Source organism: Rutidosis leptorrhynchoides, chromosome 2, assembly GCF_046630445.1.
Source record: "Rutidosis leptorrhynchoides isolate AG116_Rl617_1_P2 chromosome 2, CSIRO_AGI_Rlap_v1, whole genome shotgun sequence".
Taxonomy (NCBI): Eukaryota; Viridiplantae; Streptophyta; class Magnoliopsida; order Asterales; family Asteraceae; genus Rutidosis; species Rutidosis leptorrhynchoides.
The window spans coordinates 152,275,581-152,347,669 of NC_092334.1; the positions used below are offsets into that span (position 1 = coordinate 152,275,581).

General features: G+C 32.1%; 5 protein-coding genes across 5 annotated transcripts; 2 read left to right on the forward strand and 3 right to left on the reverse strand.

Moving 5' to 3' along the window:
* Positions 1-19,573: 19,573 nt before the first annotated feature.
* On the reverse strand, positions 19,574-20,035 carry LOC139888361 (uncharacterized). Its single transcript, XM_071871370.1, has one exon. The coding sequence runs from the start codon at positions 20,033-20,035 to the stop codon at positions 19,574-19,576; it is 462 nt and encodes a 153-aa protein (XP_071727471.1).
* A 33-nt stretch (positions 20,036-20,068) lies between these two features.
* On the reverse strand, positions 20,069-21,955 carry LOC139888362 (uncharacterized). The gene is made up of 4 exons (XM_071871371.1): positions 21,927-21,955; positions 21,602-21,783; positions 21,275-21,445; positions 20,069-20,814 (listed from the first exon to the last, which is right to left on the reverse strand). Exons 1-4 carry the CDS (start codon positions 21,953-21,955, stop codon positions 20,069-20,071), a joined length of 1,128 nt encoding a protein of 375 aa, XP_071727472.1.
* A 177-nt stretch (positions 21,956-22,132) lies between these two features.
* Positions 22,133-24,857, reverse strand: LOC139888363 (uncharacterized). The gene is made up of 7 exons (XM_071871372.1): positions 24,770-24,857; positions 24,591-24,686; positions 24,386-24,526; positions 23,990-24,127; positions 23,467-23,905; positions 22,395-23,305; positions 22,133-22,287 (listed from the first exon to the last, which is right to left on the reverse strand). The coding sequence occupies exons 1-7, from the start codon at positions 24,855-24,857 to the stop codon at positions 22,133-22,135; spliced, it is 1,968 nt and encodes a 655-aa protein (XP_071727473.1).
* Positions 24,858-30,475: 5,618 nt separating this feature from the next.
* LOC139891504 (early light-induced protein 1, chloroplastic-like) lies at positions 30,476-30,985 on the forward strand. Its single transcript, XM_071874475.1, has one exon. It carries the CDS (start codon positions 30,476-30,478, stop codon positions 30,983-30,985), a length of 510 nt encoding a protein of 169 aa, XP_071730576.1.
* A 4,439-nt stretch (positions 30,986-35,424) lies between these two features.
* On the forward strand, positions 35,425-38,286 carry LOC139888364 (uncharacterized). Its single transcript, XM_071871373.1, has 5 exons — positions 35,425-35,526; positions 35,707-36,480; positions 36,562-36,850; positions 36,933-37,328; positions 37,583-38,286. Exons 1-5 carry the CDS (start codon positions 35,425-35,427, stop codon positions 38,284-38,286), a joined length of 2,265 nt encoding a protein of 754 aa, XP_071727474.1.
* The last annotated feature ends 33,803 nt before the right edge of the window (positions 38,287-72,089 follow it).

The following is a 72,089-nucleotide window of genomic DNA, read 5'->3' on the forward strand; positions in this document are numbered from 1 at the left end:
CAAGGCCGTGGAAGAGTTTTCAATATTAATGCGGTAGAGGCACAGGAAGACCCGGAGCTTGTTACGGGTACGTTTCTTATTGACAATAAATCTGCTTACGTTTTATTTGATTCGGGTGCGGATAGAAGCTATATGAGTAGAGATTTTTGTGCTAAATTAAGTTGTCCATTGACGCCTTTGGATAGTAAATTTTTACTCGAATTAGCAAATGGTAAATTAATTTCAGCAGATAATATTTGTCAGAATCGAGAAATTAAACTGGTTAGCGAAACATTTAAGATTGATTTGATACCAGTAGAGTTAGGGAGTTTTGATGTGATAATCGGTATGGACTGGTTGAAAAAAGTGAAAGCGGAGATCGTTTGTTACAAAAATGCAATTCGCATTATACGAGAAAAAGGAAAACCCTTAATGGTGTACGGAGAAAAGGGCAACACGAAGCTACATCTTATTAGTAATTTGAAGGCACAAAAACTAATAAGAAAAGGTTGCTATGCTGTTCTAGCACACGTCGAGAAAGTACAAACTGAAGAAAAGAGCATCAATGATGTTCCCATTGCAAAAGAATTTCCCGATGTATTTCCGAAAGAATTACCGGGATTACCCCCACATCGATCCGTTGAATTTCAAATAGATCTTGTACCAGGAGCTGCACCAATAGCTCGTGCACCTTACAGACTCGCACCCAGCGAGATGAAAGAACTGCAAAGCCAATTACAAGAACTTTTAGAGCGTGGTTTCATTCGACCAAGCACATCACCGTGGGGAGCTCCTGTTTTGTTTGTCAAGAAGAAAGATGGTACATTCAGGTTGTGTATCGACTACCGAGAGTTGAACAAACTTACCATCAAGAACCGCTACCCACTACCGAGAATCGACGACTTATTTGATCAACTACAAGGCTCGTCTGTTTATTCAAAGATTGACTTACGTTCCGGGTATCATCAAATGCGGGTGAAAGAAGATGATATTCCAAAGACTGCTTTCAGAACACGTTACGGTCATTACGAGTTTATGGTCATGCCGTTTGGTTTAACTAATGCACCAGCTGTGTTCATGGACCTTATGAACCGAGTGTGTGGACCATACCTTGACAAGTTTGTCATTGTTTTCATTGATGACATACTTATTTACTCAAAGAATGACCAAGAACACGGTGAACATTTGAGAAAGGTGTTAGAAGTATTGAGGAAGGAAGAATTGTACGCTAAGTTTTCAAAGTGTGCATTTTGGTTGGAAGAAGTTCAATTCCTCGGTCACATAGTGAACAAAGAAGGTATTAAGGTGGATCCGGCAAAGATAGAAACTGTTGAAAAGTGGGAAACCCCGAAAACTCCGAAACACATACGCCAGTTTTTAGGACTAGCTGGTTACTACAGAAGGTTCATCCAAGACTTTTCCAGAATAGCAAAACCCTTGACTGCATTAACGCATAAAGGGAAGAAATTTGAATGGAATGATGAACAAGAGAAAGCGTTTCAGTTATTGAAGAAAAAGCTAACTACGGCACCTATATTGTCATTGCCTGAAGGGAATGATGATTTTGTGATTTATTGTGATGCATCAAATCAAGGTCTCGGTTGTGTATTAATGCAACGAACGAAGGTGATTGCTTACGCGTCTAGACAATGGAAGATTCACGAACAAAATTATACGACGCATGATTTGGAATTAGGCGCGGTTGTTTTTGCATTAAAGACTTGGAGGCACTACTTATATGGGGTCAAAAGTATTATATATACCGACCACAAAAGTCTTCAACACATATTTAATCAGAAACAACTGAATATGAGGCAGCGTAGGTGGATTGAATTATTGAATGATTACGACTTTGAGATTCGTTACCACCCGGGGAAGGCAAATGTGGTAGCCGATGCCTTGAGCAGGAAGGACAGAGAACCCATTCGAGTAAAATCTATGAATATAATGATTCATAATAACATTACTACTCAAATAAAGGAGGCGCAACAAGGAGTTTTAAAAGAGGGAAATTTAAAGGATGAAATACCCAAAGGATCGGAGAAGCATCTTAATATTCGGGAAGACGGAACCCGGTATAGGGCTGAAAGGATTTGGGTACCAAAATTTGGAGATATGAGAGAAATGGTACTTAGAGAAGCTCATAAAACCAGATACTCAATACATCCTGGAACGGGGAAGATGTACAAGGATCTCAAGAAACATTTTTGGTGGCCGGGTATGAAAGCCGATGTTGCTAAATATGTAGGAGAATGTTTGACGTGTTCTAAGGTCAAAGCTGAGCATCAGAAACCATCAGGTCTACTTCAACAACCCGAAATCCCGGAATGGAAATGGGAAAACATTACCATGGATTTCATCACTAAATTGCCAAGGACTGCAAGTGGTTTTGATACTATTTGGGTAATAGTTGATCGTCTCACCAAATCAGCACACTTCCTACCAATAAGAGAAGATGACAAGATGGAGAAGTTAGCACGACTGTATTTGAAGGAAGTCGTCTCCAGACATGGAATACCAATCTCTATTATCTCTGATAGGGATGGCAGATTTATTTCAAGATTCTGGCAGACATTACAGCAAGCATTAGGAACTCGTCTAGACATGAGTACTGCCTATCATCCACAAACTGATGGGCAGAGCGAAAGGACGATACAAACGCTTGAAGACATGCTACGAGCATGTGTTATTGATTTCGGAAACAGTTGGGATCGACATCTACTGTTAGCAGAATTTTCCTACAACAACAGCTACCATTCAAGCATTGAGATGGCGCCGTTTGAAGCACTTTATGGTAGAAAGTGCAAGTCTCCGATTTGTTGGAGTGAAGTGGGGGATAGACAGATTACGGGTCCGGAGATTATACAAGAAACTACCGAGAAGATCATCCAAATTCAACAACGGTTGAAAACCGCCCAAAGTCGACAAAAGAGCTACGCTGACATTAAAAGAAAAGATATAGAATTTGAAATTGGAGAGATGGTCATGCTTAAAGTTGCACCTTGGAAAGGCGTTGTTCGATTTGGTAAACGAGGGAAATTAAATCCAAGGTATATTGGACCATTCAAGATTATTGATCGTGTCGGACCAGTAGCTTACCGACTAGAGTTACCACAACAACTCGCGGCTGTACATAACACTTTCCACGTCTCGAATTTAAAGAAATGTTTTGCTAAAGAAGATCTCACTATTCTGTTAGATGAAATCCAAATCAACGAAAAACTTCAATTCATCGAAGAACCCGTCGAAATAATGGATCGTGAGGTTAAAAGACTTAAGCAAAACAAGATACCAATTGTTAAGGTTCGATGGAATGCTTGTAGAGGACCCGAGTTCACCTGGGAGCGTGAAGATCAGATGAAGAAGAAATACCCGCATCTATTTCCAGAAGATTCGTCAACACCTTCAACAGCTTAAAATTTCGGGACGAAATTTATTTAACGGGTAGGTACTGTAGTGACCCGAACTTTTCCATGTTTATATATATTAATTGAGATTGATATTTACATGATTAAATGTTTCCAACATGTTAAGCAATCAAACTTGTTAAGACTTGATTAATTGAAATATGTTTCATATAGACAATTGACCACCCAAGTTGATCGGTGATTCACGAACGTTAAAACTTGTAAAAACTATATGATGACATATATATGGATATATATATATAGTTAACATGATACTATGATAAGAAAACATATCATAAAGTATATTAACAATGAACTACATATGTAAAAACAAGACTACTAACTTAATGATTTTTAAACGAGACATATATGTAACGATTATCGTTGTAAAGACATTTAATGTATATATATCATATTAAGAGATATTCATACATGATAATATCATGATAATATAATAATTTAAAATCTCATTTGATATTATAAACATTGAGTTAACAACATTTAACAAGATCGTTAACCTAAAGGTTTCAAAACAACACTTACATGTAACGACTAACGATGACTTAACGACTCAGTTAAAATGTATATACATGTAGTGTTTTAATATGTATTTATACACTTTTGAAAGACTTCAATACACTTATCAAAATACTTCTACTTAACAAAAATGCTTACAATTACATCCTCGTTCAGTTTCATCAACAATTCTACTCGTATGCACCCGTATTCGTACTCGTACAATACACAGCTTTTAGATGTATGTACTATTGGTATATACACTCCAATGATCAGCTCTTAGCAGCCCATGTGAGTCACCTAACACATGTGGGAACCATCATTTGGCAACTAGCATGAAATATCTCATAAAATTACAAAAATATGAGTAATCATTCATGACTTATTTACATGAAAACAAAATTACATATCCTTTATATCTAATCCATACACCAATGACCAAAAACACCTACAAACACTTTCATTATTCAATTTTCTTCATCTAATTGATCTCTCTCAAGTTCTATCTTCAAGTTCTAAGTGTTCTTCATAAATTCCAAAAGTTCTAGTTTCATAAAATCAAGAATACTTTCAAGTTTGCTAGCTCACTTCCAATCTTGTAAGGTGATCATCCAACCTCAAGAAATCTTTGTTTCTTACAGTAGGTTATCATTCTAATACAAGGTAATAATCATATTCAAACTTTGGTTCAATTTCTATAACTATAACAATCTTATTTCAAGTGATGATCTTACTTGAACTTGTTTTCGTGTCATGATTCTGCTTCAAGAACTTCGAGCCATCCAAGGATCCATTGAAGCTAGATCCATTTTTCTCTTTTCCAGTAGGTTTATCCAAGGAAATTAAGGTAGTAATGATTTTCATAACATCATTCGATTCATACATATAAAGCTATCTTATTCGAAGGTTTAAACTTGTAATCACTAGAACATAGTTTAGTTAATTCTAAACTTGTTCGCAAACAAAAGTTAATCCTTCTAACTTGACTTTTAAAATCAACTAAACACATGTTATATATCTATATGATATGCTAACTTAATGATTTAAAACCTGGAAACACGAAAAACACCGTAAAACCGGATTTACGCCGTCGTAGTAACACCGCGGGCTGTTTTGGGTTAGTTAATTAAAAACTATGATAAACTTTGATTTAAAAGTTGTTATTCTGAGAAAATGATTTTTATTATGAACATGAAACTATATCCAAAAATTATGGTTAAACTCAAAGTGGAAGTATGTTTTCTAAAATGGTCATCTAGACGTCGTTCTTTCGACTGAAATGACTACCTTTACAAAAACGACTTGTAACTTATTTTTCCGACTATAAACCTATACTTTTTCTGTTTAGATTCATAAAATAGAGTTCAATATGAAATCATAGCAATTTGATTCACTCAAAACGGATTTAAAATGAAGAAGTTATGGGTAAAACAAGATTGGATAATTTTTTTCATTTTAGCTACGTGAAAATTGGTAACAAATCTATTCCAACCATAACTTAATCAACTTGTATTGTATATTATGTAATCTTGAGATACCATAGACACGTATACAATGTTTCGACCTATCATGTCGACACATCTATATATATTTCGGAACAACCATAGACACTCTATATGTGAATGTTGGAGTTAGCTATACAGGGTTGAGGTTGATTCCAAAATATATATAGTTTGAGTTGTGATCAATACTGAGATACGTATACACTGGGTCGTGGATTGATTCAAGATAATATTTATCGATTTATTTATGTACATCTAACTGTGGACAACTAGTTATAGGTTACTAACGAGGACAGCTGACTTAATAAACTTAAAACATCAAAATATATTAAAAGTGTTGTAAATATATTTTGAACATACTTTAATATATATGTATATATTGTTATAGGTTCGTGAATCAACAGTGGCCAAGTCTTACTTCCCGACGAAGTAAAAAATCTGTGAAAGTGAGTTATAGTCCCACTTTTAAAATCTAATATTTTTGGGATGAGAATACATGCAGGTTTTATAAATGATTTACAAAATAGACACAAGTACGTGAAACTACATTCTATGGTTGAATTATCGAAATCGAATATGCCCCTTTTTATTAAGTCTGGTAATCTAAGAATTAGGGAACAGACACCCTAATTGACGCGAATCCTAAAGATAGATCTATTGGGCCTAACAAACCCCATCCAAAGTACCGGATGCTTTAGTACTTCGAAATTTATATCATATCCGAAGGGTGTCCCGGAATGATGGGGATATTCTTATATATGCATCTTGTTATTGTCGGTTACCAGGTGTTCACCATATGAATGATTTTTATCTCTATGTATGGGATATGTATTGAAATATGAAATCTTGTGGTCTATTGTTACGATTTGATATATATAGGTTAAACCTATAACTCACCAACATTTTTGTTGACGTTTAAAGCATGTTTATTCTCAGGTGAATATTAAGAGCTTCCGCTGTTGCATACTAAAATAAGGACAAGATTTGGAGTCCATGTTTGTATGATATTGTGTAAAAACTGCATTCAAGAAACTGATTTCGATGTAACATATTTGTATTGTAAACCATTATGTAATGGTCGTGTGTAAACAGGATATTTTAGATTATCATTATTTGATAATCTACGTAAAGCTTTTTAAACCTTTATTTATGAAATAAAGGTTATGGTTTGTTTTAAAAATGAATGCAGTCTTTGAAAAACGTCTCATATAGAGGTCAAAACCTCGCAACGAAATCAATTAATATGGAACGTTTTTAATCAATAAGAACGGGACATTTCATTGTTGGTTCATATCCATTAGCTATTAGTGTAGCTAACATTTCAGCTTCATCAATTGGTTCATTACCTTCTCCTAAAGAACATTCTCGTGTTCCTTGTAATTCTGGAAATTCTTCTAATAATTCTGCATGTGCATCTATAGTTTGAATATAATAACATGTATCATCTGCAGATTGTGGTTGTTGCATTGCTCTATCAACTGAAAAGGTAACACTCTCATCTTCTATACTTAGGGTCAATTTCTTACCGAACACGTCTATCATTGCTTTAGCCGTGTTTAAGAATGGTCTTCCTAATATGAGAGGAACTTGAGAATCTTCTTCCATGTCCAGAACAACAAAATCTACTGGAAATACTAAAGTACCAACTTTAACTAGCATGTTCTCCATTATCCCTCTAGGATATTTTATTGATCTATCGGCTAGTTGTATGCTTATTCTGGTTGGTTTCAATTCTCCAAGGTCTAGTTTAGCGTATAGTGAATACGGCATTAGATTTATACTAGCACCTAAGTCTGCCAATGCTTCTATTGAACTAAGACTACCCAGAAAATATGGAATTGTGAAACTTCCTGGATCAGATAGTTTTTCTGGTATCTTATTCAACAGCACTGCTGAACAATTAGCATTCATAGTAACAGCCGAGAGTTCTTCTATTTTCTTTCTATTTGAGATTAGATCTTTCAAGAATTTAGCATATCTAGGCATTCCTGAAATCACATCAATGAAAGGAAGATTTACATTTATCTGTTTAAACATATCCAAGAATTTGGATTGCTCGGCTTCAAGTTTCTCTTTCTTCATTTTACTCAGATAAGGAAGTGGTGGTTGATATGGTTTAACATAAGGTTTATCCTTAACTGTGTTATCTTCATTAACCTTTTCAACTACCGGTTCTTTTTCCTTATCTTGATCAGGTTGTGGTTCTTGTGGAGTAGGAATAGTTTCATCAGAAGTTACAGGTATTTCCGGTGGTTTAAGTGTTGTACCACTTCTTGTGGTAATGGCTTTAGCTGTTTCATTCCGGGGGTTAGCATTTGTATCACTAGGTAGACTTCCCGGTTTTCTTTCACCTATTAACCTTGCTAGGTTACTCACTTCTTGTTCTAGATTTTGAATAGAAGCTTGTTGATTTCTAAATGCTTGAGCATTTTGTTCATTAGTTTGTTTCTGAGATGTGAAAAACTGCGTTTGAGTTTCAACTAGCTTCGTCATCATATCTTCTAAATTCGGCTTTTTATCATCGGTTTGTTGTGGTGGTTTGTTTTGAAAATTAGGTCGTTGCTGATTGTAAGTATTATTGGATACTTGTTGATTGCTAGGACCTTGTTGGTTGTTGTATGGAATATTTCGGTTATAATTTTGGTTTTGATTGTAAATCGGTCTTGGCGGTTGATAATTATTCTGATAATTATTTCCAGGCCTTTGGTTTATGTATGAAATATTCTCTCTTTGTTCCATTGTTAATTCAATACTGAGACAATCTTTTGTCAAATGTGGTCCTCCACACTGCTCACAACTAATTCGTATTGAGTGAATATCTTTAGTCATCTTTTCCATTCGTCTCTCCACAGCATCTATCTTTGCGAAAATGGAATCTAAGTCATGGCTAGAATCGGCTCTAGCTGCTTTAGATGATCTAACGATGTCTTTTTCTTGGTGCCACTCATGTGAGTGGGAAGCAGTATTATCAATAATTTTGTAAGCATCAGTTTCGGTTTTCTTCATAATAGAACCACCAGCTGCTATATCTATGTCTTTTCTTGTAGGGATGTCGCATCCTTGGTAGAATATTTGTACTATTTGACAGGTGTCTAAACCATGTTGCGGACATCCTCTTAACAACTTTCCATATCTTGTCCATGCCTCATATAGAGTTTCATTTGGTTTCGGTGTAAACGTAACAATTTCTGCTTGAAGTCTTACGGCTTTAGATGCAGGAAAAAATTGTTTAAGAAATTTGTCAACTAAAACATCCCATGTATCAATCGCCCCTTCAGGTAACGATTCCAACCAATCTTTGGCTTCTCCCTTTAAAGTCCAGGGAAATAACATGAGATATATCTGTTCATCCTCCACTTCTCGGATTTTAAATATTGTGCAGATCCTATTAAAGGTACGTAGATGTTCATTTGGATCTTCCTTCGGCGCACCACTAAATTGGCATTGATTAGTCACCATGTGTAGAATTTGTCCTTTGATTTCATAATCTGGCGCATTAATGCCTGGATGAGTAATTGCGTGACCTTGGCCAGTGCGTTTAGCTCTCATTCGGTCTTCCATACTTAAAGGTTCCAGATTCTCCATAATTGAATTTGTTGAATCGGTATCACTAGATGATTCTGATTTAATGGTTCGTTCCTCAACAATCTCTGTTTGAATGATTGGTGGCTCCGGAGGGAAGTTTAGTGGTTCAGGATCTACGAACCGTTCCTGAATATTCTCCAGATTCTCAATTGTGAGGTCGGATTCAAAAATGGATTATCGGAAATTTGAACTGAAGTACTTGGTCGACTGGATGACGATTCTAAAGAAAAATCAACGGCAGTAATATTTGCTAAATGTCTTGATCTAGTTACAGGTGGTGAACATACAAAAGGTGGTGAACGTCTTGCTCGGTGCATTCACTGAATATCCTATTAGTTTTTAAAAGGAAAGAAAAATTTTAATAAGTTATCCAATTAATAGACTTTTCTGATTTTGCCCACGTTTCGAATAGCCAAAAGATGCAGCAGAGGGGCAGGATTCGTTTGGTCTCAATATAATTGAGGACTGTTTGGCTCCAATAACCCGGTCCACGTACAAATCCAACTATTACTACGAACCAGAAAATTTTGATGTCTATCAATTTAACCACTTAAAATAAATTTTCGTAATTTTAAGAAAATTTAGATAAGTAGTAGAATAAAAATCTATGTCCTAAAACTAGAATAGCGAGAAATAAGAAAGAAAAAGAGTTCGTCAGAAAAAGATTGAAAAAGAAAAATGGTTGAAAAATAAAAGGTGACGGAAAAATAAAAGAAACTTATAAAACTTAAAAATACTTGACTAACCTAACCTTATTACTACAACTAACTTAAAATTATAATCGCAAATTGAAATTACTAATTGGAATGATAATTGGTACATAGTAAAAGGTGTCTAAAAATATTAAAGCTTATAGGAAAAACTATATCCCAAATAGAAATAACTTAAAAAGGCGTCGTAAAATTCTAAAGTACCTAAATCTTAGTCTAAAGAAAAAGCACTTAAGGAATTCTACGGCAAAGCCAAAAAATCTAGAAGTAAAAATAACTATGGCAAAATCTAAGTTTAAAACTAAATATGAGCTAAAAATACAAATATTATGCTAAAACAATTAAAAAGGGACAAAATATAAAAATATACAAAAAGTTGTAAAAAGTACAATTTTTATAAAAATATTATTTTTATATTATTTATTTATTAAAACTACTAATTTTATAATTTAATTAAACTAATTAAACTAAATAATACAAATTAATTAAAACTTAAATTAACTACTAAATTAATTAATTATTTAACCCTAATACAATTTAATTAATAATAATTAATAATACTCCGTAATAAATGCAGGATTAGGGCTTCTGTCGTGTGTCAGGTCCCCTCCGCGAGTCGCGGTATTTAAAGCATCAAACCCCGCGAGTCGCGGGGTTCAGAAATTCAGATGACAGCTTACTTTAAATTCGACGCGTTTTTCTTTATTTATATTTTTTTTTAATTTCTGTTTTTAATTTTTTGTTTTAATAAAAGTATTTATATAATAAAAACTTATATCTAAATAGAAATATTTTATAATTTTATAAATAAAAATCTTAAAACTAGAATTATATATATATATATATTTTTTTTATGTTTTTAAATAAAAACAAAATACTTAAATAAAACTTATGTTTTTATAAAATAAAAACAAAGAAACTTTATAAAACTTAAATATTTATCAAACTCCTAAAAATATTTATATTTTTGTTTTTCTTTTTATACTTTCGAATATTTAAAACGTTTTTTTTACAAAAACGAATTTTAATAAAAGTAAACTAAATTTTTTATTTTTTTTTATATATTAGCGTTGCGCTTCCGGTGTTTAAGAAGTTCCCCGGCAGCGGCGCCAAAATTACTTGATGTCAAAGCTAAGGGGTATAAAATACTATTAAATTTTTGCAGGAAATACTATTAAATACGATACAATTTTACACAAGATATTTATTTATTTACAGAATGGATATACTTAAACCTTGCTACAACACTTATAGGCAGTGTACCTAATTGTATAGTAGTGTAGTTTTTAGTAAGTCCGGTTCGTTCCACAGGGAATCTTTTTTTTTAAACAAAGCTCAACGCTATATTAGTTTACTTTTATAAAAATACAAACATATATATAAGTAATATTATTATTATAAAGGGGGGTTTTTACCGTTTAATGACCGGTTTGTCGATTTTAAAACTTTAGTCGCAGTTAAAACCAAATGTAAAATAATAAATAAATACAAGACTTAATTTTAAGCGTAAAGTAAATAACGATAATGAAATTGCGAATAATAAAAGTGCGATAAAATAAACTTGCGATAATTAAAAAGGACGATAATTAAAAGTGCAATTAAATAACAATAAATAAAAGTGCGATAATTAGAAGTGCAATTAAATATAAAATAAAGGAAATTAAATATGAAATAAAAGAATTATGCTTATTTAAACTTCCGTAATCATGATGTTTGACGTGTTGATTTTAGTTTTATGCCCATGGGTTAATTGTCCTTTGTCCTGGATTATTTAATATGTCCGTCTGGTTTTTGTCCATAACAGTCCATCAGTCATAAATATAAAGTGCGAGTGTCCTCGTCAAATTATTCTTATACCCGAAGTTAAATATTCCAACTAATTGGGGATTTAAACTGTAACAAGATTTTAATACTTTGTTTAATAATTACACCAGGATGTCGACTGAGTGTAACCCAAGGTTTTAATATTTTGTTATCAATTATACCAAGTGTCCTTTGTACATAATTTCACCCCTGTTTTAATTATTCTAGTGGCTATTAATCCATTCCCGTGTCCGGTTAAATGAACGATTATTCGTACATATAAATACCCCGCCCATCGTGTCCGATTGAGTGTATATGGTAATTTATAGGGACGCCCAATTGTAAATCTTTATATTAACATTAACAAACTATCATTTAGTTAAACAAATATAAAGCCCATTAATAGCTCATAGTCTAATTTCCACAAGTGTCGTTCTTTTGTCCAAACCCCAATTATGGTACAAAGCCCAATTACCCAATTTTAGTAATTAGCCCAACATCATGATTACTTCGTTTTAAATAAGCATAATAATAACTTAGCTACGAGACATTAATATAAAAAGGTTGAACATAACTTACAATGATTAAAAATAGCGTAGCGTTACACGGACAGAATTTCGACTTACACCCTTACAACATTCGCTAACATACCCTTATTATTAGGATTAAAATTAAAATTAAAATATAAATTATAAATATATATATATTTTACGTATGAATGAGGAAAAGAAAAAGATGGATTTTGCGATCAGAATTCGGTTGCTTTTATAGGGATTTTTGAAACTTGGGGCTCCGCGACTCGCGGCCTTTTTGGCCTTCAAACTCCGCGAGTCGCGGAGTTTGCAATTACAGCTCACTCTGGTTTGGAGTCTTTCTTGCCGACGGTTTTTATTATTTATTATAATATATAAATAATTATAAGAATTATTTAAATATTATATTATATTTATGTGCATAGTTGACTTGTAATTTTTAGTCCGTTGCGTCGAGCGTTGAGAGTTGACTCTGGTCCCGGTTCCGGATTTTCGAACGTCCTTGCGTACAATTTTATATTTTGTACTTTGCGTTTTGAATCTTGTACTCTTGAAATTTCGAGACGTTTCTTATCAATAATTGGAACCTCTTTGATTGTCTTTTGTACTTTTGAGCTTTTTGGTCGTTTGCATCTTCAATTCGTCGAATCTGTCTTTTGTCTTCACCTTTTATTATTTAAACGAATATCACTTGTAAATAGAACAATTGCAACTAAAAGCTTGTCTTTCTTGAGGAATAATGCTATGAAATATATGTTCGTTTTTAGCATTATCAGTAATTTGTCCACATCCTCCTTCCTACTTTGCTCAATCCGTTTTCCAGTTTCAAAACTTCTCTTTTTCTGCGCTTTGCCAGCACACTTCATCATTATCATCCAGCTTTTACCGTTTAAAGTCGTTTATAGTTTTTGCTGCTTCATCAGCATTTTTTCCATTTTCGGAGAACCAATTCATAGTTTGGAGTGTTTTTCAGAAACTTCACATTCAAATTAAGTCCAGAAGATAGACGTTATATATACACATATAACTGTTAGCGTAGACATGCTGCGAGATTTCAAAATACTGATTGCTAATTCCCAATGATTCGTATGGCAATTCTCATTACAAGATGTGAATGAGTAAATGATGGGGTTTCAATGAATAATTATAATAACTTTTTGGAGAGGCTAAAGTCAAAGGGTAATGAAGTTGTTGGTACATCTGCTAATAATGTGGTGGAATGTAAAAGGTTCCCTGGTAACGATGGTGTATATCTCAAGGTTATAATAAGGTTAGTCTAACTGAAAAGTCAAAGTTGACTTGCTGGAGCTGTGACAAAACTAACTACTTTGAATAGGAGTCGCAAAGTTATTTTTGCTAATAAATGCCAAAGAATCTGACGCGGATACGTTGTTTAAACTTTTACTTTGGTTTCAAGAGTTTTTCGGATACATAACTGTGGGTAACATGTGGTTGGATCATCATCTCGATTGCTCATCATTCGAAGTGTCTTCAGAAATTTTCGAAGGGTTTGAACACAGATTGTAATCGTTAACATACATTTGATATTCTAACACAGTTTTGAAGTCAAAATATAGCTTGTGAAAGATGTAAGGATCTAAGAGTGATGATTTTGGTCATATCTCAAGTTGAATTTTGAGATTTCAAAATCAGAATATGTAATTAAATTTTGAATGAGTATGGTTGTTTTGATTTCTATAAAATAATGTATATTGTTGTGAAAGTAAGGAGTATAATGGATGATTTGCTGAATCAGATTCGAAGAATGTAACATATTAATTGTGAATTTATATATCTCTCGGGTATTACCTACCCGTTAAAAAAAATTCACAATTAATATTTTGTACAAAAGAATTTTATTACAGTCTTTATGAAAATATATATATATATATATGTATATTTTCTTCAGATGTAACATAGATTTAATGAGTTAATGTTAAATTAAACTCATTTGATTTACGGTTGAAACTAGAATTGAATATTCCCCAAAGGCTTTAAAAAGTACATAACTTTTACGCAGTATTTCTTTAATGACATTGAAATTATGAATCAATACTTCGTTATTTGTTGATGTATGATGTTCGGTTCATGGAATTCTTGTGAATTTCGCAAAGTACGAATGATGTTATCTGAAAAGTTTCGGGTACATCGATGATGAAAGTGTAAAATCAAATATATACTTGATTTATTATAAATTGGAATTTGTTGAATTGCGACAGAGATTGTAGTTAACACTGGTTAAGTTGCGGCCGAAGGACGTACATTATTGCATATTTGTAATATGAATTAACCGAGTAGTTAAGATTCACACACAACAGCTTAGCACGGAAAGATTTATTTCAAAATATATATATATATATATATATATATATATATATATATATATATATATATATATATATATATATATATATATATATATATATATATATATATATATATATATAATATACATATAATTTCTTCAGAGGGAATGAGTTAATTCTTCATAACTCGTTGATACAATATACACGTTATTGATTCGTAATGATGTTCACAGTGATTCTTGAACTGACGGAGTTTGTGATGTTATCGGTGTTGTTGATTCGGATGTTGACTGTACTGACGATGCTGGTAACGCTGACGGTACTGTTGATGCTGTTGGTAAAGCAAGTTTAGCTTGTTAATCACACACCATTTTTGTCAGGGTTTCTACTCTTCCTTCTATCATTTTGGTTCGCTTAACTGATTTATGGTTAGGGCTAGATTAGATAATCTCTAAGACTTTAGAGATTACATAATCGCCGCGGAATGTTTCTCCAATGAAGTTATGAATTAATACTTCGTCAGTTATTGTTGTTGGTACTTCTTGGTATCTATGGTGCGTATGACGTTGATGCTCGTGGGACAGATTGCGAAGTTGAGGTTTACGACGCGGTTGTGGTTGGAGGTGGTAATGGTACTATTGGCGTTGATGATGGTGGTACTGGTTATGCTGCTGATGCTGCTGCTGGTGTTTGTAATCTCTGCACTATATTCTCCAAAGCCACTACCCGAGCGCGAAGCTCGTTGACTTCTTCTATTACACCGGAGTGATTGTCGGTTCGGACGAGCGGATAAATAAAATCTAAAATTTGATGTAATATATAATCGTGACGAGATACTCTGGAAATGAGCGAGAAAATGGTGTTTCGGACAGGTTCGCCGGTAAGTGCTTCAGGTTCTTCGTCAAGAGGGCAATGTGGTGGATGGAAGGGATCACCTTCTTCTTGTCTCCAATGATTGAGGAGGCTACGAACTCATCCCCAATTCATCCAGAATATGTGATGACTGATTGGTTGATCTATTCCGGTCACACTACTTTCGGAGCTTGAATGGGATTCCATTTCGGAATCTGAGTGACTTGAACTGATGACGAATTCCATTTCGTACAATTGGATAAAGGATTTTTTTTTTCGATATGAAATGATTTTGGCTAACGGATGGTATTCTAATTACATAGAATATATATATATATATATATATATATATATATATATATATATATATATATATATATATATATATATATATATATATATATATAGATCAAAAGATTTTGTAGATTACGGAGGACTTTGCGGGATATGTCAGGCAAAGTTTAAAGTAACAGATACGATAAGATATGATTTAGCAGATATGCTAAGATATGAATTTTTGTCTATACACTATTCATGCAATCAATGCAACAAGACGTGTCTTAGACTAAAAATGATAAGCAGGTAATTTCTTGAGGATGATAAGTAGTTAATTTTCGACACAAAATGATAAGCAAAACTTTTGACATGCAGACACGGTCGAAGTCCAGACTCACTAATGAATCCTATCGACTTATCAGTTAGACACACTAATGCAGACCTGGTTCGCTAAGACCACCGCTCTGATACTAACTGAAAGGACCCGTTCATATACATTATAAACGATTCACAATAGTTGATTACATTGCGAGGTATTTGACCTCTATATGATACATTTTACAAACATTGCATTCGTTTTTAAAAGACAAACTCTCTTTACATCGAAAATTGACAGGCATGCATACCATTTCATAATATCCACTATCCAACTATAAATTGATTTAATAATAATCTTTGATGAACTCAATGACTCGAATGCAACGTTCTTCGAAATATGCTATGAAAGACTCCAAGAAATATCTTTAAAATGAGCAAATGCACAGTGGAAGATTTCTTTAACACCTGAGAATAAACATGCTTTAAAGTGTCAACCAAAAGGTTGGTGAGTTCATTAGTTTATCACAATCATTTATTTCTATCATTTTAATAGACCACAAGCATTTCATTTCCAGTTCTCATAAATATACGTCCCATGCATAGAGACAAAAATAATCATTCATATGGTGAACACCTGGTAACCGACATTAACTAGATACATATAAGAATATCCCCTATCATTCTGGGATCCTCCTTCGGACATGATATAAATTTCGAAGTACTAAAGCATCCGGTACTTTGGATGGGGTTTGTTAGGCCTAATAGATCTATCTTTAGGATTCGCGTCAATTAGGGTGTCTGTTCCCTAATTCTTAGATTACCAGACTTTAATAAAAGGGGCATATTCGATTTCGATAATTCAACCATAGAATGTAGTTTCAATTACTTGTGTCTATTTCGTCAAACATTTATAAAAGCGCATTATTCTCAGTCCCAAAAATATAAAGGGTAAAAAGGCAAATGAAACTCACCATACTGTATTTCGTAGTAAAAATACATATAACGTCATTGAACAAGTGCAAGGTTGGCCTCGGATTCACGAACCTAAATTAATTATATATATTTATGTGTTGGTCAATATTTGTCTAACAAATTAGGTCAAGTCATAGTGTACCACAATCATAATGCTCGAGACTAATATGCAAAAGTCAACAAAAGTAAATTTGACTCAAAATAATTTCCAAAAATCTATACATGATTAATATATAGTTTAAATATCGTCGTTTTATATTTTTAAATATTTTTAAAAGATTTATTAGAGTAAATAATATAATTTATTTATTAATAAATAAAATTTTATATTAAATTTATATAATAAAATATACTTTTATATATATTAAGTAATAAAATTTATAGGGTTCATTTAATATCATAAAGATAATATGATAGGTATTATTAAAGTAAGTTATTACACGTAGTAAAATATGTTTGTATCACATATTTATTTGATAAAATAATATCTATAATGATAGTAAGTAAAAGTTGTATTATTTTGTAATAATAATTATTATTATAAAAATATCAATATTTATAATTACTAAGATGATATTATGATAAAACGATAATTCTAATTATGATAACTTTAATATTTATGATAATTTTTAATATTATCTTTAAAATAATAATTCTATTTAAAATAATAATAATAATGATATTTTATAGTAACAATGACATTTCTATTAAAATGATAATTTTTGTTAAAATGATAGATTTAATACTAACGATACTTTTAATAATAATAGTAATGATAAAAATAATAAGAACGATAATTTTATCTAAATCAATACCTTATAATATTTTAATTTCATCATGATACTCTTACTCATTATTTCCTAATCGTTTCGTTTAATAGCTTTTAATCGACTTTTATATCGTGTTCATAATAATGATAATAACAGTAATCAAAATAATTAGGTGTTACAAATATTTGTTTTAATTACACTAATATTAATAATGATAGTTACTATAACATTATTAATGATAATACTAATAATTATCTTAATGATAATATAGTAATAATAATAATAACAATAACAATAACCATTTTTAAATAATGATATATATATATTAATAATGATAATAATAATAATAATACTAATAATAATAATAATATTAATTGGATAATAATAATAATAATACTAATTATAACTTTAACGATAATAACGATAGTAATAATAATAAAAAAATAACAATTTTTAATGATAAATCCCTTTTATTGATAAAGATAATAATAACGATAATAATAAGATAAAACTAGAACGACGATAAAAACGACGATAATAATAATCATTTTTAATAAAAATATCAAAAATTCAATTGATTATAACTTCTAATCCGTTCATCGAAACCATTCGATATCTAAAGGAAAAGTTCTTAATTTTTCGCTAGCTTTCCAAGGACATGCATATCTTATACCTTATCTCAACTGCAAATGTAACTAATTCAAGATTCAACCTAACCTGTCTAAGGGCAATATCAAAAGTACAAGCATGCATAATCCTAAATACTCGAGCACTAGTCAGGGATACACTATTAGTATGTAAAAGTTAAATTATGAGTACTCACGTATCAATATTGAGATTCAATATTACAGGAAAGGTACGTAGACGCAACAAAAATGATAAACACTATATTGCCCTCACGAGCATACCCATGAACCATACTCAATCACCTCCATAGCTATAACTCATAATTTCCTTAATCCTATCCTACTCGAAAAACAATTTCGAAATCACTCGGACAACACTCCGTCGTAATATTTTATGTATACTAATAATATCTTGAAATAATACGGAGTAAATATATATATGTAAATCGATTGAGAGAGTTTAGAGAAAAATATTTTCAAGTTTCTATGAAATAATGAAACCTATTGAATTCTATTTATAATAAATTTTTGAATTATTAAAGTGAATTATTAAAGTATGAATTATTAAAGTGAATTATTAAAGTATGAATTATTAAAGTAAATTATTAAAGTATGAATTATTAAAGTGAATTATTAAAGTATGAATTATTAAAGTGAATTATTAAAGTATGAATTATTAAAGTGAATTATTAAAGTTAAAGTAAAGTAAAAATAAAGTAAAGGTAAAGTTTAAGTATAGTAAAAGTATAAAACTATGTACGTATAATACGCGTATAAATATATATAATATTAATTTAAATCGTTATATATATTTAATAAAATAAAATATAAATATCGTTATCTTTATCATACTAGTTAAGTAATGAGTTGTCAAAAGTGGTTCTAGATATTTATAAAAGTTATATACGTTTTAATAATAAAGTTCTTTTTAAACTGAAAACGTTTTTGTACGTTTGAAACTAAATAGATCAATCGAGTCTTTATGAGATTCAATCTTCCACTATCCTTTGTCTAGTTCTCAATGATTGACAATTTGTTCTTATTTATAAATCACTTTACCATTTTCCGAATATTGTTAAAATGGAAAGATTTCTCAAATCAACGTGGGCCTTTCAACAGAGACTTGTAATCATAATTCAATATATCTGATAATTCAATCATTTGATCTTATCTTCTAATTCCATTGATAAACATTTTGAAACAGATACAATCATATAAAGTATTTAATCTAATATTTTGTTTACGTTTCAAGTTATAATATATATACACATATACATATATAATCATATTCGTTTAATGGTTCGTGAATCGTTGGAACTTGGTCGAGGTTGAATGAATGTATGAACATAGTTTAAAATTCTTGAAATTTAACTTAACAAATATTGCTTATCGAGTCGGAAACATATAAAGATTAAAGTTTAAATTTGGTTGGAAATTTCCCGGTTGTCACAATGGTTAGGAACACTTGGGACTTTAAGCGTATTCAGAGTTTTTGTTGAGTATAATTGTTGTGCAAATACGTCATTTTCCTCATCAGGACATAGACTATCAGAACTGTAGTATACTCTTTCTGCACCCGGTATGCTTGATAAATTATGCTCGTTTATGGAGTCTACTTCTTCATTTGTAGTAGCAAGTATGGCTCTATCTTGAAAGAATTGAGGATCTGTTAAGTGATCATGAAGTGACGGGTATGTTGAACTAACAATAGTTTCGACAGCATTTGAGCCAGATTTTAGCAAAAGGTCATTTCGGAATTCAACTTCTGCTTCACCATCATTTGGCTCATTTAATCTCCCTTCACCAATTTTTAAAATCCAGTCAGCAAATGCGCGTAAATCATTGATTTCAGAATTATCATTGTCACTTCTAAGACGCATGTTCTTAGTTAACCTCAAGACTTTGCATTTATTCTATAAATGGGAAGAATGTAGTGATGCATCTACAATTTTAGCACGGGTTCCTCTTTGAATAACAGGCAGGATCTGTCTAAAATCGCCTCCGAAAACAACAACCTTACCACCAAACGGTAAGGAACTATAATCCATGCCTTCGACTTTAATGATGTCTCGCATTGTCCTATCGAATGCCTCAAAACAATGCCTGTGCATCATCGGTGCCTCATCCCAAATTATTAATTTTGCTTGGTTTAACAATGCAGCCAAATCACTATCAGGTTGTGTTTTACAAAAAGAATCTTCAAGTACGTTAATAGGTATTGCAAACTGTGAGTGTGCAGTGCGTCCTCCTGTTAAAAGTAATGCTGCAATACCACTAGAAGCAACATTTATAACAATATCACCACGTGAACGTACAGCTGCTGCAAAAGTCTTCCAGGCAAATGTCTTCCCAGTGCCTCCATAACCATAAAGGAAAAAAAGACCACCATCATCCTTTTCAATTGAATCAATTATTGTGTCATAAGTAATTTTATGTTCAGGGGTCAATGTTGAGTGCAAAGTGTGGTGTTCCTCCTTTAGAGCAGCTCTGTCATATGCCAACTCATCTTGAATAAGCATGTTAAACGATTGTTGTATAAACTCATAATCCGGGAAAGGCATATTTGGTATGTTTCTCAAAGTGGACCCACAACTGTTTAACTGCCTTTCTATTTTTGCAAGAGCAATGTTGTGCAAAACCTTCTTCAAAATTTCTGGATCTGAGAAAAATTAAAGGTTAAGTAAAAAAAATTAGATGGTTGTATACTATCATAGTGAATAAAATTATTTAGAAGATACTGAATTGATAGTTGATACCATTAGATCTAAGTTGTTCAAGGCATTCATGGTTCAAATCATCTGAAAGTAGGTCACATGTTTCTTTTCATACCCGATCAGGGCATGAAATACTATCTGGAGTTATCAAGGAGGCATTCAAGGATCTACAAAATTCACCGGAAGCCCACTGATGGGTCTCTTTGATAGAAGCAATGTATTCTTTATCGTCATTCAATAGACCCATAGCGTAGCATGCTTGATTAAAAGTATTGTAGAGGGTTCCATTTACTGTGCGTATGTCCTCATAACAAGTTGGCCCTTTCACTTTGTTAAGAAGGATACGTAAGTAATAGCATTCACCTTATTTTGGTGGAACAAAATGCATTCGACCAACAACTCTACCCTCTTTACGTTTAGTCCACTTTCTGGCGGGTCCATTCCATACATAATGGCGAGGAAATTCAATGTAAGTGTACTGGCGTGCTTCTGGATCAATCCTATTACGGTTCATCCACTCTAAAAACTGTGATGCACCAACAGATGGTTTAGTAAGTACAACTTCCATGACTGATTCTGCATCAAACACAATCGGTTGTTGGTCGGGTAAGTGAAAGGAGAGTCTATAAACAGCTAGTGTTCTGTGTACAATCTCGTATTCAAACAACCGTCATGCTGCCTCACATGCTGAAATATAACGGCAGTTGTAATATTTAGCAATCTCATCATTACTTTTTGAGGGATTATTGGTAGAACTTGAAGAGTTGTTTTTCACAAATCCAACAGTTAATCGGTCTGGACCCTTGTTGATATAATTGAATAAGTATTTAATGGATCCGATCTGATTACACCACTCCACATTGATATGTGCTTGATATTGTTTTAGCAGAGTCCTGTTGTAGCCAACGACATGCCTGTTATGAAAATGAACAACACAGAAACAAGTGTTTATGAAGTATGCTTAATACAATTATAGTGTAGAAAAATTCAAAAATTTAATGAAATAGGTAAATTAAGTTTACGAATTTTAATAATATAAAGTTTGGTGGTTTGTAACCTGTTGTCTAGTTTCTCGCCAGATTTCATGATAAAATTACCATCATCACGTCTCCTATACAATGGATATCCTTCAGGGTCAAAGTGCGTCTCATTTGTAAAATCTTTTGGAAAACGTTTGGAACATTTTTTAACAACACCTTTCATACATGGAATAGATGGGTGTTATGGCCCGCAAGGTCCATGCATCATAAAATCTGAGACAAGCTAGTATAATTCAGGTTCCTCATCTTTATTTGGGATTTCAGCACATATCACATCGTCTATATCGTTTACATTAGGGCTTCTATCTTTTCTGTCTATGAATAAGCATATATGAGCATGCGGTAGACCTCGTTTTTGGAATTCGATTACGTACAATTCTGCAAGTATTTACGAAAAATACAATTAAATCATGTATGATCAACATTTAGTAAATATATGATTAATGAAATGTCTTGAATCAAATAGTGTTTAAAGTTACAATTACCTCCAATAACTTGACCAAACAACTTCTCATCCCTAATCTGATGAATGAGCGAATCCAACTTGATTTTAAAAACGCGTGTACTGATATCCGGTCTGTCTTCGGGTTTCAAGTTTAGTGGGGCCAGATACCTAAGTATTTCCGGCCAGTTAGTATTGCACGTGAATGTAATGAAGAGAGATGGATATCCGTAAGCCCTAACAATAGCCATGGCATCCAAGTAATTTTGTCTCATATACCTAGGACCACCAGTATAAGAAGATGGAAGTGTAATCCTTGTTCCCATGATTGAGACATCATATTGTCCAGATTCTTGAGCATCATGAAGACTTGAAATTTGTGCACATCTGAATGCCTTCTGATTGTTACGTATGTAATTCAACCTCGTATTTTCAACCATTGTATAAGCGTCGACAAGAAACTGCTGTAAGAGTGTCCTAGAAATTAATAATAATGAAGTTTCAGAATCTCTAAACTGCAGACGATATGCGAAGAACTCTCGTATAGTAAGACGTACGTGACCAACTGCATCTTCTATTTCTACACCTTTATGATAAATGTCTGTCCTATATCCATCTTCTGCGTATGGAAATAATAAGGGGTACTGTAGTGCAAGATAAGAAGGATGTAACTCAATGATACGTTCTAATCGCTTTGATTTAGTTTCGACTATTATGTCTCTTTTGTCAGTCGTGCCATCTATATCACCTATTATCAAAGCGGCAACTTCATGGGCTGTTGGTAGATTATGTGTACGTCCATCCTTGCTTCTACTGCCTATTATCTTAAGACGTATAGGTTCAGATGAATTCATGTCAAACCTATCTCTGGCCTGCCGGAACTGTTCAACTAAAGGATTTGTAATATCCAATAGACCCTTTAGTTGAAATACAATGGATTTATCTTTGGCTTTGCTTTGTTTGAATTACTGTTAGATAATAGTCGAGATCATATTGATTAGTAAACATTCAATATAAATTACACAGATACAATTAAGCTAATTTGTTCATAAAATACACGTATAATTGCATAAAATAATGTTTAACAGAATGTTAAAGTTGGAATATATACGTACCCATAAGCATTTATCCGGTGGTCCACCTCATTATAAGTGTCGTAAATATAAAGTTGACAAAATCTAGGATCTTCACCTTCTTGAGGTAGTAAGCTGCCGCACAAATGATAGTTTTGACCATGCATACGGTATACAAAAGGAGCATTACCATAATTTACTTTATAGTCAAGTTTACCGCCCATCGATGTAAAGCTAAACATCATATTATATCGTCTGACATTCTCAATAAAATTCTTACTTGTTTTGGAATCACCTCTCAAAAGTTGTAGCAGTAAATGAGGTGGTTGATTGAGTTTTGGTAATTCAACTTTTCCATTATAACAACAAAGTGAGTAAACCTTTTTTCTCAAAAATTTATTTCCACGTTGTGCCTCTGATTTCCACAACCTCGCATGACAATCATTACAAATGTATTCAGGATCACCTATGTCTCTATACTCTGTTTGTAAACAAAATCCATGTTAGGAAAAAAAAGAAAAAAGAATTTGAATGTGTTTAATGTGTTGAAAGATACTGTATTTACCATGGTGTATTCCCAAATAAACTTGCGCTCCAGAATCTTCATCAACAGTTGTGTATTTAGGGGGTCTGCCTCTCGATTTTCTAGTTTTCGATTTTCTACTTATAGTGCTTGTAGTGGATTTTGTGTATTCCATTTTTACTGCAATTTTGCATATATTACATAGTAAACAAGGAATACAACAACAAACAGTTTGTACATCAGCATTCAATACAAAGGACTGGTCAAATTTTACTAATATATATATATATATATATATATATATATATATATATATATATATATATATATATATATATATATATAATCATTAGCAGCAAAACTTGTATTAACGAAACCTACATATACTCCTAATTTCTATTAATCATGAATTATTAAAGGGTTGGATGTACGTCATACCGGTTGCAGATGTTGTATTCTCTTCTGAAATGTTGATGACTTTATTTTTAATTGTAACATTACTTTTTGGCCTGCCTCTAGGACGAGATGAAGATGCAACCTCTGTTGCCTTGTCATAATACTGCCCATTTGCTATTATATCTGCAAGTAATTGAATCTTATAGATTAGTGAGTGTTATGAAGAATTGTATTTACTTGTACAAACCGTAATGAATACTGTTTGATGCTAACATGGGTGGCCTTCCAACATATGTTTGTAGAACTGTTCTCATGCTGTCAATGTTGGAATCCGGTAGGTTGCCTGCATTAGTTTTTATTCCAATATTTTTTATAACTATAGTACAATAGTAGATATGGTTCGAGTAGTTGCATAAATAATAATACCTGAATTACCACAATCAATGTGTGACGCAGTGGGCATAGTGAGAGGGATGTCATCTGGATCAAGTTCGTACTTTGGAGGTCTACCCATTTGTCCTTTTGGCTGAGCAGTTTTCGTAGTGTTGGTTGAATTATATTTTTTCCTTGCTTTATTAGGTCCTAAAAGTAAAGAGCGTATATTTAGTGCCGAAGTCAATACAGCATTTGATGGTAGTAAAGAAAAAATAACAATGTCTATGAAAGTAATTGGTGACAATACCAGATATGGTGAGCGGCGTTGTTTGTATGTTGTTAGATCTTGAATTGAGATACTGGGGGGTTTTTGGAGAGTATGTTTGGGATGCTGCAGTTTGATTAACAATTTATGGGTAAGCAACAATTGAAAGCATACCTTGCACATGAATTTAAAGCACAACATATACGTAGAAATACAAATTTCTAATTGATCAAATATTCTAAATATTGAATGTAACAGTATGATGGAACTGTTAAATCGATATAAGTATACCTGTGGTATTTGGATGCAACTCATGAAGTGAAGTTTGATTTGGACTGATATTTTCTAATCATGACCATCTTAATAATAGCAATACTTTTTTTATATATATTAACCGTAATAATAATATTTTATATAAAAATAATAATTCTATTTAAAATGATAATTTTAGATAATAATAAAATGATAATAATAATGATATTTTATAATAACAATGACATTTCTATTAAAAATGATAATTTTAATAAAAGTGATACTTTTATTAATAATAATGACGATAAAAATAATAGAATGATAGTTTTTGATAAAAATATTAATTATTTTAATAATATTAATAATAATAATAATAATAATAATAATAATAATAATAATAATAATAATAATAATAATAATATTGATTATTAGATAATAATAATAATAACGATAATAACGACGATAAAAATAACGATAACGATAACGATAACGATAACGATAATCATTTTAACAATAATACTTTAAAATTATAGATAATTCAATTGACGATATCTTTTAATCCGATCATCGAAATCATACACTTTCTAAATGAAAAGTTATTAATTTTTCGTTAGCTTTTCAACGACATGCATACCATATACCTTGTCCTAGTAGCATATGTATTAAACTCATAATCTATCATAAGCTATTTAACGACGAAATTAAACATACAAGCATGCACAATCATATATACTCGAGCACTAATCATGGATATACTATTAATATATAAAAGTTAAGTTATGAGTGCTCACGTATCAATATTGAGATTCAATATTGCAGGAAAGTACGTAGACGCAACGGAGACGATAAACACTAGTTTGACCTCTCAAGCATACCCCCGAACAATACCCATAACCTCCATAGCTATAACCCATAATTTCCTTAGCTCTATCCCACTCGAAAACTTATTTTGAAAACATGCGTGCAGAACCTCGTCGTAGTATTTTATGTATAATATTAATAATAATACTCCTAATTATAGGATTAATAATAATAATAATATTAATATTAATCTTAGTAATAATAATAATAATAATAATAATTATAATAAAAGTAGAGAGAGATATGCGAGAGATGTGTGTGCTCCTGGAACCAGACTCGATTGCATTTATACAAGTTTGCTGAATCCTAATGTCATACGATCACATGACTTTGAAGTTCATTCCCCATGCGATCGTATGGGGAGTCTTGACAGCTCACATCCCATTCTTGATGGTTGCCGACACTCATATAATTATTATATATAATTATTATATTTAATTTATATATTTAATTATATATTATATTATATTTACATGCATAGTTAAGTTGAAATTTTAGTTTCGATAATTCGTACGTTGTCACTCGACTTATGTCCCGATTTTGGTTTCTCGAACTCTCTTTCGTACGCTGAGAAAAACTAGTACTAAACGATACGCGACGTGTACCTTTAATAATAAGTAGACTTATTCGTAAATCAATAATATCTCAAAGAATGTAATTTATACATTTGAGTACTATGGTCATTCGCTTCCTTAAATCGTAGTTTCGTTATTTATCGAAGTTTATTATTTGATGATTGAAACGTTTTATGACCAAGTTAATATATATATATATATATATATATATATATATATATATATATATATATATATATATATATATATATTCTTTTAGAATTATAAATTTATACATAATATATATGTTTGAAATATTTATCTAATAATATAATTTTTAGCTTTTCAAAAATAATTATATTTCAAAGATTATTATATATAATCGTTTAAATAATAGAATTTACTATGTCGTATAACGTTTACGTTTTTGAAACACTATATATATACCTTTATAATATAAAGCTTAAATTCTGCTAATTCTATATAATCAATTTACCTTTATAAATAACAGATTACAGTAATTCAGTTTTTGAAATCGTTTTCTTACGTTTGAAAAATAGGTCAGTCGAATATTATGAAATCCAGTTCTCCACTAATTTTTGTCTAACCTTCCTCAATTGACACATTTGTTCTTACATGTAAATTACTTTATCAAATATTTCGAATACCGTTAAAAAGAAAAGGTTTCCTAAATCAAAGTGGGCCTCTCAACAGAGACTCGCAATCATACAATGTATCTGATTAATCAATCATTTGATATCATCTTCTAATTCCATCGATAAACATATTGAAACAAATACGTTCATGTAAAGTATTATACGTTTAATACTTTGTTGATATTCTCAAGTTATAATATATATATATATATATATATATATATATATATATATATATATATATATATATATATATATATATATATATATATAATCCTATCCATTTCTATAATGGTTCGTGAATCGTCGGAATTTGGTCGAGGTTAAATGAATGTATGAACATAGTTTAAAATTTTTTGAGATTCAACATTACAGACTTTGCTTATCGTGTCGGAAACATATAAAGATTAAAGTTTAAATTTGGTCGGAAATTTCCGGGTTGTCACAACCATGGTCTTTAAATAATTGTCCATGGTTTTACGCATTGCAGCCATGGAATAAATATGTCATGGGCGTGTTTACGCGACCATGGTCTTTAAATAATTGTCCATGGTCTTACGCATTGCAGCCATGGATTAATGTAGTATGCAACTAGTGCAGAATGTGATATCGTGTGATTGACACTGCAAGGGGATATTACGGAGCGACACTTTGGAGCAGTATTGCAGAATTTTAGCATCTCAGGGAGACGATTCCGTACCCAACCGTCTTTAGGGTTAAAACCGGCAACGATAAATGAAACATTCTTTTTCTATTAGTTATAGTATATACTATGCTAGCCCCCAGTTCAAGATAAATAAAGTATTTAGTTGTCTTTATAATTGATATCACACCAAGCAATTTAGAGGCACTCATTTAGGAAAGTTGAACTATCCTCTTGCGACGTTTCAAACTGTGCGCACGCGGCGTGTGTACGAAAGCTATAATAATTTGATTTTAACTTTCCAAAAATGTAGAGTATGATCCTTTAATATCTGCACAAAAATGTATGTGTGGCCCATTTGTGAATTAATCCCATTTACAAAAATTGTGTATATACGTCCCTCCTTTAGGGATTATCTGCGAAAATATACATGTGCGACATTACCCCTTTAACTGCAGCAAGACGTGTTGCCCATTTGTTGGCTATTATAATACTCCATATATGCTAACTTCTATTAGCATTAATTTAATATTTATTTGAAGTGTGACACATCTATAATGCTAATGTAGCATATTGAGTCGTTCTCAATAGAGTTCAGAGGATGCACACAGTCGTGTAATGGGATAAATATGTATGATCGCGTAAACTGATTTTGCGCCATATGATGTATGCGGCCAAATCTATCTATTCTATCTTATAAAAGGGAGTTTAAGCTGAGGTCATCACGTGCTTCTATGAGTTGTAACATGTGCTTTTAAGAGTTGTAACATGTTAATTGATGATGTAATATTTAAAATTAATATAAATAAAAAAAATTATTATTATTTAAAATTATTAAAATACATCTAATATTACTACGTATTATGTTGTCTGTACACGTAATACATATAAATATAAATAAATAAATATGTGTGCATGCAGGGAATAGGATTCTCTAAAGTTGCTAAAAACATGACTAGTCATGTTAGACTTATAACATCCGTTAGATTTAATAAAGGGTTAAGATTGAACGTTTTTCCACCTTTACCTTAACTTCCGTCCTGTTTTACCTCAACTTCCCTCCATTTTATTAACTTTCCTCCATCAAATTAATGCAACATACTAACAATAAATAATAAAGATTATTCATAATAAAAAACAAATTAAGTTTAAATTTAAAATCTGACTCCATCGAATATCAAAGACTTGATCTCCAACAATCAATTCATTTTTAAAGTTAAATTTGAATTCTGATTCTCATTTCCAATTTTCTACAATAACTACATGAATCTTCAAAATTATATGAAAACTACTCCGTATTTGATAATGAGTTACTTTTGTACTCGTAGTACATAACGTATACGTCAGTTGAGAATAAGATATGGAAGTTATAATAAAATGGAAGGAAGTTATAACAAAATGGAGCGAATAAACAAATATGGGAAAAACTTTCAATCTTGACTCTTCATTAAATCTAATGGATGTTATTTGTCTAACATGACTAGTCATGTTGTTAGTAACCGTAGAGAATCCTAATCCGTGCAGGCATAATAAAGTGTGAATGATGAACTAACCTTTTGTAAACTTTCAAGTAAAAAAAGGCATACGCACCAGAAACGAACAGAAACTTGGACATCGCCAACTCGTCTTTTTCGCCAGACCCTTTTCTCTGTTTAAGGACACGAGACCCTTTGTTAAGGGTCCCACGGATGGCGCCAATTGATCAAGCATATTTCCACCGAATGCTAGAGATACGCTTGAGTGCAATAGAGGAGAGTTTGTTATGTACAGCGGCTTTAACCTCCGGTCCGGTTACCGTGATAACCCTAGCCGAGATGATGATCTCGGGAGGGTGGTTATGGCTGTTTGGCCGCCATCGAGGCGTGTCGATTGGCGGCTAGGGAAAAACCCTACACTTGTGTAGGTAAAACCCTAGAGGGAGAGGAGAGTGTTTGAGCTTCCAAGATATGTGTGTAGGGTAGAAGTCCTACCCTCTATTCATAGAGGGAATATTAGGGTTTTAAGGAAAAAGGCTAATGGACCGCTAACGGGTCAGGCTCAAGCACAAATTCAATTATTAGCCCGATGCGCTATGCGGATCATCACTTATCCCCGGTATGTTTTATGTTTATATACTTGACAAAAGTTACAAATTAAACCAAGTGATGTTCATGTGCAAATCAATCTTGTTAGAATCTTGTTTCAGTCAAACAGGATGTATTTAGTACTTGATTGATGATCCACCAAGTGTCTAGAAACGTCCATTGTCCACGAGACCACAACTCATACCTTCACCACAATGAATCAAATGGAACACTTGAATGGTTTTTTTACCACACGCACCTCTCAACGGCTCATTTCAAAGCCACGTGACCTGGCCCAAAAACTTAAGTAACGTGGCCCATTAACAATCCACTCCATTATTCTCTTCACTCTACAAACCTTCCTCTATATATTAACCCCAACCTAGCTTCGTAAAATCACTCATTCAAACACCACTTTCACTAGTACTAGTCTACTACTACCATCCTCGTACTCTATTCCGACATGGCCACGTCATCAGTCTTCACATTAACTCCAGTTACACGTCACACAACTCTTAGAAAACCGACAACCTTAACCACCATCAAATGCATGTCCACACCACAAGATAATTCAAACGATACCACTAAACCATCTTCAGCCATCCCGACGCCACCACGTGCACCAAAAGTGAGTACTAAATTCTCAGACGTGTTGGGGTTCAGTGGGCCAGCACCGGAGAGGATCAACGGGAGGCTAGCCATGATAGGTTTTGTGTCGGCATTGGCTGTGGAATTGAGTAGCGGTCAAGATGTGTTGACTCAGATTACAAACGGTGGGTTGACGGTGTTTGTGGGGACCAGCGTAGTATTGACGTTAGCGTCGTTAGTGCCGTTGTTTAAAGGAGTAAGTGTACAGTCCAAATCAAGTGGGTTGATGACGTCAGATGCTGAGATGTGGAACGGACGGGCTGCTATGTTGGGTTTATTAGCTTTGGCTTTCACTGAATTTGTTACTGGCAGTGCTCTTGTGTAATCTAATTAGCATAAATTATAAGTACTGGATGCGAATAGTTTTGAATTGGGGTAGCTGAATAGAAAGATACTATAATGTAATAAACGAGTATACTCTTTATATAAATTCAAACACTCAGTTAATGATCTCTATTTAGTCATAATGTTTTTTTTTCTTTTCTTGACTTTCCTATGAAATATCGGCAAATAATCAGTGTACCGAAACTCAACAATTGATTTGTTAGCTAGCTTTAAATGAAGGGTTGTTTGTGTATACGATACGCTCTCAAATCTCAATTATCAGTAAACTCGCACCCAGAAATGATTGTCACAATAGCACCACATATTTACCGACTCTTTTAATTTCCTGACTGAATTGAATGATAACTGTATCTCAGCCATCTATGACATACATCATGCAACTGGCCGGTAAGAAGAAAATGTATTTTCTATGTCATTTCCATAAAAGTAATCACTTGAAACTTGTCTAATTGTACGAATATGGACATCATTTCCTTCACTCTATCTTCAGACATATTCACTGTTAAATTGAATAACAATCTATGATTTATTTTGTCATGTTCTTATTTCTGGGTTAAATTGAGCAGGGGCCTTGGAGTCATTCTATCAAAGTTATTGGTGCTGCAAAAGTTTAAAAGATGATTCTTTGGTGCTGCAAAAGTTTATATTACTCTTACAAGACCTGATATTGCTTATGCTGTGCATTGTTTAAGTCAGTTTATGCATGCACCACTTAAATCTCACTTAAAAGCTGCTTTTAGGGTGCTAAGACATCTGAAAGGTTGTCCTGGTAAAGGTGTCACTGTAAGAAGAAATAATAATTTTGTTGTCACTGCTTTTGTTGATTCTGATTTTGCAAAAGGGAGTATGCTTAGAAAATCTGTTACTGGATTTTGTGTTTTTATGGGAAATAATTTGATTTCATGGAAAAGTAAGAAGCAATCCACAGTTTCCAGGTCATCTGCAGAAGCAGAATACAGAGCCCTTGCTTCTGTTACTTGTGAAGTTATTTGGATTCTAAAAGTGTTAACAGATTTGAAAGTCAATACTATTCCTATAAAAAAAATTTGTAATAACAAGTCTGCTTTACAAATTGCAAAAAATCCTGTTTTTAATGAAAGAACAAAACACTTTGAGATAGATTTACATTTTGTAAGAGATAAAATTAGCAATGGTGTTATTGAAACTTCTCTTATAAGATCTAATGAAAATCTTTCTGATATTTTTACCAAAGGGCTAAGTGGAACACAACATAATTTGTTGTGTGAAAGATTAACTCTGTTTAATCTTTTTTCATAGTTAGATTGGGGGGAATGTTAAATTGAATAACAATCTAACTATGATTTATTTTTTCATGTTCTTATTTCTGGGTTAAGTTGTTCAGGGGCCTTGGAGTCATTTTATCAAAGTTAAAGTTGTGGCAAAAGTTTAAAAGATGATTCTTTGGTGCTGCAAGTGAATTGAAGAAAAGAGAACATGAGGGACTTGGATGCAAATATAATTTATATATATTAAGTTATTTTCTGATTAATTTATTCATTCATTCATCTGTATCTGCTCGATCTCTTTCTGGTTTTATGGTTTTCATTTTCTCAATTGTGAGCAATAACAAGATCAAACTGTATTGATCTTGTTTTGAGTGAATCATTGTTTACCGTGTGAACTGGATCTTTGTTTCTCTTTGTTTTTCCGGATTTGTTTAACCTCTTGTGATTAGAGGTTTTACCTTCTGCGATTGAAGGATTATATCTTGTAATTCTTCTTTAGATTCTTTCATGGTATCAGAGCGGCAAGGTTGATTTATTAGATCGTGTTTGCTTCTGGTTGATTCAGTCGTGTTCGTTGCTAATTTTTCAATTGATTTTTGGAAAATTAGGGTTTCGGTGTTTCTTTTATTACTCTTTTTTCAGCCGATTGAAAGAAGAGCGTATTCTCTGTGTTTGGGTTCGATTGTTGACTCTGTTGGTGTTGAGGTTCATTGATCTGAAAAAAATTAGGGTTTCACTTCAAAACCCTAATTGTGTTCTTCCGCTGCTACTATTGTTTTCGCCACTTCGATTCTTCAAAGGGGAGTCTCGCGTTTATTCGTGCTTTATTTTACCCTTTCGATCAGATCACTACGCCCAACTCTTGATCTAGATCCCTTCAGATCTATGAATAACTGATCAAGCGTAGTTTGATCTTGACCACATATACTATAAATCATCTCTACAGGTTGCCTGGTTATTAACCAGTCGATTGGGGTTTGTTTCTCTTCTTTACAGGTGTCTGGACTGTGGATTGTTGCTTTTATTGTGTGCTATTTGTTTATAATTGCTATTCTATTTGCTTAATCTGTTTGTTTGATTTTTCACTGTGGGTTTACTGTTTTTTATTATTTTTCTTTAATATATATTTCTTGATATTTTCTTGTTACTGTAGCCATGTCTGATGATAGTTCTGTTAGTTCTGGTAGTATCACTAAGATTACTAATCTTGAATTTAATGATCATTTATATCTTCATCCTAGTGACACATCTCGTGCTTCATTAATCACACAAAAACTAAAAGGAACAGAAAATTATAATGTGTGGTCATGTGCTATGAAACTTGCTTTGCAGACTAAAAATAAACTTGGATTCATTAATGGTACATGTGTTAGATATGAGTATGAAGATGATGAAGTGTTATTAGGTCAATAAGATAGGTGCAACTCTGTGGTTTTAACCTGGCTTCTGTTACTTGTGAAGTTATTTGGATTCTAAAAGTGTTAACAGATTTGAAAGTCAATACTATTCCTATAAAAAAAATTTGTAATAACAAGTCTGCTTTACAAATTGCAAAAAATCCTGTTTTTAATGAAAGAACAAAACACTTTGAGATAGATTTACATTTTGTAAGAGATAAAATTAGCAATGGTGTTATTGAAACTTCTCTTATAAGATCTAATGAAAATCTTTCTGATATTTTTACCAAAGGGCTAAGTGGAACACAACATAATTTGTTGTGTGAAAGATTAACTCTGTTTAATCTTTTTTCATAGTTAGATTAGGGGGAATGTTAAATTGAATAACAATCTAACTATGATTTATTTTTTCATGTTCTTATTTCTGGGTTAAGTTGTTCAGGGGCCTTGGAGTCATTTTATCAAAGTTAAAGTTGTGGCAAAAGTTTAAAAGATGATTCTTTGGTGCTGCAAGTGAATTGAAGAAAAGAGAACATGAGGGACTTGGATGCAAATATAATTTATATATATTAAGTTATTTTCTGATTAATTTATTCATTCATTCATCTGTATCTGCTCGATCTCTTTCTGGTTTTATGGTTTTCATTTTCTCAATTGTGAGCAATAACAAGATCAAACTGTATTGATCTTGTTTTGAGTGAATCATTGTTTACCGTGTGAACTGGATCTTTGTTTCTCTTTGTTTTTCCGGATTTGTTTAACCTCTTGTGATTAGAGGTTTTACCTTCTGCGATTGAAGGATTATATCTTGTAATTCTTCTTTAGATTCTTTCATGGTATCAGAGCGGCAAGGTTGATTTATTAGATCGTGTTTGCTTCTGGTTGATTCAGTCGTGTTCGTTGCTAATTTTTCAATTGATTTTTGGAAAATTAGGGTTTCGGTGTTTCTTTTATTACTCTTTTTTCAGCCGATTGAAAGAAGAGCGTATTCTCTGTGTTTGGGTTCGATTGTTGACTCTGTTGGTGTTGAGGTTCATTGATCTGAAAAAAATTAGGGTTTCACTTCAAAACCCTAATTGTGTTCTTCCGCTGCTACTATTGTTTTCGCCACTTCGATTCTTCAAAGGGGAGTCTCGCGTTTATTCGTGCTTTATTTTACCCTTTCGATCAGATCACTACGCCCAACTCTTGATCTAGATCCCTTCAGATCTATGAATAACTGATCAAGCGTAGTTTGATCTTGACCACATATACTATAAATCATCTCTACAGGTTGCCTGGTTATTAACCAGTCGATTGGGGTTTGTTTCTCTTCTTTACAGGTGTCTGGACTGTGGATTGTTGCTTTTATTGTGTGCTATTTGTTTATAATTGCTATTCTATTTGCTTAATCTGTTTGTTTGATTTTTCACTGTGGGTTTACTGTTTTTTATTATTTTTCTTTAATATATATTTCTTGATATTTTCTTGTTACTGTAGCCATGTCTGATGATAGTTCTGTTAGTTCTGGTAGTATCACTAAGATTACTAATCTTGAATTTAATGATCATTTATATCTTCATCCTAGTGACACATCTCGTGCTTCATTAATCACACAAAAACTAAAAGGAACAGAAAATTATAATGTGTGGTCATGTGCTATGAAACTTGCTTTGCAGACTAAAAATAAACTTGGATTCATTAATGGTACATGTGTTAGATATGAGTATGAAGATGATGAAGTGTTATTAGGTCAATAAGATAGGTGCAACTCTGTGGTTTTAACCTGGATTCTAATGTCATTATCTGAACATGTATACAATGGTCAAATATTCTCTAAAACTGCTGAATCTGTTTGGAATGAGTTAAAAGAAACTTATGATAAAGTTGATGCTTCTGTAACCTTTAATCTATATCAAAAAAATTAACTCATGTAGTCAATCTGGTCAGTCTTTATCTGATTATTATCATAAACTAAATGCTATGTGAGACAATTTGATGATATGATTAAAATTGATGATATTGTGTCTGCAAATAAGTCATTTCAAGAACATTGTCAATTTTTAAAATTAATGCAGTTTTTAATGGGATTAGATGATGTGTATACACCTATTAGAAGTCAAATTCTTACTAGTGATCTTGTGCCATCTGTTAAAGTTGTTTTTTTAATAATTGCTAGGGATGAATCACACAGAATGCATTCTAATCAAACTCAAAATTCAAAAATTCAATCAACTGCTTTTGTTAGTAAAACTGGTTTTTATAATTCAAATAATAGTGGTAATAACAGAAGAAAATATAGAAATCCACCATTAAAATGCACTAAATGTAATATGTTAGGGCATACGGTTGATAGATGTTATGAGTTGATTGGATATCCACCTGGTTATATTAAGAAGCCTTTTAATCAAGGTACACCAAGATTTAATAGTAACAATTCTGGTGTTGACAAGTGTGCTAGTGTAGAATCTTCTATGCAGTTAACTAATGAGCAAATTATGAAGCTATTAAGTTTGGTGAATGATAAGGAAAATGCAAAATCTATTGATTCTAATGTGGCAGGTAATTTCATGAATAATAATGTGTTTTTTAATAAGAACTTTAATGAATTTTATTCTTCAAACTGTTTTCAATCATCTCAAAACACATCTAAAGGATGGATAATTGATTCTGGAGCTAATCAACACACGGTTTCAACTTCTCAAAAACTTAATAATGTTGTTGATATAACTGATTTAAATCTTAGTGTAAATCATCCTAATGGTACTGTAGCAAAATTTTTGCAAATTGGGAACTTAAAACTGTCTAATGATATTGAACTTTTTGATGTGTTAGTTATTCCTCAATACTGTGTAAGTTTACAGTCTGTTAATAAACTGATTAAAAATAATAACTGTATGGTGAGTTTTGACATGGAAAAATGTTATATACAGGATTTAACTCAAAAAAGATTGATGGGGACTGGTAGTGAGTCTGATGGATTATATTTTTTTGATGAGATTAATAGTGGTAAGCAATTTGTGTCTAATTTTACTTCTGCTAAGTCTAAACATAATATTTGGCACTGCAGACTTGGTCATCCTGCAGATCAAGTCTTGCAGATTCTTGGTAATAGTCTTGGTATAGAAAATGTTAAAACACATGAACCTTGTGATGTATGTCATAAAGCAAAACAAACTAGGGACCCTTTTCCTCTTAGTGAACATAAATCAAAACATGTAGGTGAATTAATACACTTAGATACATGGGGTCCTTATAAGGTTCAAAGCAAAGAAGGTTTTAAATATTTTTTTAACCATTGTAGATGACTATTCTATAGCTGTTTGGACTTATTTACTTAAATCCAAAACTGAAGTTGCTGACTATTTTGAAAGTTTTTATAATCTAATGTTAAATCAGTTTGAGAAAAGGATTAAAGTAATCAGAAGTGATAATGGAACTGAGTTTATCAACAATAAAATGAATTGTTTTATCACTAATAAAGGTATTATTCATCAAACATCTTATGCATTTACACCACAACAGAATGGTATTGCTGAAAGGAAACATAGACATCTTTTAAATGTTGCTAGATCTCTTATGTTTCAAGGGGAAATTCCTCTGTATTTGTGGTCTGAGTGTATTTTAACTGCTACTTATCTTATTAACAGGCTTTCATCTTCTGTGTTTTCTGGGAAATGTCCTTATGAGTTGGTGTATGGTTCATGTCCAAAACTCTCCCACTTATAAACTTTTGGATGTATCTTCTTCTTTATGTTGATGATATCATTTTAACTGGAAGTAACACCAAGATTATTGATGAATGTAAATTGTTCCTTAAAACTAAATTTAGAATTAAAGATTTAGGATATCTTAAATACTTTCTTGGAATTGAATTACTTGATAATAATGATTGTTTAGTGTTGTCATAAAGGAAGTATTGTCTTGAAGTTATTTTTGAATTTGGTTTGTTAGGTTGTAAACCTGCTATTACTCCTTTAGAAAGTGGTGTTATTTTTTCTAGTTTAGATGATCATGACTCATCAGATCAACCACTTGAAAATATAAGTGAATATCAAAAGCTTGTTAGAAAACTAATTTATATTACTCTTACAAGACCTGATATTGCTTATGTTGTGCATTGTTTAAGTCAGTTTATGCATGCACCACTTAAATCTCACTTAAAAGCTGCTTTTAGGGTGCTAAGATATCTGAAAGGTTGTCCTGGTAAAAGTGTCACTATAAGAAGAAATAATAATTTTATTGTCACTGCTTTTGTTGATTCTGATTTTGCAAAAGGGAGTATGCTTAGAAAATCTGTTACTGGATTTTGTGTTTTTATGGGAAATAATTTGATTTCATGGAAAAGTAAGAAGCAATCCACAGTTTCCAGGTCATCTGCAGAAGCAGAATACAGAGCCCTTGCTTCTGTTACTTGTGAAGTTATTTGGATTCTAAAAGTGTTAACAGATTTAAAAGTCAATACTATTCTTCCTATAAAAATTTTTTGTGATAACAAGTCTGATTTACAAATTGCAAAAAAAAAAAAAATTGGTGTTATTGAAACTTCTCTTATAAGATCTAATGAAAATCTTTCTGATATTTTTACCAAAGGGCTAAGTGGAACACAACATAATTTGTTGCGTGAAAGATTAACTCTGTTTAATCTTTTTTCATAGTTAGATTGAGGGGGAATGTTAAATTGAATAACAATCTAACTATGATTTATTTTTTCATGTTCTTATTTCTGGGTTAAGTTGTGCAGGGGCCTTGGAGTCATTTTATCAAAGTTAAAGTTGTGGCAAAAGTTTAAAAGATGATTCTTTGGTGCTGCAAGTGAATTGAAGAAAAGAGAATATGAGGGACTTGGATACAAATATAATTTATATATATTAAATTATTTTCTAATTAATTTATTCATTCATTCATCTGTATCTGCTCGATCTCTTTCTGGTTTTAGGTTTTTCATTTTCTCAATTGTGAGCAATAACAAGATCAAACTGTATTGATCTTGTTTTGAGTGAATCATTGTTTACTGTGTGAACTGGATCTTTGTTTCTCTTTGTTTTTCCGGATTTGTTTAACCTCTTGTGATTAGAGGTTTTACCTTCTGTGATTGAAGGATTATATCTTGTAATTCTTCTTTAGATTCTTTCATTCACAAATTACTTTGTAGATTTGTAAGAAAATAGTGTATAGAATTAACGATCCATATTGTTCTCAAGAGTGAAAACACTGTCTAATAAAGTATTTCGACCTAATATCTTGCTTAGGTACACGAAATTTTTATAAAACTAAGACAAGAATACAATTTATGTTCTTGACAGTAAAATCACAAATTAATTATCTGAGTGTTCACATAATTATTATGCATGTTTTTTTAAATGAAAGCAATAAAATATATAAATTAAGAGAATTCAAAATTGAGTTAATTTTGGCAGTTAAAACTAAATATTGTTACCTTTCGGTTTAGCAGGAAATACTTGTTTGGTATTTGGAGGGAAAGTCGTTTGAAAGACTTTTAATCATACGGGTATTGTAAAAATTCCATTTGGGTCGGGGCGATTTCCCCTTGACCCTAACCGATCATCTCATAGCGGGCCCCCAGTAAGTGGCGTTGCCTCCTGACCGTTGTTATTTTAGCGATTATATCGAGTTAGCTCTAACGAACGTGCATTTCGGACTATCTGACCCGTTATTAAGCATAACTGGATACACTTGTTTTCAAGTAAATCACAACTACCTAAAATATTTGTTAAATGACTCTAAAATGATAGAGATTAGTAAACGGTAACGTTAAAAATGAATAACGATTACAATATATAGGAGTACAACTCTTATTGTACAAGTTAGGAAAATAAATCATATAATATATCAAACACCTCTAAGTCTAACTTAGGAATAGATAAATACAAAATACACAAAGATATTATTTATCCTTATCATGCTCCCTCAAGATGGACAAACTGAAAGAAAGACCAATCTTGAACATGAGATGATGAAACATAGCTTTATCGTGCGAGGGCAGAGATAGTCCGTTTATAGTGACGATGACGGAATCTCGTTTATTGTTTTTTTTTAATTTTTTTATGTTGAATAAATGGTTAAACTTTAAATCATAACTCTTGCAACTTAGCTTTGTTTGCTATTATCTTTCGTTCCACATAAGTGGTTTAATCCATTAGTTTTAAAATCGAATAATATATTCTCTAATCTATCTATTCCATTTCTCTTCGTCCTCGTCCGTGAATCTACAATTCTCACAAGTTAGGTGTGGTTGAAGAAAACACACAACTATGCACAGTCAATCAAGAAAGTTCAAGAATAATTCGTCACTTTCGTCATACTCTACGCAACTGCAGGAGAATTGACCTCACAATTTTGTTAACCATTGGATCGTTGTGAGTTTTTGATATGTGGTCCAGAAGCACAATTCTGTTGGGTTTCTCGATCAAAGACTTTGAATAGAATATATGAATTTATGAAATTGGTGCATTTTTTACTCTTTCATGAGTCGTAGCTGCAAAGGGTCTGCCGTCACCGCCACTACAAACGGTCTGTCGCTACCACCATAAGTGGTCTTCTGACTCTGAACTATAAACGAAGTGTCATCATCGCAATCAGTTTTCTGTCACTGCCATTGCAAACAGACGCCGTCAACTCATTCGGTATGTTGTCACCGCCACTGCAAACGGTCTATCGCCGCTGCCACTTGAAGTGACCCGTCCTAATCCATAAGGACGAATACAATAACATATGGTTACATCGCGAGGTATTTGACCTCTATATGATAAATTTTACAAACATTGCATTCATTTTTAAAAGACAGACTTTCATTTCATCGAAAGTTGACAGGCATGCATACCATTCCATAACATCCAAACTATAAATGACCTAATCTGTCATTTACTTTAGTAATAATCTTTATTGAACTCAATGACTTGAATACAACGTCTTTTGAAATATGCCATGAATGGCTCCAAGTAATATCTTTAAAATGAGCTAATGCACAGCGGAAGATTTCTTTCATACCTGAGAATAAACATGCTTAAAAGTGTCAACCAAAAGGTTGGTGAGTTCATTAGTTTATCATAAACAATCTTTTCCATCATTTTAATAGACCACAAGATTTCATTCAATAATCATACACTCGCAAGTGTTTAAAATTCATTCATATGGATTGAACACCTGGTAACCGACATTAACAAAATGCATCTAGAATATCCCCAAACATATAAACATCGAAGTACTAAAGCAGTTTAAATTCTCTGACTGGGCGTGTCAAAGCCCATAGATCTATCTTTAGGATTCGCGTCAATTGGTGGCAATTATAATAAACACCAATTCTTAGGCTACCAAGTTCAACAAGGGTGATATCTGGTATAACAATTCAACCATAGAATGTAGTTTCGATTACTTGTGTCTATTTCGTCAAACATTTATAAAAGTGCATGTATTCTCAGTCCCAAAAATATATATTGCAAAAGCATTTAAAAAGGGAGCAAATGAGACTCACCATACTGTATTTTGTAGTAAAAATACATATGACGACATTGAATAATGCAAGGTTGGCCTCGAATTCACGAACCTATATCATTTATATATATATATATATATATATATATATATATATATATATATATATATATATATATATATATATATATATATATATATATATATATATATATATATATATATATATATATATATATATTAACACATATAATTACATTTAAACAAGTTTTATATATTAATATTAATATACTTTATAATGTGTATGTTATATTAATAAATAGTTTAATTATAACTATTTTATATATTTTAGATAATTATATATATGATTATATTAAAATGTATTTATCTATTATTTATTACTTAATTAATATTTTATAACAATAACATTTTGGTTAAATCAATATGTAATATTAGTATAGTTAGGATATATGTAAAAATATTTTTTTATATAAATACCATTTGTTTATTATAATATTACTAAAATAATGATAATAATAATAATAATGATAAAATAATGATAATTCTAACTCTAATGATGATAATAATAACGCTACTTAATGATATTACTAGTAATGATAATAATATTAGTAGTAATAATAATAATAATAATAATAATAATAATAATAATAATAATAATAATAATAATAATATTAATAATAATAATGGTAGTAGAAATAATAGAGTACAACCTTTGAAGACAAGCTTTTTAAAAACAAAACGTCACTGCCCGGGCTCGAACCCGCGACCTTACGTTCAACATACACACTCCAAGACCACTGCTTTACCATTTCTTTGCTGTTTTTAATTTACAGATTATATCCTAATATATCTATCCGTCTGTTTTCTTCTTTTTCTTCTATTCATCATTATCATTCTTTCTATCATTTCATGTATCATTAAAATACATCATCATCGTCATCATACATCTATCATAATCATATTCACCCTTTAATACCGTTTCTCAGCTCAATAACAGGATCAGGAACACGGCCCATCATAACATAAAGATTTTGGCCCAACAACAAAATCGTCCAAGTCTATAACTCGACCCACAATAGAAATCCAGTTTTAAAGAAGTCCATTTAACATATAACAAGGTTTACTATTAGATAAATCAGAATCAGGAGTAAATTTTTTGATGGTGTGTAAGGGATTTAGAATTCAAGAATACCGTCTCCTAGCCGGTCCCTCCACTTTCTTTTTATTTGTATATTATATCTACCAATCAATCAATCTAAATTACTTTCTCCATGTTTTCTTACTTTATTAATCGTGCATCATAAATCAGCTGTAGCAATCCATCATCATTCATTCTTTATTTTCACAAGAACCTAAAAGGACTTGCAGCAGTTTATTCGTGGCTGTAACAGGAAGGTTGTACAGCTGTATCTATTCGGCTTAAACAGAAAAAAATATCAACCATATAGCAGACAATAATCCCCGATAATCGGTGGTGGTTCAAGGTTGATCAGGAACACGGGAAGAGGGAGGTGAAGTGTGGCAGTTTATAGGGAAGGTGGTGATGAGAGGTAACGGTTGGAAGTGGGTTTCACGATATAGAAAAACAAGAAGGAGGTTGGCGTGTGGTAGCTGTAGGGTGATGATACGGTTGAGGGTTGAGGTGGTGTGTGGCCCCCGGTTGTTGATTAAAATAGGAGGTATCGAGCCATATAGTTGATGGGTGTGGTTCGATGAATATGAAGGTGGTGGTTTGGTGATTGTTTCAACCCATAGTAGAAATCGAATACAACAACAATTCTCAAGTGTTCATGTTGTGGTAGTATGGTGTTGGTTTTGTTTTTGTCTAGTAACATAACAGAAGCCATATAATATGGCTTGGGGTTTCTTGATTAAAAGGAAAATAAAAAATAAAACAACAATAGAATGTGTAACAGTAGGACGAAGGAGAGAAAAAGAAAGAAAAAAATAATACCAAAGGTGGTGGTTATTCAATGGTTGTGTCAGTCAGCGGAGATGAGTGCCGGAGATGATTCAAGAGTGGGAGACCGATGGAGAAAATTTGAGGGTGAACCATGTATGTGTGATCGAGCAAAGTGATGGTCATATATCTAAATCATGTATGTTTATATATAAATAAAGAAAGTGGGGTGTTTGTTTTGATGATTTAATGGTGATCGATTAAATAGTTGATAAGGTGTTCTTGTGGTTGATTAACTCAACAAACAGTGAAGGTTATGTAGTTGCAGCTGTAGTAAATAAATTGTGGTGATAGTAAACGAAGGTGGTGATTGAGCATGGTGGTGGAACTCCAGAAAATTGAGGATTGATCGGGTGTTGGATCATCAATATGTATCTATGTGCATATATAGATAGAGTAATATAAATGATAGGAGATAGTGATAGAATAGATATAGTAATAGAATAGATAGGAGATAGCGATAGAATAGGATTGATAACAGAAAGTAGATCATAATTCATATATCAATCAACATGAATCAATTTAAAACAGTAATAATCATCTTTAATTCAAATCAAGGTACTAATTGATAACAGAAAGGTATAATTTAATAATATTAATAATATAATAATAATTATAATAATAATATATAAAATAAAACGTGTTCTATAGAAATCTAAATTTGTAAATATATGCCGACAGTTTTAATTCGAATAGACTATCGTTGTCCGTTGATAACTAGGGGCGGATAAAAGTACACAGAAAGGATCCCAAATTTTTACATTAATTTCCTTTATTTATTTCAGTCATGTTATCAAAGAGGTTCGTCTAATATTTATTTTAATACACTCACAAGCTCGCATTATATTTGTTTAATATCAACCATATAAATTTGACCTGCTATTCGAGCTCAATCCTAACTAGAATATAAATGTTTTTTAAAATCAATCAAATAGATTCTAAATATATTTTTATTAAGGTTAAAATTTATATAACTTATTTTCGGATCACCGTTTATATATGAAATCATATAAGTTTGAATTTTACTTGTTTAATATCAAGCGAAACATCAAACGAGTATTACAATTATTTAATATTTATTTTTAACATACTTTTAGGTATATATAGATATGTTTTCAATAATAATTATTATAATATCATATTTCATAACAACAACATTCAATATTTCAAATTATACTTCCAATTATTATTTATATATATACACACATATTTATTTACAAATAGTTGTTCGTGAATCGTCGGGAATGGTCGAAGGTCAATTAAATATATGAAACAGTTCAAAGTTTTTGAGATTTCAATATTACAGACTTTGCTTATCGTGTCGGAAACATATAAAGATTAAGTTTAAATTTAGTCGTAAATTTTCGGGTTGTCACAGTACCTACCCGTTAAAGAAATTTCATCCCCAAAATTTGATCGAGGTCGTCATGGATAACGATAAGAATGTTTTCATGACGTATATGAGTTGTAAAATAGAGTTTTATCATCATCGAGTAATATGGACAAAACAATTCGATTTTGTGAGGAGTACGAGTGAAATTATCACAAAAGTGTGAAATGAATAAATGTAGATTCGTCATATCTTTTGAAGTAGATAGGATTGATTTCCGGAGTTCAAGGGATTTAGAGAAAATCTTCGTAATAAGATTTGGTTCTTCGGTAATTAAGGAAATTAGGATCCGTTTTGATTAAATACGATAATTTGTTTTGATTGCCCTGTCGAATATTTTACTATATATCCACCCTCTTCGTTTCCTTATTCTCACAGCTCACACCTTCTATTCTTCCTCCATCCATTCATACTTTAAAACATTCGTCAATATGCTCCATCCCGTTCTGATCCTTGATATACTCCTAACTTTCATATCTGTCATTCTTCTCTTTCATTTACCACCGGAGGATTTTATTTACTTTTACTATTACCTTGGGGTTATAGTGTTTTTAGTTCTCCCGTGTCCTTACGTTGCAATACGTATTGATATACACGGTTTGTAATTTATGTGTTGCTGTCGGGCTTTATATCTTTCCTTATTTTTCGGAGTCCTTGCTTCTGTCTTTCTATAATTATTGACATCTACAATTAATGATCTTTTCTGTTTGCTGCGATTTATACCCTCTTTTATTTTGAAGTTTCATGCTTTTATTTTCTTTTCGCAAGTAATGGTCCAGAATTCGTAGGTATGGAGTTTCGAATTATCATAATATACAAGTAGAAGGGAAAGGTAGTAGCACAATTTGATTTGTCAAATTACCAGAATATCCGAAAAAGACTGAATCATCAAGAAAATATTTTCTTGATATTTTTAGAGATTAAATAGAATAAAAGAGTCGTGTAACATGGCACATGATGACGTTATGATCTGTGAATCATCACGTTTCATTTAGAAACTCAGCATGACTTACTGTAATATAATCACGTTGATCAAGTGTCATTATATTATACTAACTCATGTTTCAGTTCCCAACTCTACTTTAAAAACATTCTTAAGTTAAACTCTAAGGTTTACAGAATATAGAAACTAAACAGTTTCCTTTATGATGTAACACAGATAGCGCGAAAAGAAAATTGATTTCAGATAAGAAGAGTTATGAAAATATCTTCAGAAATATCGAGAATTTTTATAATGAAAGATATGATGATATCTTAGAATTTCTAATATCAGAGGATGATGAAGAATATTGTCCGCAAGAGTTTAGAGTCAGGGGCAAGGTATTCGTTAATGACTTCAGCAAACACTGAATCATTTAGATTCTTTGATGGTAGATTTCGTCTTTGTGGTTTGTCCACAGTCTCCTTCATGGTTTGCTCAATCCGCTTTCCAGTTCCAAATCTTCTCTTTTTCTGAGCTTTGCCGACACACTATTCTTTATCATCAAACTTTTGACCGTTAAGGTCGTTTACAGTGTTTGCTGCTTTATCAGTATTTTCCCAGAAATTCGGAGAGCTAGTTCGCAGCTTAAGATGTTTTTTCAGAAACTTCACATTCGAAGTACGTAAGTATAGGAGATAGATGTTATATGTACACATATAACTGTTGGCGTAGACATGCTGCGATATTTCAAAATACTGATTGCTGATTCTCAGTAATTGGCATGACAATTCTTGTTACAAGATGCGGATGAGTAAATGATGGGGTTTCGATAAATATAATGATTTTCAGAAAGTCAAAGATCAGTGAAGTTGTTGGTAAGTTTATTGCTAATGTGGTGGAACATAAACGGTTCCTCGGTAACGATGGCGAAAAGGACAACGTACATATCAAGGTTATAATAAGGCTGGTTCGACTAAAAAGTCGAAGTTGACTTGCTGGAGCTGTGACAAAATCTGCTGCTTTGAAAAAAGGGATCGCAAATTTTTTTTTTTTTTTTTTTTTTTTTTTTTGCTAATAAATACCAAAGGATCTGACACGAATACGTGTTAAACTATGACTTTGGTTTCAAGAGTTTTTCAGGTGTATGACTGTGGGTAACATGTGGTTGGATCATCATCTCGATTGTTCATTGTTTGAAGTGTCTTCAGGAATTCTGGGGGTTTGAATACCGATTGTAATCATTAATATACATATGATGTTCTAAGATTTTGAACGGTACGTATATTTTTCTAGGATTCTTTGAATAGAATTAATGTTCTAGCATAGTTTTGAAGTCAAAGTATAGTTTTGAAAGATGTAAGAATCTAAGACTGATGTTTTCTGTTAAATCTTGACTTGGATTTTGATTTGTCAAAATCAGAATATGTAATCAAATTTGGATGAGTATAGTTGATGATTGCTGAATCAGATTAGAAGAATGTAACATATTAATTCTGAATTTATATATCTCTCGGGTATTACCTACTCGTTAAAAGTTTCAAAAATTAATATTTTGTACAAGAGAATTTTATTACAGTCTTTATGAAAATATATGTATATATATTTTCTTCAGATGTAATACAGATTTAATGAGTTAATATACTATTAAACTCATTTGATTTATGGTTAAGGCTAGAATAGATAATCTCTAAACTTTAGAAATTACATAATCGTCGTAGAATGTTTTTTCGATGAAGTTATGAATTAATACTTCATCATTTGTTGTTGTTGGTATTCTTTGATATCTACTGGGCGTATGTCGTTAATGCTCGGGGGACAATTTGTGAAATTGATGTTCAAGATGCGGTTGTTGTTGGTGGTGATAATAGTACTGTTGGTTTTGGTGTTGTTGTCGGTGATACTGCTGATGCTGATGTTGATGGTGCCTGTGATGCCTGTAAGTTGTGCATCATATTCTCCAAAGTCACTACTCGAGCGCGAAGCTCGTTGACTTCTGCTAGTACACCGGGATGATTGGCAATTGGAACGAGCGAATGAACAAGGTCTAGAAGTTTAGATAATATATAATCGTGGCGGGATACTCGAGAAATGAGGGTGTAAATGGTGTTTCAGATTGGTTAGCCGGTAAGTGCTTCATGTTCTTCGCCGAGAGGGAAATTCGGTGGGTGGAAGGGATCGCCTTCTTCTTGCCTCCATTGACTGAGTCGGCTACGAACCCATCCCCAATCCATCCAGAATAGATGATGGCTAATAGGTTGATCCATTCCGGTTACACGGCTTTCGGAGCTCAGAAGGATTTCCATATCAGAATAGCTGTCGAAATCTGATGAACTCGAACTAGTTGAGGGGTTCATCTCGTACGATTTAGGGAACTGAATTTTGAAATGAATTAGATTATAGGACCTAGTTTGTTATTCTTCAATACATATTTCACATATGTATATATAATACCAAGATCCATAAGTTACGGAGGAATTTTCGAAAGATGTCAGACAAAATTTATTGTAATAGATATGCAAAGATATGAAATTGTCTATACACTATCTATGCAATGAATGCAGTAAGACGCGTTTAGACTTAAGATGATAAGCATAGTTTCTGACAAGAGGTGATAAGCAAAACTTTTGACATGCAGCTAAGGTCGAAGTCCAGACTCACTAATGCATCCTAACAACTATCAGTTAGGCACACCATTGCAGACCTGGTTCACTAAGACCACCGCTCTGATACCACATGAAGTGACCCGTCCTAATCCATAAGGACGAATACAATAACATATGGTTACATTGCAAGATATTTGACCTCTATATGATAAATTTTACAAACATTGCATTCATTTTTAAAAGACAGACTTTCATTTCATCGAAAGTTGACATGCATGCATACCATTCCATAACATCCAAACTATAAATGACCAAATCCGTCATTTACTTTAGTAATAATCTTTATTGAACTCAATGACTTGAATGCAACGTCTTTTGAAATATGCCATGAATGGCGCCAAGTAATATCTTTAAAATGAGCTAATGCACAGCGGAAGATTTCTTTCATACCTGAGAATAAACATGCTTAAAAGTGTCAACCAAACGGTTGGTGAGTTCATTAGTTTATCATAAACAATCTTTTCCATCATTTTAATAGACCACAAGATTTCATTCAATAATCATACACTCGTAAGTGTTTAAAATTCATTCATATGGATTGAACACCTAGTAACCAATATTAACAAAATGCATCTAGAATATCCCCAAACATATAAACATCGAAGTACTAAAGCAATTCAAATTCTCTGACTGGGGCGTGTCAAAGCCCATAGATCTATCTTTACGATTCGCTTCAATTGGTGGCAATTATAATAAACACCAATTCTTAGGCTACCAAGTTCAACAAGGGCGATATTCGGTATAACAATTCAACCATAGAATATAGTTTCGTTTACTTGTGTCTATTTTGTCAAACATTTATAAAAGTGCATGTATTCTCAGTCCCAAAAATATATATTGCAAAAGCATTTAAAAAGGGAGCAAATGAGACTTACCATACTGTATTTTGTAGTAAAAATACATAGGACGACATTGAATAATGCAAGGTTGGCCTCGAATTCACGAACCTATATCATTTATATATATATTAACACATATAATAACATTTAAACAAGTTTTATATATTAATATTAATATACTTTATAATTTGTATGTTATATTAATAAATAGTTTAATTATAACTATTTTATATATTTTAGATAATTATATATATGATTATATTAAAATGTATTTATCTATTATTTATAACTTAATTAATATTTTATAACAATAACATTTTAGTTAAATCAATATGTAATATTAGTATAGTTAGGATATATGTAAAAATATATTTTTATATAAATACCATTTGTTTATTATAATATTACTAAAATAATGATAATAATAATAATAATGATAATTCTAACTCTAATGATAATAATAATAACGCTACTTAATGATATTACTAGTAATGATAATAATATTAGTAATAATAATAATAATAATAATAATAATAATAATAATAATAATAATAATAATAATAATAATAATAATAATAATAATAATAATAATGGTAGTAGAAATAATAGAGTACAACCTTTGAAGACAAGCTTTTTAAAAATAAAACGTCACTGCTCGAGCTCGAACCCGCGACCTTACGTTCAACATACACACTCCAAGACCACTGCTCTACCATTTCTTTTCTATTTTTAATTTACAGATTATATCCTAATATATCTATCCGTCTGTTTTCTTCTTCTTCTTCTATTCATCATTATCATTCTTTCTATTATTTCATGTATCATTAAAATACATCATCATCGTCATCATACATCTATCATAATCATATTCACCCTTTAATATCGTTTCTCAGCTCAATAACAGGATCAGGAACACATCCCATCATAGCATAAAGATTTTGGCCCAACAACAAAATCGTCCAAGACTATAACTCGGCCCACAATAGAAATCCAGTTTTAAAGATGTCCATTTAACATATAACAAGGTTTACGGTTAGATAAATCAGAATCAGGAGTAAATTTTTCGATGGTGTGCAAGGGATTTAGAATTCGAGAATATCGTCTCCTAGCCGGTCCCTCAAACTTTCTTTTTTATTTGTATATTATATCTACCAATCAATCAATCTAAATTACTTTCTCCATGTTTTCTTACTTTAATAATCGCGCATCATAAATCAGCTGTAGCAATCCATCATCATTCATTATTTATTTTCACAAGAACCTAAAAGGACTTGCAGCAGTTTATTCGTGGCTGTAACAGGAAGGTTGTACAGCTGTATCTATTCAACTTAAATAGAAAAAAAAATATCAAACATATAGCAGACAATAATCCCCGATAATTGAAATAGGTTTCATATAGACAATTGACCACCCAAGTTGACCGGTGATTCACGAACGTTAAAACTTGTAAAAACTATATGATGATATATATATGGTTATATATATAGTTAACATGATATTATGATAAGTAAGTATCTCATTAGGTATTTTAACAATGAGTTATATACATAAAAATGAGACTATTGAATTAAGAAACTCGAAAACGATATATATAACGATTATCGTTATAACAATGTCTTAATAAGTACATATGAATCATATTAAGATATTGATACACTTGGTTAATTATGTTAAATAATAATTAATTATATCATTAAGTGTATTAACAATGAACTACATATGTAAAAGTAAGACTACTAACTTAATGATTTCGAAACGAGACATATATGTAACGATTATCGTTGTAATGACATTTAACTGTATATATATCATACTAAGATATATTATATATCATAATATCATGATAATGTAAAAATTTAACATCTCTTTAGATATAATAAACAATGGGTTAACAACATTTAACAAGATCGTTAACCTAAAGGTTTCAAAACAACATTTACATGTAACGACTAACGATGACTTAACGACTCAGTTAAAATGTATTTACATGTAGTGTTTTAATATGTATTCATACACTTTTGAAAGACTTCAAGACACTTATCAAAGTACTTCTACTTAACAAAAATGCTTACAATTACATCCTCATTCATTTTCATCAACAATTCTACTCGTATGCACCCGTATTCGTACTCGTACAATACCTAGCTTCTAAATGTATTTACTATTGGTATATACACTCCAATGATCAGCTCTTAGCAGCCCATGTGAGTCACCTAACCATGTGAGAACCATCATTTAACATCTAGTATGAAATATCTCAAAAAATAACAAACTAATGGAGCCTATATGACACCTTCAAATTCACGTAGAGGTACCACAAACACTTTCATTTTGCAATTTTCTTGAATCAAACTACTCTCTCTCTCTCAAGTGTTCTTACTTTGTTCAAAGTGTTCTTCATCATCTTCATCAAAATCTAGCTCAACCTAGTTCATAAATCCATACATAAACCAAGTTATAAAACAACTACTCAAGAACACACCAACAACACTTCCAAGTTTACTAACTTACTTCCAATCTTGCAAATCCACTTTGAGTGATCATCCAACCTCAAGAAATCTTTCTTATTTACAGTAAGATATTTTTCTAATATAAGGTAATACTCATATTCAAAATTTGATTCAATTTCTATAACTTTAACAATCTTATTTCGAGTGGAAATCTTACTTGAATTTGTTTTCGTGTCATGATCTTACTTCAAGAACTTTCAAGCCATCCAAGGATCCTTTGAAGCTAGATCTATTTTTCTCATTTCCAGTAGGTTTATCCACAAAACTTGAGGTAGTAATGATGTTCACAACATCATTCGATTCATATATATAAAACTACCTTATTCGAAGGTTTAAACTTGTAATCACTAGAACATAGTTTAGTTAATTCTAAACTTGTTCGCAAACAAAAGTTAATCCTTCTAACTTGACTTTTAAAATCAACTAGACACATGTTCTATATCTATATGATATATGCTAACTTAATGATTTAAAACCTGAAAACACGAGAAACACCGTAAAACCGGATTTACGCCGTCGTAGTAACACCGCGGGCTGTTTTGGGTTAGTTAATTAAAAACTATGATAAACTTTGATTTAAAAGTTGTTCTTCTGGGAAAATGATTTTTCTTATGAACATGAAACTATATCCAAAAATCATGCTTAAACTCAAAGTGGAAGTATGTTTTCCAAAATGGTCATCTAGACGTCGTTCTTTCGACTGAAATGACTACCTTTACAAAAACGACTTGTAATCTGTATTTCTAACTATAAACTTATACTTTTTATGTTTAGATTCATAAACTTAAGTTCAATATGAAACCATAGCAACTTGAATCACTTAAAATGGATATAAAACGAAGAAGTTATGGGTAAAACAAAGTTGGTTAATTTTCTTGATTGTAGCTACGTGATAATTGGTAACAAATCTATATTAATCGTACCCTAGCTAACTCATATTGTATTATACATGTATTCTAATATATTATATAATCTTGGGATACCATAGACACGAATACAATGTTTTGACATATCATATCGACCCATCTAAATATATATATTTCGGAACAACCATAGACACTCTATATGCAGTAATGTTGGAGTTAGCTATACAGGGTTGAGGTTGATTCCAAAATATTATATATACTTTGAGTTGTGATCTAGCCTGAGGCTTGTATACACGAGGTCGTGGATTGATTCGAGATAATATATATTGCTTTATTTTCTGTACATCTAACTGTGGACAACTAGTTGTAGGTTACTAACGAGGACAGCTGACTTAATAAACTTAAAACATTAAAATGTATTAAAAATATTGTAAATATATTTTGAACATACTTGGATATATATGTACATATTTGTTATAGGTTCGTGAATCGACCAGTGGCCAAGTCTTACTTCCTGACGAAGTAAAAATCTGTGAAAGTGAGTTATAGTCCCACTTTTAAAATCTAATATTTTGGGATGAGAATACATGCAGTTTTGAAAATGATTTACAAAATAGACACAAGTATTGAAACTACATTCTATGTTAAATCGTTATACCGGATATCGCCCTTGTTGAACTTGGTAACCTAAGAATTGGTGTTTATTATAATTGCCATCAATTGACGCGAATACTAAAGATAGATCTATGGGCCATTGACAAGCCTCAGTCAGAGAATTTGAACTGCTTTAGTACTTCGATATTTATATATGGGGATATTCTAGATGCATTTGTTAATGTCGGTTACCAGGTGTTCAACCATACGAATGATTTTTATGCAGATTGCATGTTATTGAAAGATGAAATCTTGTGGTCTATTATTACAATTTGATATATAGGTTAAACCTATAACTCACCAACATTTTTGTTGACGTTTAAAGCATGTTTATTCTCAGGTGATTATTAAGAGCTTCCGCTGTTGCATGCTAATATATGGACAAGATTTGGTGTCAGCATGCTTGTATAATATTGTTTAAAACTGCATTCAAGATTTACTTTGTTGTAACATATTAATATTGTAAACCAATATTTATTGGTAGTGTGTAAGTGTGATATTTTTAGATTATCATTTCTGATAATCTAGGTGGTGTCCTTTTAACCTTGTCGATAAAATGAAGGTTATGGTTTGTTTTAAAAACAATTGCAGTCTTTGAAAAACGTCTCATATAGAGGTCAAAACCTCGCGACGAAATCAATTAATATGGAACGTTTATAATTAATATGAACGGGACATTTCAGTTGGTATCCGAACGTTGGTCTTAGAGAACCAGAAATTTGCATTAGTGTGTCTTATCAAGTTTGTTAGGATACATTAGTGAGTCTGGATTTCGACCGTGTTTTCTTTAAAAACGACTGCTTAACACTTTTGTTGGAAACTATATGTAATTATTATGTGATATATTAATCTCTTAATATGTTTGATATTGTGTGATAGATGTCTACCACTAGTACAAATTCCATCGACTCACCTATTAATAATGAAGAGTCGAATATACTTTGGAAAGATTCACAAATTCTCAAAGAGGAACTAGAAGAGGAGGAACTGGAAGAGGAGGAACCGGAAGAAGAGGAATCGGAAGAGGAGGAACCGGAAGAAGAAGAGGTTCCGGAGGAAGAAATATTGATACCTACAGTAAATAGATTAAATAAAAGAAAATCCTCAACCAACGGACCAATGTTAAAAATGGTCAATGGTGTTTCCGCTGAGGAAGCAAATTATTGGGAAGATTACCAATTTTCCGATGAATCGGATCCCGATGAGGATTCCGATGATGTTATAGAAATTACCTCGACCCAATTTAATAAAGCAAAAGAAAATAATAAGGGAAAAGGTATAAAAATAGAGAAACCTGATTCCAACCCCGATGAACTTTATATGTATCGGCAACGTCCGTATTTCCTAAATTGTAACAATAACCCGCGAACCTCTAAACCACCAGGTTTTTCTAAACCATTGTGGAAAACGACGGCTCGTATTAGAGGAACAACATATATCCTTAGAAAATTAGGAAAACGAACCAAGTCCGAAGAAGAAGAAACCAGTGATTCAGATTAGAGGGTTGTAATCATGTTGTGTATTATAAGTATTGTAGTGTTCTTGTACTTTTATGTTCTATGTAAAAATTACTTGTATTGTTTGTTAATTATCTTTTACGAATCTAATCCTTGTCTATTTTACAGTATAAAAACACAAAATGGACGTTAAGGGTAGACAACCGAATATTTTAGAAGACCTACCAGAGGATATGATTGATGAAATCTTGTCTAGAGTCGGTCAGAATTCATCAGCACAATTAGTTATGGCGAAATTAACTTGTCAAACATTTGAAAGACTTTCCAGAAATGCCTTAGTTTATAAAAGGCTTTCATTTGAAAGATGGGGTATATCACATTGGGGAGACTTTAAGTTACACCAAGTTTTCTTTAAGGCATTTAGTGCGGAAAACCCAGATGCAATTTTACGCTACGGGTTACGAACCTATTTGACTCAACATATCCCAACATAGGACTCCGTTCTTTAGAAAGAGCTTCTAACATGCAACATAAAGAAGTATGTTATGCTTACGGGTTAATAATGTTCGCTTCTCATCAAATTGAGAAAAAGAACATTGGGTTGAAACTTTTAAATAAAACATTCTCACAAGTGACGGACTCAGTAGTTAGGGTAAGAAACAAGGTTTTTAGATTGCTACGAGGCTGTTGGGCATTACGAAACCCTCGTCCTTTTGACGACATAACAACATGCTGCCTAGCCAATGGTCATAACGGTTACTTTCCACAAGATCAAGGATGGGAAGTCGTCTTAGTAAAACCTGAATGCATGACTTGTTTCTGGACTTATGAATTACGTGTCTTTATTTCTTTTGCTGAACAACTTGCGTATTAACTAGAATTGCCTTTATAGATGCCGGGTAGCAAAGTTATTATGTGCTATATTTCATCCTATATGTATAATAGCGGTATTGTAAGTTTGTAAAATATTGTATAAAATTTGAACGCGAAATTTTATTATAATCAGTTTTTTCATATAGAATTGTAGTAGTTGAATTGTATATTAGCTACTAAGTATGAACTTAACGGGTAGGTACTACCCGAATTAAAACTATAAAATGCTAATATGAAGAAAAAGCTTTTATAAATGAGTTTATACTATGCTACGAAATACTGTTGACTACTCTTAAAATTCTATATGATTAACTTAATTCTTTTGGGCTATTTTTGAAGGAAATGGCACCGGCGACTCGTCAGAATTTGAACATGAGCGAGGAAGACTTCCGTGTTTTCCTTGCGGCAAACATAGCCGCAGTACAGGCTGCGATGCAAAATAACAATAACTCTGGATCTAGCAGTGGAACTAATTCCACAAGAAATCGTGTAGGATGCTCTTACAAAGAATTCACTGCCTGCAAACCTTTGGAATTTGATGGAACCGAAGGACCAATTGGATTGAAATGGTGGACCGAGAAATTTGAATCGGTGTTTGCCATAAGTAAGTGTACTAAAGATGACAAAGTTAAGTACGCTACGCATACCTTCACAGGTACTGTGTTAACGTGGTGGAACAACTATCTTGAACAGGTAGGACAAAATGCTGCTTACGCACTACCGTGGTCGGCATTCAAACAACTGATGAACGAGCAGTACCGTCCTAGAAACGAAGTCAATAAGCTCAAGGTAGAGCTTATAGAGTTACGAACACAAGGGTTTGGCATTACCACATATGAACGACGATTAACAGAGTTGTGCCTATTATGTCCAGGAACGTTCAAAGATGAAGAGGAGAAGATCGACGCGTTTATAAAAGGGTTACCAGTAAGGATTCAAGAAGATGTGAGTTCACACGAGCCCACTTCCATACAAAAGGCAAGTCGAATGTCTCATAAACTCATAAATCAGATTGAGGGAAGAATTAAAGAACAGGCGGCCGAAGAAGCCAACACAAAACAACTCAAGAGGAAGTGGGAGGAAAACGGTGACAAGAATCACTAGTACAACAACAATAACAATCGCAACAACTATCCCAACAACCGCAACAACAATCGCAATAATAACCGCAATCCTAACAATAACTACAACAAACGTCCCAACAACAACAACTACAACAACCGTTCCAACAACAATAACAATCCCAACAACAACCAAATCAATAACAACAATGGCAACAACAATCAGAACAATAAATGTCTAAGGTGTGGAGGGTTTCATCCAGATAAGTTCTGTGTAGTAGTGTGTACCAAGTGTAACAGAACTGGACATAGTGTAACGAAGTGTGATGTCTATGGACCAAAGGCATATAAAAATAACAGAACAAATAATTCCATTATTTGTTACGGATGCTGAAAGCCTGGCCATTTCAGCAAAGCATGCCCTAATCAAGGGAATAATAATGGGCAAGGCCATGGACGAGTCTTCAACATTAATTCGGCAGAAGCGCAGGAAGACCCGGAGCTTGTTACGGGTACGTTTCTTATTGATGATAAATCTTCTTATGTTTTATTTGATTCGGGTGCGGATAGAAGCTATATGAGTAGAGATTTTTGTGCTAAATTAAGTTGCCCATTGACACCCTTGGATAGTAAATTTTTACTCGAATTAGCAAATGGTTAACTAATTACAGCAGATAAAGTATGTCGGGATAGAGAAATTAAACTGGTTGACGAAACATTTAAAATTTATTTAATACCAGTCGAGTTAGGGAGTTTTGATGTAATAATTGGCATGGACTGGTTGAAAAAGGTGAGAGCAGAAGTCGTTTGTTACAAAAATGCGATTCGCATTGTGCGTGAAAAAGGAAAACCTTTAATGGTGTACGGAGAAAAGAATAACGCAAAATTAAATCTTATTAGTAGTATGAAGGCGCAAAAACTAATAAGAAAAGGTTGTTACGTCATTCTAGCACACATCAAGGAAGTTAAACCTGAAGAAAAGAACATCAGTGATGTTCCCGTCGCAAAAGAATTTCCCGATGTATTTTCGAAAGAATTACCGGGACTACCTCCACATCGATCTGTTGAATTTCAAATAGATCTCGTACCAGGAGCTGTACCAATAGCTCGTGCTCCATACAGACTCGCACCCAGTGAAATGAAAGAACTCCAAAGCCAACTACAAGAACTTTTAGAGCGTTGTTTTATACGACCAAGTACATCACCATGGGGAGCTCCTGTTTTGTTTGTCAAAAAGAAGGATGGTACATTCAGGTTGTGTATCGACTACCGAGAGTTGAACAAACTTACCATCAAGAATCGTTATCCACTACCAAGAATCGATGACTTATTTGATCAACTACAAGGCTCGTCAGTTTATTCGAAGATTGATTTACGTTCTGGGTATCATCAAATGCGGGTGAAGGAGGATGATATTCCGAAGACTGCTTTCAAGACGCGTTACGGTCATTACGAGTTTATGGTTATGCCGTTTGGGTTGACTAACGCACCAGCTGTGTTCATGGACCTCATGACCCGAGTGTGTGGACCATACCTTGACAAGTTTGTCATTGTTTTTATCGATGACATACTTATTTACTCAAAGAATGATCAAGAGCACGAAGAACACTTGAGAAAAGTGCTAGAGTTGTTGAGGAAAGAAAAACTGTACGCTAAATTTTCAAAGTGTGCATTTTGATTGGAAGAAGTTCAATTCCTCGGTCACATAGTGAACAAAGAAGGTATTCAAGTGGATCCGGCAAAGATTGAAACCGTTGAAAAGTGAGAAACCCTGAAAACTCCGAAGCACATATGCCAATTTTTAGGGCTGGCTGGTTATTACAGGAGATTCATCCAAGATTTTTCCAAAATAGCAAAACCCTTGACTGCATTAACGCATAAAGGTAAGAAATTTGAATGGAAGGATGAACAAGAGAAAGCATTTCAATTGTTGAAGAAAAAGTTAACTACGGCACCTATATTGTCATTACCTGAAGGGAATGATGATTTTGTGATATATTGTGACACCTCAAAGCAAGGTCTCGATTATGTATTAATGCAACGAACGAAGGTAATTGCTTATGCGTCTAGACAATTGAAGATTCACGAGCAAAATTATACGACGCATGATTTGGAATTAGGCGCGGTTATTTTTACATTAAAGACTTGGAGGCACTACTTTTATGGGGTCAAAAGTATTATATATACCGACCACAAAAGTCTTCAACACATATTTAATCAGAAACAACTGAACATGAGGCAGCGTAGGTGGATTGAATTGTTGAATGACTACGACTTTGAGATTCGTTACCACCCGGAGAAGGCAAATGTGGTAGCCGATGCCTTGAGCAGAAAGGACAGAGAACCCATTCGAGTAAAAGCTATGAATATAATGATTCACAATAACCTTACTACTCAAATAAAAGAGGCACAACAAGGAGCTTTAAAAGAGGAAAATTTAAAGAATGAAATACCCAAAGGATCAGAGAAGCATCTTAATATTTGGGAAGACGGAACCCGGTATAGGACTAAAAGAATTTGGGTACCAAAATTTGGAGATATGAGAGAAATGGTACGTTGAGAAGCTCATAAAACCAGGTACTCAATACATCCTGGAACGGGGAAGATGTACAAGAATCTCAAGAAATATTTTTGGTGGCCAAATATATATATATATATATATATATATATATATATTTGACGTGTTCTAAGGTCAAAGCAGAGCATCAGAAACCATCAGGTCTACTTCAACAACCCGAAATCCCGAAATGGAAATGGGAAAACATTACCATGGATTTCATCACTAAATTGTAGAGACCCGTCCTAATCCATAAGAATGAATACAATAACATATGATTTCATCGCGAGGTAATTGACCTCTATATGATACATTTTACAAACATTGCATTCATTTTTTAAAAGACAAACTTTCTTTACAATGAAAGTTGACGGCATGCATACCATTTCATAATACATTCAACTATAATTGACCTAATAATAATAATCTTGATAAACTCAACGACTCGAATGCAACGACTTTCGAAATATTCCATAAATGACTCCCAATAATATCCTTAAAAATGAGCTAATGCACAGCGGAAGATTTCTTTAATACCTTAGAATAAACATGCTTTGAAGTGTCAACCAAAAGGTTGGTGAGTTCATTAGTTTATCATAAACATTCATTTTCATCATTTTAATAGACCACAAGAATTTCATTTCCAGTTCTCATAAATATACGTCCCATGCATAGAGACAAAAATCATTCATATGGTGAACACCTGGTAACCGACATTAACTAGATGCATATAAGAATATACCCTATCATTTCGGGAAATCCTTTGACATGATAAAACAACATCGAAGTACTAAAGCATCCGCTCCAACGGATGGGGTTCGTTAGGCCCAATAGATCTATCTTTAGGATTCGCGTCAATTAGTAGATCGGTTTACTAATTCTTAGGTTACGAAGCAAAAGGGGCATATTCGGCTTCGATCATTTAACCATATAATGTAGTTTTGATTACTTGTGTCTATTTTGTAAAACAGTTATAAAAGTTGCGCATGTATTCTCAGTCCCAAAAATATATATTGCAAAAGCATTTAAAAAGGGAGCAAATGAAACTCACACTCTAATATTTTGTAGTAAAAATATTCATACAACGTAACTGAACAATGTAGGGTTAACCTCGGATTCACGAACCTATATCATTGTATATATATTAACACATATAATTGTAATTGAACAAATTTATATAAATATTTATCAGTTATATTATTTTTATATTAATAACATATATGTTTCCTATATTCAGTTTATATATTAAAGATTCTTTTAATGATAATAACAATGATAGCTTTAATAATAAAGGTAATCTTTTTTTTTAAATGTAAATTTTAATACAAATGATAATTTTAATATTTTTAACAATAAGATTGATAATAATAATAGTAACAATAATAATAACTATAATATCTATAATAATAATAATGTTTTTACTAATAATGATAATAATAATGATATTAATATTAATAATACTTATAATAATAATAATAAAAGAAGACTACCTTAAAGAGTGAGTTCTTAAAAAAATATGTGCCCTTGCCCGCGCTCGAACCCGCGACCTCTCGCTCACCCATACACCCCTTAACCATTGCTCCAATTCTGTTTTTGTATTGTATCTCCTAACCCAACATATTTAACCCATCATCTATATAACAATCTGGCCCAATATTTAAATCAAAGTTTACGGCCCAATAGCTAAATCTCTCGGCCCAACTGAAAAAATTCAATTCAGCCCAACAACACGGACTAGCAGCCTAACAAGCAGCCCGTTACAAGCCCAAAAATCTAAAAAGAAATCTAGTTCGACAACAGGAAGGGTTTATCTTCAACAATAAAAGGAAACTGCCTCTCCTCTGTTTTGAACTCATGACCTCTTGCTTAGCAAGGATAATACCAAACCACTGAACCATTCTTTTATTTATGTTCTAAATACGGTTTTAATTTCTTTTAACTTGGTTTCAGTTTTCATCTTCACATGAACTTAATCATCTTCATCCATTCATTCTTATTAACTAATTATTATCACTAATTATCATTATCTTATTCTCTAATCATGTACTAACATAACATCATAACAATCATCAATATCACTCATCTTCTTCATTTCATCACCACATCATCATTAAACACATAAAGTCACTATCTTAATCATCTCTTGCTATCATCCATTTACAATCATCATTATTATTATTATTATAATTAATAATCATAAGTATCAAATAAAGTCTTGTGTTTAGCAACTTGAATCAAATAAATAAACAATGGAAAGTACTCTTCTTGTATTCATTATTAATCGATCAAAAGCCATTTGAAATGGTCCCCTCTTGCTTCCCACTAACACTTATCTAGCTTATTTATACTTATGTACTATCAACAAATGATTCCCACTTTCATTTCTTAAATAATAAAGAAAACAACCTGTCTATATCATTTCATCCCTCATCATCATATTTGATTACTTCCTTTTGAATAAAAAAAATAGCAGCAAAAACAGAAAACGTTGAAAGGTGTAGTAGCAAAAAAAAGGGGACGTTTGGTGGTTGATTACGATGAACAGTAGTAGTACAATAGCTGCAACAATGGATTTCAAAACAGTAATAGTATCGTGAAGTCTGCAGCGGCAGTTTAGATCGAATTTACAGCGGCAACGCAGCTAACCTGCTGCAGAAATAGAAAAAAAAATATCGCAGTAGCAGCAGCAGTTTGTGAGTTGTAGAAGAGAGAGGGGAAGAGAGATGACTCACGGTTTAAACAATACATGCCGATGGTTTCAGGTGGTTTAACATAAATAAAATAGTAGGGTGGCGGTTCATGGTTGTGCTGGATTGAAACAGAAAAACAGTGGGGTTCAATGGTATGATGAAGATAGTTTGAAGATGATAGTTTAATGGTGGTGGTTTGTGTTGGTGTTAGTTTATGAATGATGATGGTGATTACATGGTGATGGTGTCTCGATGGTAGTTAAATGGATCGGTGGTAAGGTGGTTGCTATTTGGACAGAAACGGATGCGGTACATGCTGTTTCCCTTTGACTGCAACAATAGTAGGTTTTTCAGGTTGCAGGTGGTGATCGTAGCAGCTTTTAGAGAAAGAAACGTAAGCTGCAACAGTGGTGACTGGTGACTCGTTTGGTGATGGTGTTCGAAAACATGAGCAGGAGTGGAAGAGGAATAGCTGTAAATAAGAGGTGTTCGGGTTGTGGGTTTATGAAGATAATGAGTAGTAACAACAATGGTTTTATTGGGTTTTCATGGATGTTTAATTGGGTTTGATCCTGGATCGTGACAGACACAAAACAGCAACGAAGTCAACTATGGTTTGCCTTTGAGTATTCGGTGATAGCATACAGCAGGTTTTATTCGATTTTAGTCTGATGGTGTTGATTCAATGAAGTAGAAAGGGAAAGAAAGAGAAGAGAGATAGATGATTGGTGTTCGGTTAATGAGTATGCATATCATATGTACATGTCTAAATAAGACTTTAGATGATAGCTAAATTCTAAAACAGTGATCCTTTAATAATTCAATCAATGTGATTATGATTGCAAAGGAACAAACACAGAATTATCAAATAGAAAATAAACAAAAAAATAGAAAGAAGAAAGGGACTGTAAATGAATCGTACCAATCTATGAATAATTTTCAATAATCAGATACATGAAGATTCAAATAAATATAGTTTGAAAAGGATATAAAACTGATTTGATTCTCTTATGCTTAAATACGTAATTATTTATATATGTAAATGTGTATATAAGTGTATTTGTATAAATATATATTAGTATATGTATTATATATATATATATATATATATATATATATATATATATATATATATATATATTTGTATAAATATATATTAGTATATGTATTTTATATATATATATATATATATATATATATATATATATATATATATATATATATATATATATATATATATATAGTTCATAAACTCTAATATTGATGATGTTATTACTAATAAGATACCAATACTAATAATAAAGTTATTAATAATAATATCGAAATACTAGTTATAATAATACTAATAATCATATTAGTAATGATGCTAAATAATAATAATATCAAAATCAAAATAATAAATAATAATACAGATATGATAATATTAATAAGCCTAATAATAACTAATAATAATGATGACAATAATAATAATAATAATCCTATTGTTTATAATAATATTAATTTTATTAAGGATAATAATAATATTAATAATACAAGTATTAGTATTAACAATAATTAAAATGAAAATAATGATAATAATATTAATATAACAATTATATTTTTAAACTGGTAACTAAATTTTAATATAATACAATTTATTAGTTATATCATATTTACTAATTATAATATATTAAATCTTTAATATATATTAATTACAATATATAATATTATTTATGTATAGAGTTCATATATATATATATTTATATATATATTTATATATTTATTTACAAATAATTGTTTGTGAATCGTCGGGAATAGTCAAAGGTCAAATGATTTCGTTAAATAGTTCAAAAATCTTAAGACTCGCTTTATAGACTTTGCTTATCGTATCGAAATTATATAAAGATTAAGTTTAAATTTAGTCAAAAATTCCCGGGTCGTCACAGTACCTACCCGTTAAAGAAATTTCGTCCCGAAATTTGAATGTGTCGTCATGGCTAACAATAAAAATGTTTTCATGACGAATATGAGTTGATAAATAAAGTTTTATCATCATTGAGTAATATGGATACAACAATTCGATTATTCGAAGAGTACTAATGAAGCTATCATAAAAGAGTGAAATGAAGAAATAAAGTTTCGTCTTATCTTTTGACGTTGTATTGGTTGAATTCTGGAATTCAAGGGATTTAAAGAAAATCTTCGAAATCTAAAAGATTTGATTCTTTGGTGAGTAAGGAAATTAAGATCTCTATTATTTAATACGGTGTTCTGCCTCGATTATTCTGTGTGCTATTTTCATTATAAATTAAACTCTTTCGTTCCATTATCCTCATCATTCCTATACTTTCCTTCTTAGTTCATACATCCAAAAGATCGTGAAAATGCTTAATCCAGTTCTAATCCTTAATATTTTCTAATTATCTTTTCTGTCATCCTTCTTTTCAATCTTCCACCAGAAAAATCTGTTTACTTATACTATTACCTTGAGATGATAATATTCTTAATTATACTGTTTCTTTATATTGCTATTCGAATTAATATCCGTAGTTTGTAACCTTCGTGTTGTTATTGTGCTTTATATTTTCTCTTATATTTTGGAGCTCTTTGCCTTTTTATTATCCTCTCGATCTCTAGTAAAGCGAGTAATGGTCCAGAATTCGTAAGTATGGAGTTTCGAATGATCTTAATGTTCTAAACGAGAAAGAACGTAATAGCACGATTTGATTTGTCAAATTACCAGAATCCCTGAGAATAGATAGAATTATCAGGAAGACATGTTCTTGATATGTTTAGAGATTAAGTAGAATGTAAGAGTCGTGTAACATGGCACATGATGACGTTATGATCTGTGAATTGATAATGCTAAAAATGAACATATATTTCATAGCATTATTCCTCAAGAAAGACAAGCTTTTAGTTGCAATTGTTCTATTTACAAGTAATATTCGTTTAAATAATAAAAGGTGAAGACAAAAGACAGATTCGACGAATTGAAGATGCAAACGACCAAAAAGCTCAAAAGTACAAAATACAATCAACGAGGTTCCAATTATTGATAAGAAACGTCTCAAAATTACAAGAGTACAAGATTCAAAACAAAAAGTACAAGATATTAAATTGTACGCAAGGACGTTCGAAAATCCGGAATCGGGACCAGAGTCAACTCTCAACGCTCAACGCAACGGACTAAAAATTACAAGTCAACTATGCACATAAATATAATATAATATTTAAATAATTCTTATAATTATTTAATATATTATATTTATTTATAAAACCGTCGGCAGAAGAAAACAACCAAATGTGAGCCTCCCCAGCTGGCCATGCGATCGCATGGCCTTGAAGAGCAAAGCTCATGCGATCGCATGAGCTCCTTTTTCAGTTCACAGGCCTATAAATTCGCAGTTTGGTGAACGTAAAATCCATCTATCTTTCTCTTCTCCATTCATACGTAATATTTATATTTATAATTTATATTTTAATTTTAATTTTAATTATAATTCTAATAATAAGGGTATTTTAGCGAATGTTGTAAGGGTGTAAGTCGAAATTCTGTCCGTGTAATGCTACGCTATTTTTAATCATTGTAAGTTATGTTCAACATTTTTAATTTAATGTCTCGTAGCTAAGTTATTATTATGCTTATTTAATCCGAAGTAATCATGATGTTGGGCTAATTACTAAAATTGGGTAATTGGGCTTTGTACCATAATTGGGGTTTGGATAAAAGAACGACACTTGTGGAAATTAGACTATGGGCTATTAATGGGCTTTATATTTGTTTAACTAAATGATAGTTTATTAATGTTAATATAAAGATTTACAATTGGGCGTCCCTATAAATTACCATATACACTCGATCGGACACGATGGGCGGGGTATTTATATGTACGAATAATCGTTCATTTAACCGGACACGGGAATGGATTAATAGCCACTAGAATAATTAAAACAGGGGTGAAATTATGTACAAGGACACTTGGTATAATTGATAACAAAATATTAAAACCTTGGGTTACACTCAGTCGACATCCTGGTGTAATTATTAAACAAAGTATTAAAATCTTGTTACAGTTTAAGTCCCTAATTAGTTGAAATATTTAACTTTGGGTATAAGAATAATTTGACGAGGACACTCGCACTTTATATTTATGACTGATGGACTGTTATGGACAAAAACCAGACGGATATATTAAATAATCCAGGACAAAGGACAATTAACCCATGGGCATAAAACTAAAATCAACACGTCAAACATCATGATTACGGAAGTTTAAATAAGCATAATTCTTTTATTTCATATTTAATTTCCTTTATTTTATATTTAATTGCACTTCTAATTATCGCATTTTTATTTATTGTTATTGTATTTAATTGCACTTTTAATTATCGTACTTTTTAATTATCGCAAGTTTATTTTATCGCACTTTTATTATTCGCAAGTTCATTATCGTTATTTACTTTACGCTTTAATTTAAGTCTTGTATTTATTTTTAATATTTTACATTTGGTTTTAACTGCGACTAAAGTTTTAAAATCGACAAACCGGTCATTAAACGGTAAAAACCCCCCTTTATAATAATAATATTACTTGTATATATATTTGTATTTTTATAAAAGTAAACTAATATAGCGTTAAACTTTGTTTAAAGATTTTCCCTGTGGAACGAACCGGACTTACTAAAAACTACACTACTGTACGAGTAGGTACACTGCCTATAAGTGTTGTAGCAAGGTTTAAGTATATCCATTCTATAAATAAATAAATATCTTGTGTAAAATTGTATCGTATTTAATAGTATTTCCTTGTAAAATTTAATAGTATTTTATATACACCTCGCGACACATCAAGTTATTTTTGGCGCCGCTGCCGGGGAATCAATCTAGCTTAAAAGCCGGAAGCGCAATGCTAATATATATAGAAAATTTTTTTTTTATTTTTAGTACGCTTTTGTAAAAACACGTTTTAAATATTCAAAAATATTAAAAGAAAAACAAAAATATAAATATTTTTTTTTAGAGTTTGGTAAATATTTAAGTTTTATAAAGTTTCTTGATTTCTATTTCTTTTAGTTTGTAAAAAAATAGGTTTTATTTAATTAATAAATATATTTTATATTTTACAGCAAAAACAGAAAAAAAAATAAAATTAAAACTCAAGTCCGGTACTGTAGCAGCCCACTCTGTGGCCCGAAACCCTAGCCCATGCGATCGCATGGCCGGATTGTTTAGGACTCATGCGATCGCATGAGCCCATCTGACACGCCAGACTGCAACTGCATTAATTACGGAGTATATTTTAATTATTATTATTATTAAAACCCTAATTAGGGTTTATTAGTTAATTAATATATTAATTTAGTTTTATTTATTATTTGTATTATTTAGTTTAATTAGTTTAATTAAATTGTAAAATTAATAGTTTTATAAAATAAATAATATAAAAATAATATTTTTATAAAAATTGTAATTTTTACAACTTTTTGTATATTTTTATATTTTGTCCCTTTTTAATCGTTTTAGCGTAATATTTGTATTTTTAGCTCATATTTAGTTTTAAATCCCTTAAGTGTTTTATTTATTATTTGTATTATTTAGTTTAATTAGTTTTGTAAAGATATTTTTGTACACTGCCTAGATTTTCAGGCTTTGCCGTAAAATCCCTTAAGTGTTTTTCTTTAGACTAAGATTTAGGTACTTTAGAATTTTGCGACGCCTTTTTAAGTTTTAGTTTCTTTTTAAGTTATTTCCATTTGGGATATAGTTTTTCCAGTAAGCTTTAATATTTTTAGACACCTTTTACCTATGTATCAATTATCATTCCAATTAGTAATCTCAATTTGCGATTATAATTTTAAGTTAGTTGTAGTGATAAGGTTGGGTTAGTCAAGTGTTTTTAAGTTTTATAAGTTTCTTTTATTTTTCCGTCGCCTTTTATCTTTCTTTCTTATTTTTCTTTTTCGATCTTTTTTCGACGAACTCTTTTTCTTTCTTATTTCTCGCTATTCTAGTTTTTAGGACATAGATTTTTATTCTACTTCTTATCTAAATTTCTTAAAATTACGAAAATTTATTTTAAGTGGTTAAATTGATAGACATCAAAATTTTCTGGTTCGTAGTAATAGTTGGATTTGTACGTGGACCGGGTTATTGGAGGCAAACAGTCCTCAATTATATTGAGACTAAACGAATCCTGCCCCTCTGCTGCATCTTTTGGCTATTCGACACGTGGGCAAAATCAGAAAAGTCTATTGATTGGATAACTTATTATAATTTTTCTTTCCTTTTAAAAACTAATAGGATATTCAGTGAATGCACCGAGCAAGACGTTCACCACCTTTTGTACGTTCACCACCTGTAACTAGATCAAGACATTTAGCAAATATTACTGCCGTTGATTTTTCTTTAGAATCGTCATCCAGTCGACCAAGTACTCCAGTTCAAATTTCCGATAATCCATTTTTTGAACCCGACCTCACAATTGAGAATCCGAAGAATATTCAGGAATGATTCGTAGATCCTGAACCATTAAATTTTCCTTCGGAACCACCAATCATTCAAACATAGATTGTTGAGGAATGAACCATTAAATCAGAATCCTCTAGTGATTCCGATTCAACAAATTCAATTATGGAGAATCTGGAACCTTTAAGTATGGAAGACCGAATGAGAGTTAAACGTACTGGCCAAGGTCACGCAATTACTCATCCAGACATTAATGCGCCAGATTATGAAATCAAAGGACAAATTCTACACATGGTGACTAATCAATGCCAATTTAGTGGTGCGCCGAAGGAAGATCCAAATGAACATTCACGTACCTTTAATAGGATCTGCACACTATTTAAAATCCGAGAAGTGGAGGATGAACAGATATATCTCATGTTATTTCCCTGGACTTTAAAGGGAGAAGCCAAAGATTGGTTGGAATCGTTACCTGAAGGGGCGATTGATACATGGGATGTTTTAGTTGAAAAATTTCTTAAACAATTCTTTCCTGCATCTAAAGCCGTAAGACTTCAAGGAGAAATTGTTACGTTCACACAGAAACCAAATGAAACTCTATATGAGGCGTGGACAAGATTTGGAAAGTTATTAAGAGGATGTCCGCAACATGGTTTAGATACCTGTCAAATAGTACAAATATTCTACCAAGGATGCGACATCACTACAAGGAAAGACATAGATATAGCAGCTGGTGGTTCTATTATAAAGAAAACCGAAACTGATGCTTACAAAATTATTGATAACACTGCTTCCCACTCACACGAGTGGCACCAAGAAAAAGATATCGTTAGATCATCTAAAGCAGCTAGAGCCGATTCTAGCCATGACTTAGATTCCATTTCTGCAAAGATAGATGCTGTCGAGAGACGAATGGAAAAGATGACTAAGGATATTCACTCAATACGAATTAGTTGTGAGCAGTGTGGAGGACCACATTTGACAAAAGATTGTCTCAGTATTAAATTAACAATGGAACAAAGAGAGAATATTTCATACATAAACCAAAGGCCTGGAAATAATTATCAGAATAATTATCAACCGCCGAGACCAATTTACAATCAAAACCAGAACTATAACTGAAATTTTCCATACAACAACCAACAAGGTCCTAGCAATCAACAAGTATCCAATAATAATTACAATCAGCAAAGACCTAATTTTCAAAACAAACCACCACAACAAACCGATGATAAAAAGCCGAATTTAGAAGACATGATGACGAAGCTAGTTGAAACTCAAACGCAGTTTTTACATCTTAGAAACAAACCAATGAACAAAATGCTCAAGCATTTAGAAATCAACAAGCTTCTATTCAAAATCTGGAACAAGAAGTAAGTAACCTAGCAAGGTTAATAGGTGAAAGAAAACCGGGAAGTCTACCTAGTGATACAAATGCTAACCCCCGGAATGAAACAGCTAAAGCCATTACCACAAGAAGTGGTACAACACTTAAACCACCTGAAATACCTGTAACTTCTGATGAAGCTATTCCTACTCCACAAGAACCACAACCTAATCAAAATAAGGAAAAAGAACCGGTAGTTGAAAAGGTTAATGAAGATAACACAGTTAAGGCTAAACCTTATGGTAAACCATACCAACCACCACTTCCTTACCCGAGTAAAATCAAGAAAGAGAAACTTGAAGCCGAGCAATCCAAATTCTTGGATATGTTTAAACAAATAAATGTAAATCTTCCTTTCATTGATGTGATTTCAGGAATGCTTAGATATGCTAAATTCTTGAAAGATCTAATCTCAAATAGAAAGAAAATGGAAGAACTCTCGGCTGTTACTATGAATGCTAATTGTTCAGCAGTACTGTTGAATAAGATACTAGAAAAACTATCTGATCCAAGAAGTTTCACAATTCCATGTTTTCTGGGTAGTCTTAGTTCAATAGAAGCATTAGCAGATTTAGGTGCTAGTATAAATTTAATGCCGTATTCACTATACGCTAAACTAGACCTTGGAGAATTGAAACCAACAAGAATAAGCATACAACTAGCCGATCGATCAATAAAATATCCTAGAGGGATAATGGAGAACATGCTATTTAAAGTTGGTACTTTAGTATTTCCAGTAGATTTTGTTGTTCTGGACATGGAAGAAGATTCTCAAGTTCCTCTCATATTAGGAAGATGATTCTTAAATACGGCTAAAGCAATGATAGACGTGTTCGGTAAGAAACTGACCCTAAGTATAGAGGATGAGAGTGTTACCTTTTCAGTTGATAGAGCAATGCAATAACCACAATCTGCAGATGATACATGTTATTATATTCAAACTATAGATGCACATGCAGAATTATTAGAAGAATTTCCAGAATTATAAGGAACAGGAGAATGTTCTTTAGGAGAAGGTAATGAACCAATTGATGAAGCTGAAATGTTAGCTACACTTATAGCTAATGGATATGAACCAACAACAGAAGAAATTCAAATGCTAAAAGAAGAAGACAGATATCGATATAAATCATCGATAGAAGAACCTCCGAAATTAGAATTAAAGCCACTTCCAAACCATTTGGAATACGCTTATTTACATGGTGAATCTGAATTACCTGTAATAATATCATCTTCTCTTACTGAAAATGAGAAATCACAACTCATTTCTGTGTTGAAAGCTCATAAACCAGCCATTGCATGGAAGATTCATGATATTAAAGGAATAAGTCCTTCGTATTGCACACATAAAATCCTTATGGAAGAAGGTCATAAAACATATGTGCAACGCCAACGAAGACTAAATCCTAATATGCAAGATGTAGTTAAGAAAGAGATTATTAAACTGCTAGATGCAGGTCTAATTTATCCAATTTCTGATAGTCCATGGGTAAGCCCAGTTCAATGCGTGCCTAAGAAGGGTGGCATGACTGTCATTACAAATGAGAAAAATGAGCTTATTCCTACTAGGACTGTAACAGGATGGCGTGTGTGTATTGATTATAGAAAATTAAATGACGCCACCAGAAAAGATCACTTTCCCTTACCTTTCATAGATCAAATGTTGGAAAGATTAGCCGGAAATAGTTACTATTGTTTTCTAGATGGATTTTCCGGATATTTTCAAATTCCAATAGCACCCGAGGACCAAGAGAAAACCACGTTCACGTGCCCTTATGGTACTTTTGCTTACAAACGCATGCCATTTGGACTTTGCAACGCCCCTGCAACCTTTCAAAGGTGCATGATGGCGATTTTTCACGACATGATAGAAGAATGCATGGAAGTTTTCATGGATGACTTTTCAGTCTTCGGTGATACATTTGAAACATGTATAGCTAATCTTGAACGAATGCTTATTAGATGCGAACAATCAAATCTAGTACTTAATTGGGAGAAATGCCATTTCATGGTTAAAGAAGGCATCGTTCTTGGACATAAAGTTTCAAAAGAAGGAATTGAAGTGGATAGAGCTAAAGTAGATGTAATTGCTAAACTTCCACATCCCACCAATGTTAGAGGAGTTAGGAGTTTTCTAGGGCATGCCGGTTTTTACCGACGTTTCATAAAAGATTTTTCTAGAATTGCCACTCCTATGAATAAACTCCTAGAAAAGGATGCTCCATTCATCTTTTCAGATGAGTGTATCAAATCTTTGAATATTCTTAAAGAGAAACTCACTAATGCGCCGATCATGATAACACCAAATTGGAATCTACCATTTGAACTAATGTGCGGTGCAAGTGATTTTGCAATGGGAGCCGTTTTAGGACAAAGGATTGAAAAACGATTTCAACCTATATATTATGCTAGTAAGACGTTACAAGGAGCACAAATGAACTATACAACTACTGAAAAAGAACTCCTTGCTATTGTCTTTGCTTTTGACAAATTTCGTTCATATCTCGTTCTAGCAAAAACGGTGGTCTATACCAACCATTCTGCTCTTAGATACCTATTTTCAAAACAAGATGCTAAGCCAAGATTAATCCGTTGGATCTTACTCTTACAAGAGTTTGATATTGAAATCCGAGATAAAAGAGGAGCAGAAAATCTCGCCGCTGATCATCTTTCTCGTCTTGAAAATCCTGAATTAGAAGTTCTAAATGA

Coding starts and splice junctions, on each gene's coding strand:
- LOC139888361 (XM_071871370.1), bottom strand. CDS start 20,035: ATGCGTCTTAGAAGTGACAATGATAATTCTGAAATCAATGATTTACGC.
- LOC139888362 (XM_071871371.1), bottom strand. CDS start 21,955: ATGAAATCTGGCGAGAAACTAGACAACAG. Junction 21,784..21,926: donor GGCGAGAAACTAGACAACAG/GTTACAAACCAC, acceptor TTTTCATAACAG/GCATGTCGTTGGCTACAACA. Junction 20,815..21,274: donor GTGGACTAAACGTAAAGAGG/GTAGAGTTGTTG, acceptor AATTTTTCTCAG/ATCCAGAAATTTTGAAGAAG.
- LOC139888363 (XM_071871372.1), bottom strand. CDS start 24,857: ATGGGTAGACCTCCAAAGTACGAACTTGATCCAGATGACATCCCTCTC. Junction 24,128..24,385: donor GAATACAACATCTGCAACCG/GTATGACGTACA, acceptor GCAAAATTGCAG/TAAAAATGGAATACACAAAA. Junction 22,288..22,394: donor GTTTGGTCAAGTTATTGGAG/GTAATTGTAACT, acceptor AAATACTTGCAG/AATTGTACGTAATCGAATTC.
- LOC139891504 (XM_071874475.1), top strand. CDS start 30,476: ATGGCCACGTCATCAGTCTTCACATTAACTCCAGTTACACGTCACACA.
- LOC139888364 (XM_071871373.1), top strand. CDS start 35,425: ATGTCATTATCTGAACATGTATACAATGGTCAAATATTCTCTAAAACT. Junction 35,527..35,706: donor ATGATAAAGTTGATGCTTCT/GTAACCTTTAAT, acceptor AAATTAATGCAG/TTTTTAATGGGATTAGATGA. Junction 36,481..36,561: donor TAGTTATTCCTCAATACTGT/GTAAGTTTACAG, acceptor TGTTATATACAG/GATTTAACTCAAAAAAGATT.